A 64586-nucleotide genomic window follows, 5' to 3' on the forward strand; every position below is an offset into this window, starting at 1 on the left:
TCGGTGAATGAATAGTTTTCCGGCACCTCAATATGGATTTTACCATCTTGTTGAATGTCATGGTAAGCGACTTGAGTAAACTTTCTCTCAGTTTCAAGACAAAAACATAACTGTGAGGTAAAAAAATAGAGTCACGTAGACACTGAATCGTACTGGTTTGAGCACGCGCTACAAAAAAAAAATTAAGTTAACTTCTGCATTGATCGCTTTAACCATGGATAATAGAAATACCCAGTCTTTCTATTATCTATGCTTTGACGATGTTATAAAACAATTAGTTCATACTTCAGCTGTACGTATGTCGAGATATTGAGTACTTGGGAAGTTTGGAGAGCACTCAAGAGGCTAGAGTTGCTTTCGGCTGCTCCTCGAGCAATTCTTATGCCTCTTTCGTGCTCTTCAAACTTTCCGCGGGCTCAATATCTTGACATACGCACGCTGACGCATGAACTAATTGTTAAATTAAGTACAGAAAGTTGAAATTAGATTGATTTTCAGGCTCAGGTGAGTTCAGTTAAAGCCGTCTGTCAGAATAATCGACAACTCCTTTATTTATTTATTTATTTATTTATTTTTATTTTATTTTTTTTTTTTGATGAGGATAAAGAATATACAAACAGACGTAAGTTTAAATCACAAACAGTCATGATGTAAACATAAAGCAAGTCTGATTTCAGGTTCATTCACGCGGCATACTCACACTCCAAGAAACCACAAGAAACAAAAGCCCAATAGCAAAATCCAAAATTATTGACTGACAACCAAAACATGATCATGAAAATGTCTTGAAACAAAAGCAATTTTCTAATTTCATAAAACCTCTTTGAAGAAGTAATATCTTTAAAGTATTGCGGAAAATCTTTTTTAAAACCTTGTTTTCTGTTTGTTTGTAAGCTTATTTTTAATAGCCGGCTTTGTCTTTGGAAGGCAAATACTAGGTGAACTTACCCTGCTCAAAGCCTTTTTTTTACAACCAACACGACAAATAAGTTTCCTTTAGAACTTTCATTTTAATCAATTCAGTCGTAAACTGTTTTTAAAAAGCTTGTGTTTTTGAAACACTAGGCCATACATCGTCTCAAATTTATCTTACAAGACACCGCGTAAGAAACTTAAAATAATTAAGCGGGAAAAAATGCAATAACTGAAAGTCACCTCCTGGAATCTAGTAGGTGAGGTAATTAGAAACGCTTTAGTTTTCTCCGTTACTCTGCTGTAAAAGCATGCATGAACTACAAAAATAGCCATTGATGAAACCACAGTTGCGACGCTTTCCTCAACCAAAACCCAAATAAACAAAACACAACAGTGCAAAGGAATCTTGTTAGAAGTTGTATTTGTCAGTAGACCTGCCGTATTTCTTTCCGTGCGGCAGTAGAAAAACATGAAAAGTTAAAAACGTAAAGTGACAAATGGCTTGAGTTCTCGGTAAACAGCTTCCTAGCTTCTGCGTTTGTATCCATCAATATTTTTCACCTGTCAAAATTTAGACCAATCTTGGACGAGGTTGTCATTTGTAGGCGGGAACAGGGAGCTGTGACAAACGGAAGTCAAATTTTTGCATGTACATTATTAACAAGTAATCATATGTTTTTTCTCGTGCAATTTGGGATAAATCAGCACTCGAAAATTTTTCAAAGACCACAAATTGCACTCGCCCTTTTTAGTCTTTGAAAAATTCTCTTTTCTCCAATTTGTCCCAAATTGCTCTCGAAATCATGTGATTACCTTTACTAATTTAGCTATCTTCAAATTTAAAGCTTGCTGGAGTTAGGCGAATCGCTATCGGCATCGGGAAAGGGATTGGTTATGGTGAACTTAAAGAAATTGCTGGCAGTGATGAGAATGTCATTCAAGTACATTCGTACAGTGACCTTATCAGCAGACTGGAGAAAATCATGAAAATAGCATGTGACCACCAAGCCCTAGGTACATTTCGATAAAAGTCTTTATAATCAGTATACCTCAATAATTAAAAGGCTTTGGATCTGCAAGAATGAAAAGGGGGAAACACACGTGTAAGAGAATCCAAGACAGTCGGCTTCTAGACAGATTTTAGAGGTTCCACGCTGTAGATTTCGGATTACAGTATTGGTATCCTGATTCTTTGAGAGTGGAAATTGGATTCTGAATTCCAATTCTTAGTGGGATTCCTGATTCCTTGAGATTTATCCCAAATTCTAAAGCCCCGGATTCCACAAGCTAAAATTCCCCGCATTCCAGAATCCCCATTCCCTCGCATGGGACAAAACAACCAAGATTCAAATAGTAGTTGCTAATATATGTTTAAGCCCAGGGGAGGGGGTAGTACCTTATTTGACCTGGACAGGAGCCCATAAACTGAAGCAAACAACTTCCATACCCTCGTGTCACAGCGTTTTACAGACCACTCTATTTTTAGGAAGGTTTTGGCATGACTTTTGAATATCTTTTGAATTCCACAAATCAGTCAGCAAAACCTACAGACCTAACAATAATATTTTTCCCTTTTAATAACGTTTTTAGTTTTTTTTTTCCTTTTTAATATCTTATACTTCGAATGCGATCATAGACATGGTAGAGTTTCTATTTTCCGGGAAAAAGTGCCTTAAAATGTGTCTAAAAATAAACCTATCCGTAAAACCGCCCTGACATAGGCCTAGTACGGGAGTTTCTAACCCCGGATTATGGGCTCCTGGCCTGGGCGGGTATGTGACGCTGAACAGGATATCTTTTTCAGGGGTTTGAGTCTTCAACAGGGTATTGCTCAATTTCACCATATAGCGTCTTGAACAAAGTGTCTTTTTGGACCAGAAGCCTTAAAAAGAGCGTGAAGGTTGACGATGAACTGTCTAAGAAAGAAAGAAAGAAAGAACCTAATTCCTTGAAGTTACTTTTAAAAAAATACTTAATTCTGTGTGGGAAACGAAATAAATCAGAGAAATGATATTGGTTCTCTTGTCTTAAACAGGGTAGCAAAATGAATGACTTTTGTCAGGGTTTGAAGGGTTCCAATCGAAGGAACACCTCTACCCATTCACTTTCTTGAAGCATTCCCTCCCCGGTTTTTAGGTAGCTGCATTTGGCTATTGTTCTTCATATAACATGACTATGAAATTTCCTACCATTTCCTCCAACCCCGCCAAAACAGCTGAAGTACCACGTTCTTTTTCTTCTGTTGTTATCTTTACTATTGATGCTATTTGTATTGATACCAGCAAACGTCCCTCTTTTCATCTGTCATGTTGCGTAGGCTCCTGCGGTGCCTGGGGTTCCTGGGGAAGTTGCAGCAAGACTTGTGGATCCGGATTCAAGCTTCGCGAAAGAAAATGTCCAGAAAACAGTTTACATTTGAAAAAACAAAAAAACAGCTGTAATACTAATCTATGTCCAGGACAGCGTAAGGAAGCGTAACCTAAACCATATTATTTCTTTGTCGATTTAATTAGACAGTGACTAGTCGTAAGTTGAACTGAGCGATCCCTAGGATGAGGCAATATATTATGAAAATAACAGGATATGTCAAATAGTCAGATTTCTTTTGACCTAAAATATTTCGCAATTGTTTGGCTATAAGAGTTAATATTTGTGTAATTAGATGGGTATATGCTGTTACACGACATCGTCATGTGTACGCTTTAACATTGACAATCAAGGGTGATGAAGTTACTCCTCAATTTTGGCGGGAAAGTTAAACGTTAATTTATAATCTCACATGTGAAATTACAATATCTCCTTGGTAATGTTTCGTACGTCTCAGTACCAAGATGAGTCGAAGTTTTAAAACGTTATGAATAAGATGTCAGGGCTTTAAAAGACGCTTTAGAAACCTGCACACTCGAAAGCGCGCTTCCAAAAGGATTCTATTTTGTCCAAAAAATTCAGAAACTTGTAACTTAAGCTCTCGATACGATAAACAAGTAAAACAAACAAAAAAAAACAGTGTGCGTAATTTGTCACCGATGATATTAATACTAACACAATGGTAAACTGGGGATTTAAGGAAACAATTTCACTTGCATTTTGCACATGTTCTGATTATTTCCCTCGCCTAAAGGCTCTTCGTTAATAATCTTAACACCAAGAATTTAAAATTGTTTTCATTATTAACTTTACTCAACATTAATAAGTGTTAATGTTCAGTCTTAACACTGGAATTTTCGTTTACTTTTTTCTTGAGAAGAACCTTGTGAAGACAGTCCCAGTATGCAGTCAAAATGTCCGTCAGTGGCAGCCGCCGGAGGTTGTTGGAAGAACGTCATAGGACGGTTGAGGTATCGCCAAAAATTCACTCTTTGGGATTCATGCAGGAAAAGTTGCAACAGATGTTATGGTAAATATTAAAAATCCGTTAAACCATAAAAAACGGCATAGGATAAGTGGAGTATTTAAATGATGCTGTAAAATAAATCTTTTGTAAGAAGAGTTAGGCCCTTATTGCCGGTGACCTCTCAACAGATTTTTATAGCCAGTCTTATCGAAGCGCTCGTTTATGTGTTTGTAATATAGCAAGTAACTCAAATCCAATAACCATGACAAACAGATTCGTAAATATATACTTAACTTAAGGAGCTTCTACCTAATATGTGAATTCGCTTTTCGATTTCTTGACATGGCATATTTTAGAAGTTAGACATCTAGCCTCTGATGTGATCTTCTGGCATTTGTAGATACACCCTCGTTGTAGTGTGTTGGTATAGTGGGAGCTATGCTCGAGTTATCGAGGGTTAGAGTTACCGATGCGAGGGTAACAATTATCATGATTATAGCAAATGTATTAAGTAAATACAGGGAAAATCGATTTTGGTTCGAGTAAGTGCGAGGCTCGAGTTATCGGCAGTCCACCAGTACATCTTTTTTTTTTTTTTACCACGGTTTGCTGGCTGACTATTGACTGACTGTTTCGGGCCTTAAAAAGACGCTTCTTCTTTACATTTTTTTTTTATAAAAAAGCACTTTTCTTCTTTCTTCATAAGTGGATCCCCAGTGCAAAGACAACGATCCATACTTTTGTCCATGGCAGACTGCTAAATTTCCACACCTTTGTCGGAGGACGTTTTATAAAGGTACGTAAAAGTGGCAACTTATACAATTGTGCCATACTCTGGAAAAATTCGAAACTAGTGAAAGAACTAATCAAATATAATGCCGCAAATATTGGAAGTTTTGAAACTATGCGAATTCCCAATCGGCTCAGATCATCAGAAAACTGAATCAATTTCTGAAGTTGCTTCCAGCTGCCAAAAATCACCAAGAAGAAGGATTTTAATGGAGTCAACAGGATGACTAACAGTGCAACTACTAACTTGTATCTGGCTCTCAAACTGCAGGAAAGTGGGCTATTGTGTGCAAAGTAGGTCCAAACTAAAACGTTTTCTTTCTGATTATATCGGGGCCAAATCCAGGCGTTATATATTTCTCAAATGTAACACTATTTTTGCCTTTGAAAAGAGGTTTCAATTTCAATTTATTTCCTGTGAATTTTACATTTGCAGCTAACAAATGGCCAAATTGCTTTAAAATTTATAGTACTGTGGCTTAGTGTCATTATATAATTCCTTGGGTTATACTGGTGATATAAATTAATTAACTAGGACGTCACTGCCGTGGGCAATCAGTGGATGGACTTGAATAAAGTAAGCGATACTTTTCTCTCGTGTAAAGTGTGTCTGCTAGAACTTATTATCACTTATGTTTTCAGCCGTTTGCAAGAAAAGTTGTCGGACTTGTACTGTATCGACCGGTAAGTTTTAATGGCCACTGAACCGTGTTGTTGATGTTTGTTTCATTCTTGCCTCTTCTAGCTTAACCGTCAGGAAGTGCAAAGAAAGAGTGAGGGGTATATGACTGTGGGGGAGACGACGGCAGACATTTCAGACTAGTACTGTATATCAATTACCAACTTACCATAATATAACATGACTTAACATGACTGAATCCAGAAAGATTAAACAATAAGCCCTCGAGTAAAAATCAAACACCCACTCCCCAAACATCTTCATGCCGAGGTGGAAATATCATTTCCTTGAATTTTCTTCATATACGATCCTACAATTTTTTTTGTTGTTGTTTTTTTTTTTTGACGAAGATGAGGCAGTGGTTAACAATTATACAAGTATTTATTTTATTTTATTTCTTTTTTGTAAGCGTCATTTATTACATAACACAGAGAAAAGTGAAACAAAGTAATGATAATAAATATTTATTGAAACAATTAAATGCCTAATTAGATATCATAACAACAGTGAGCCAATTACAGTGATCCCCGTGCTTAAACTATGTGTCAGTAGCTTTTAAAACACTTAAGCTACGTATGACGAATAAAGCAACAACAGAGACGGACAAACACATTTATACGGGAAACGTTACATGACGGACAGATGGTTTTCCAGGATCCTGGATCCGGCTGGGTCCTCTGTGTCGTAGTTATGTTCTAAGGCGTCCTCATAGTACTTATACGTGATGGACTTGAATTGACTGATGTGAAGGTTGCATGAAAGGTGAAGGTTATTTGCTAAGGTGGTCCAGATTCTGGTGGTTGTATTAAAAAAAAGTCTCTGAAAAGTGACAGTGTGTCTAATATATGTTATATATAAAAATGTATATCTAGGCCAGATTTTTGAAAACGTTACCGCCAAAAAGACCTTTTGCTTCCAACGTGTTTTCTTTTCTTTTGTTTTTTTTTTTTTTTTGAGCCACAAAGTAGTCCAAAGTAGCCATTATAAAAGCTAAGAGTGCAACCATTGCTTTTCCTCTGTTCTCCTCCTTTCCTTTTTCTTCGTTACTGTGATTTTGGAGGTCACCTGGCTCAAGAAACAAGCCTTTGACACCTTTTCGATCGAGTGACTGCAAATTAACTTTTGTTATATTGAGGCATCTTCCCTGCCTTTTGAGACTGACTGATTAGAGACGGATGAGCATCAGAGAATTGAAGGGGGTGGGAAAAAATCTATAATGTAATATTTGCTTTTCAATTTCTTGTCCCAGTCAAGTTAAGCAAAAAACACTGAAAAATGCACACATGGCGAAGCAAACAGCTAATATGCAAAGCAGAAACTCCCCACTCCGTTCGTCACTTTGTAATGGTTCGTCCCTTGTTAATAAAATTAATCACAGGTGATTTTAGAGATTCCCGCGCTCTTAAGGTGATGTTACATGGGACGATTCGCAACGACGACTTTTAGCGAAACACAGCGTTGTAATGTTGGGACAATGTTGTAACCTTTGGAAACAATGTCGCAACAATGTTGCAACACTCTATAGCGCTAAAAATCGTCTTTGCGCATCGTCTCATGAAACATCACCTATAAAGTTGGCAAAAGGAAACTTTTAAACCACGTTCATTAGGCTGGGTACAGAAACAGAGCCAATTTACGGAAATTAACTGTTCACGTGTAAGCAATGAAGTAAAAAGCTTGATGATGGTTCTTCAACAAGAAATCATCGAATTCTTTATCCTTTTATATGAATGAAAATCAGGCAGCGCTGTCTACCAAAATGGTTAACAATTTAAATTAACAAAACTTACAGCCGTTCACTACTACCGTCATTGTTTAGGCCGTTTTAACTAATTGAAAACAAAGAAAAAGAGGGACCATACCGCATGGTCCACAAAAGAATAGTGGCACATAAAAGATTTCCGCAAGTCGATCGTTTTTTTCTCTGTGCCATGATGAAGGCTTCATTGTATTTTTCTCACTAGAAGATTTAGCCTGTTATTTTTAACGACGGAGTTTAAGCCCTTTCCCTATCGCAAACTGATCATAAAACTGTTAAAATTGGATAACTTCTTTACGCCACTACGACATTCTAGCTAAAACCCGTAATAGACTGACGACCGCTACCTCGTAAGCATTCTTTGCTCCTGTATTTTGCCAGGCATGCTGTTACCCCTCGAAGGATCTTGTGACGCCGTAGACGCGTTTAAATATTTTCGAGAGAAAAACAACAACAAAAAACAACAACATGCATTTCATTATATTGTGTCACAACTGTTCAATTGCAGGTGGTGCAAGTTGGGGTCGTTGAATCTACAAGCCACTATAAGTGAGTATTGACCTGTATAAACGTATAAAAGTTCCTTGTACTAGTCAATTAATAATGACTCACCCAGTTCATAATGAATTTTTCACTTCATGCCGTTCATCTTTGATTTATTAGCACAAGTAAGCTTAAATACATATATGTGACTTTATATCATGGACCCTGGATTTGGAAGAAGGACTAGAATCTATGAAGAATACATGATGATTTCAAACAAACAAAACCAGCTCCTGACAAAACTTAAAAGCTAATCTTGATAAGAAAGCTTTCTTGGTCTAAAGCTGAGTAAGCGAGGTGCTAGCAGTAAATATTAATCTAAATACTGTGAAGCAATAAATAAATTAATAATAAGCAAAAGATACACCTAAAAAATGTCACTTTGTTTTCTCTTCTTTTTTTTTTTTGTTTGTTTTTCCCTCCTTATATCACTGACATCAATGATCAAAATTTGGTGACCGCTTGCTTGACGCGCAATTAACCAGTCTTGTTGTGTAAAAAATATTTTGAAAGAGTTAATAAATTTTTGCTGGTTCCTTGACAGGTTCGGAACCTGGCGATCAACACTTCTCAGAGGTTAATACCGGAACAGAACAGGACTTTACAATAAAGGGGTCAATTAACTGTGATTTTTTGCATGGTGTTGGGGACTAACAGAAAAGTAGATTTAGTTGTAATCAAGTTGGTGAACAATAAACAGATTGACCGAAAAGCTAATGATGCAACAGATAGTGCTTTCTTCAGATCGAAGAAATTTGCGATAGGAATTGGTTTAACTTGAACTTAGAGAAAGCGCCCAAAGCTTGATTTACGAGGGACATCAGTCTGTTTAAATAAACGTTCGCCAGCTGGATTGAGCAACTATTATCACATTTTAGAATAAATGAAAATACGAACTAAAATAAAAGACTTATAGAAGTGACCACCAGCCTGCTGTTGTCTTTACTGGAACGAAACAATCTAAAGAATAAACAATGACTTATCACAGGTAACTGGAAACCCAAGGGGAAACGATTATCACCGTGACATAAAACTTTAAAAATTGAAAACATTGAAAAGGTTTCAATTTCAACGCTTTCAGCTATGTGAATAAGAAAAAAAACCTGCAAAATAGTCATGAGGTAAGTCTGTAAGAGAGTTAAGGGAAGAGACTATAAACAACTCGAAGTGTAGCCTGTTTTCGGAACAGGGTCATAATGTAACATTCCCGGTGGCTGTGTCACCATACAAACCCACTAACCCCGCAAAGAGGGGTAATCGAAAGAGTTTTATACGGGGAGCCTTCGCAAGGTCCAGTACATACTTCTGATATAAAAATTTAGCCAGGGATGAAAGCAAAGCTCTCGTTATAATACACTTTTAGTTTCTTCAATTAAAAAGCTAAAATTCTGTAATGCTACATGGCGAACGCAATGAGAAGGGCAAAAACAACAACAACAACAACAACAACAAAACAAAGCAAAACAAAACAATAGCTCTAAAGCAAAAAAAAAACATTTCCGCTTGCAGCACACGTTTTTTTTTACATTTTTTGCAGTTGTTTTCGACTACTACAACGTGAAAGTTCCTATACTAGTTAGTTACTTGTTTTATAGAGGAAATGTCACATGCGTAGTCTACAATGTTGAAAATTAAGCCCCGTTGGTGCCTACAGCTGTAGTCAGTGCCTAACAAGTGCCTAGTCATTGCCTAATCCTGCATACTAATTAAGTGCCTATTCATTGCCTTCCTGCATACTAATTATGTGCTTAGTCAGTGTCTAGCTAGCTAGGTACAAATGCGTTCCTCCATACTAATAACTGTCTTTTTTTATTGTTTGAGGATTTCGGATTTGGCAACTTTTTACTGTTTACTAGTTACCAGTCTACCTCAAACAAGGTTAAGCCTGACCGATTTTTCCTCTTCCCGGAGGAAGCGAAATGGCCGCGTAAGATTTTCAGCAAGAGGACTGGGGAAAGTCGGAAATTCGATTTGGCCCAATTTCGAGCAATTATTTCCAAGCGCGCTTTTTTCTAATCTGGATGGAGTTGTTGTTACTGAAGACAGTTTTCTCATTGTTCTTTGCATTCCTCTTATTCGTTCGTTTTTGCTACTTGATCATAACAATAATAGTAAACTTTTGCAACAAATAACAAATCTTAAATTTGAAATATTAATTACTAAAGGAGGATCTAAACTTTTTAATTAGCACTATAATCTGCGATTACACTTTAAAAAGATGATGATTATTCCAATATTAAGAGCTATTGCGTGACTAGCGCCTCGAGACACCCACGCATGTGTATGAGAAAAAAAACAACAACAACAACAACAAAAAACAAGACAAAGACACATGACTAAAAATGGCCCCTTTGTCTACTTTTATCCCTTTTGGCCTGGTTTTGGCTAACCACAAAAAGGAAACAAGGAAAGCCACGAGAAATCTTGAACAAATATTCCTTTTTTCAAATTGACACTAGTCACGGAGTACTGGTAACACTCCGCGAGGAGAACGTTTGACTTGTAAACAAGTCGAAAAACCCAACATACACGTATTGCAGTGAGAAAAAGTTAGAATTCGCATTTCTCGACAGCAAAACAAACCGCCACAGAATCAGTGCACAATCTTTATTCGAAAAATTTGTTCCCAAAAAGTCCCAATGGGGGAAGTTGCTTAAAAACGGGATTAATGGAGCGGATCCGAGACCTTTCCGGGACCCTTATGCTTAAGCTAAAGGTGTCTTATTACCGAAATACAGTACTGAAGTGCAAAAGAAATGCAAACGAAATTCGGTGTTTTTCGTTCTTTGTTCTGGCGAAAATTCGACGAAATTTCGCCACGAAATTTCGTCAAAGTGCTCGCGAATTTTCGTCAAGTCAAACGAAATTTCGCTGTCATCTTGGCGAAATTTCGCATCCACTAAAGCGAAATTTCGTCGGAGCGAAAATTCGCACCTGCGAAATTTCCACAAAGCAAAATTTTGCTGGCAGTGGAGGAGGGTTGTAATAAAAACCTTTTGTTCGGACCGCTTTAAATCATTAGCCCGAGTAGTTTATTTAGTTTAGACTTGAGTCGCACGCGCGGCTTTGGAGGTGAGAGTTTTCATGTAAGTCAAAAGCAAAGTTGTTTTTTTATTCGGCAGGATATTTCATTTGGGTCTGAAAGATAAAATATTAACCCGTACATGTTTTCAGTTATTACCGTCTCAATACCCTAAACCATCAGTTCGAATAACCAATAAACTAATCCTTAAAGAAATGCTTATTGATTCCACTGTATATCTTGTTTACCGTCTTTGCACTTTTGACTTCAGTCACACGCGCGGCTTTTTAAGGAGAGACTTTGCATGTAAGTCATTTCATTTGGCTCTCAAAGATAAAGTGTTAACCCTTTTCAGTTGTTATCTTCTCAATACCCTAAACTATTAGTGCGGATAACGAATAACCTAATTCGCACAGCAAGTCAATTAATTCAACTATCGGGTTTACGATCATCGCACGCGCGGCTTTAGAGGTGACACTTTGCATTTATTGCGAGGTTGTATTGTTCACTGATACTGGGCGGGTTAGGTTCATTTGGCTCCCTTGTAATTAAAATAATATCCCGTTTCCAGTTATTCTGGTCTGAATACACTAAGCCATATAGCCCGAACAACAAATAAACTTAACTGAGTTCTCAAAGCAGTTTATTGTACTTTAGACTTTAGTCGCACGCGCGGCTTTAGAGGTGAGGCTTTTCATGTACGTCAAAAGCAAATTGTTTATTAATAACCTGGAAATTTCATTCGGCTCAAAGATAAAATAAGTCCGAATAACCAATAAACTAATCCTCACAGAAAGGCTAATAATTATTGATTGCACTATCTGGTTCACGGTGATCGCACAGTAGTGTACTATGTTGAAATTTAACTTAGTCAGAGTACGTGCGCGCGTGAAAGCATTTGTTGCAAATGTCTCGATCTTTTGGGTCTCAAAACTGATCGCTTAGCTTAGTACATTTCCCTCGCGTAGTCATCGATAAAGGAAGATAAATAGTTTACATGTACACTAATTACACAACGCCACACAAAATACACTGTAGTTTGACGATTTTCTTTTATCACCGTACAGAAGCGGTGCGGGCGAACCGAATTAAAATAAGACAAATCTGTAACAAGAATGTTTTGTTCTTTATTTATTGTACATTAGGCTTTATTATAAAGTGTATCAGCATGCAATAGATAACTTCAAGCTAACTGCAGAAATACATGTATTAGTTAGCGAGACGTTTAAAACAAAATTATATTGAGAAAGAAGCAAAAAAGTCAAAAAGTCAAAAAGCACCGTTCTGCCTCAAAACCTCTCCACAATTGTAGCAATCGTTGCGATGTTTCTTTTTGCAATAATTATCACGCTTACATGTACCTGTACTTTTGCATGAGGTGATGATTACAGTTATTCTGTCGTCAGCTACAAATTCTTGAAAGACGAAATTTCGTGTCGTGAAAGCGAAATTTCGTCTCGTCCAAACGATATTTCGTTTCGCCGAAACGAAATTTCGCTTCGTCGAAGCGAAACTTCGTTCTAATGACACGAAATTTCGTCCAACGGGCACGAAATTTCGCAACGAAATTTCGCCTCATTCCGCGAAATTTCGTTTCGATTAATCACCTTGCTTGCGAAATTTCGCCGACATTAGAACAACAGAAGCACCGAAATTTCGCCGCTTTTTTGTCTGAAGCGAAAGTTCGCAATTTGATGGCCGAAATTCGCGTAATTTCGCTTATTTCGGCAAATTTCGTTTGCATTTCTTTTTCACAGTACTGTAATCATTAAAATTCTCGAAATAATGTGAAGCAAAGCTTTAAATGATAATATGACACTTTCTTCTTTTTCTTTCCTACTTGGATTATCAACGCAAATCTTTCAAATTCGTTTAAGCTCGTTTTTGAAAAGTAGCCAGTCGTGTTAGGTCCATTTTCACGTTACGTCACGACGGCCTTATTGCTGGTCAAAAACAAGATCATTCTACCCTCTGGGAACTAAACTCCATTTTCAACTAAATTCTTTGAGAAAAATTGTATTGTCTTGACCGCCGGCATGACCGCCTTGTTACGTGGTTGCAAATCAAGAATACATATTTTGAAATAAATGATTAATTGTCTGATTTGCTTTTACCTTTACAGGTTCGGAAGCTGGCTGCCAACGTTTAGTTTGTCAAAAGTATATAGTGGAAAAGGACCTGAAAATAAGGGAACAATTTACTGTGACAATAGTCCGATTGAATGGCTCCTTCAACAACTTCGACGTCAATATCAACATTCTTTATGTCACATGGCACTCTTTACTCTTCACTCTTAATAATAATAATAATAATAATAATAATAATAACATAAAAAAATTTATATTTATTAAGAAGAAGAAAGGTGGCGGCTAGAATTTTAATAGCCTCGCGACAAGAATTCCCATTTCAGTATCCCCTTAAATCACCTGACACTCGTAGTAAATTCTTTACAATCAAGTGCGTATTTTATTTTAGATTGGGGTGTGGATTTCAGGTGACTCAGACTACCTGGAGTTTCCTTTTAATGACTGGTCAGCCAGTGGACTACGTAGTAAGATTTCCAAGTAAGTTAATTCAAGGGTCAGAATTCTATCGCCGGGAACCTAAAACACGTAGCAAATATCGACTGCATTTAGCTTCAATTAATTTTGCAAACCTTTCCTAGACTAGGTAACAATAGCTGTGGTCACACTACAGACTTTTACCTAGGTAAAACCGATTTACCTAGGGCAAACTCATCAAAAATCTCCCGAGGTAAATTCATCTCGGGTTTTGTTTTCAAGTACCTAGGTAAAAATTCTTGGAAGGTCATACTACTGATATCGGCTCCCAAAGTTTTCACGCCAGTTGAATTTTTTGGAGCGTAAATTCAAGAAGGCAAAATGCGCAGGGATCTAGCTGATCAAAGAGACGTTTTTTTCTCTTATCTCGCTGTTATTTCTTTCGCTAATTCAACGTGTAAGGTGAAGAAAGGCGAAGACGTAGACGACTCGTGCCCCCAAAAATTCCTTCACAGCGTGATCTATGTCCGGTTCTGTCATCAAGAACTTCGCCGAGGAGCGTCTATTGGCTAACAACCTCGGTATTTCATTTTTCCCTAGCTATTGCTTTGGGGTAGCTGTCAAAGTAAACTCTATTGTTTTCGAGACATATCCAAGACCCAGACGATAAAATTTCCCCGAGGTAAGTTACCTAGGGAAAAATCGGTCACACTTAAAAAATCAAGTTTCCCTAGGTAAACTGTCAACAAGTCGTGTTTACCTAGGTAAAAAGTTTGTAGTGTGATCACAGCTAATACCTCACAGACCCCAATTCCCCCCGGGAGGGAGGTACTTCCTATAATGGCCTTTATGAGGAGGCTGCACCCAAAGGGATATCTTTTTCAGGCATCAGGTATATGAAAAGGCAGCGGTTCCCTAGTTGAAGTACTAAAGGTAAGGGAAACCTGTTATTTTGATAAGAGAAAGTGTCCGTGGGTTGAATTTAATTAGAGAAAGTGTAAGGGCTTTCTTTCCCCAGACACAATGTAAACTGTCCGTAATAATAGGCGGGTGGCCGGGTGTCTGTAAAGCGGGATTCGACTGTCTATCAGATCCTGGATGGTATCTTTCAACATTCAGACACAGTATTTTTAAAGCACATATCCGTCTTATTATAATCACTTTCATCTTTTTGGTTCCAATTTTTACAGTTCGGGGGATGGCATCAATTAAAATTTTTGTAAATGTAGCTACATATTACAGCTCTATTTGAAATGTTTTTAATCCCGAATGTAGTTCAAGGGCGATATTTCGAAGGGGAAATATCCAACCGATTCGGTCTCCCTAAGTATATAAGAGAATTTGTTTGTGGTACCGAAATCCAGGCATTGTTTGTGGAATCTGGATTCCTGCGTTTTGGAATCCAGAACTCGACTCAAGGAATCCGGAATTCCGTTAACGATTGGAATCCAGAATCCAAGTTCCACTGACAAGGAATCCGAAATCCAGAAACCACAGCCTGGAGTCCAGTGTCCACAACTTCACTAGATTATCTTACATGGGGCAAATTCGGACAGATACTGAAACTGGTTAGTACTGGCCATGGTAAAAATAGCACCAACCTGGGCCAACATGAACAAACGCTGTGACAAATCAATTTAGAAGTGCACATAATCTGTATTGAGTACATCTTGTGACTCAGCAAAATAATTTATTATTCATTCAAAATATTTCCCCGATTCTGATTGGCTAAAAGCTCACGCATGATTCACTATAACCAGTTACTGATGAACAAATTTGGAAGAATTTTGTGTTTAACGAGGAAATGACGTCAAAAATGCAGCGTTCTTGCAGATTAATGCATCGTTAACCGAGAAAACCTGGGGACGAGGTTGAGTTGTTTTGGTTGGGAAAACAAAAAATGGCGGACATTTCACTCGTTTCAAGGGTAAGAACTAAGCGAAATTATAGTAAAAACATGGCAAGAACAGCAAGAACACAACTCGAAGGGCGACATCTGCTATTTGGAGAATATTTGCGGAGCTGAACAACCCTAAACGTGCACTATCGAAGGTCAACTTCGATGGAAGTAAGCATGTTTTAGCTTTGTTTTTAAACTAGGAATTACAAAACAATTATTGAACTCGGCTTTCGTATCATTTGAAGAATTATGGAGATCTCGGAGGGTGTTACCCGCCTCGGCCTACGGCCACGACGGATAACACCCTCCTCGATCTCAATAATTCTTCATAAGATACTCAGCCTCATTCATTGATTGTTAATTATTTCACCCATTCAGGACCAATGTGTTGGGACGCAGGAACTACCTGTTATTACATAAACGATCCCTGTCCACCAGGCATGGAGAAATGTGTTGAGTACCAATGCACCCTTGAAACTAATAAGTGTTGCTGCGCGGGTAAGTTTTTCGACATTCTTTTTAAGTCTTATAGAACAGGCCTGGTTCCTTGAAATGTGATTAACTTTATCCTAGAGTTAAAACTTATAAATTGTTCAGCCTTTAATCCGAGACAAAAAATAACAAGTTGTGATAACACAAAACGATTCTCTAAACAATTTATAGGAGAGTGTGTAACACAGTCATGAAATATAATTTCATCGAGAGTTAGGGCTAATTGGCTTTTCAGGACCGAGCACGGAATGTTAGAGTGAAAGTATTACAAAGTTAAACTAGAGATACAAGAATAGCAGGTACAAATAATAATCTTCCAGAAAATTGTCCTTGGCATCATTTATGAGCACACAAATGGTCATGGGACCTGCAATTTTACAGCTGACGCTTTTCAATGGGCACCACTCTATAATGTTCATGATATCATAGGCTCTTATAGCCTCGCCTAACTCAACAATTTGCATCGTCTTGTAGAGTTTATTAGCTTTTATTATATACATACTGAGAAATACTCACCAAAAATCTATGTCATAAATTTTCGTACGCAAATTAGTTCTAGCCAATCAGAGGAGCGAACGATGGTTTTCACACGTGAAAAAAATGATACGTCCAATCAGAATCGCGAACGATGTTTTTTCACGTGTGAGAAAAATGATACGTCCAATCAGAAGCCTCAGAGGTGCGTAAGTTTCGCGCCAAAATTACCGCCTTTTATTGCAGCTCGCAGCGCCGCGTCGCACACATTCAACGAGAAAAGTTTTACTCAAAGAGTTTTTCTCGCTAAAAAAGTGAAAAACATTTCGGAAATGGAGTGGAATAGTTTCGTTTGTTTCACTGTCGATAAAGAAAACGGTAGAGAGCCGGCTAAACAATAGCGGAAAGGGATAAACAGAACGAGACGTAAGCTTTTGTTGTGCTTTTTGTCGGAGCTACTTTGCCTTTCATTTAAGCTTAAGCTTATATTGAAACCAGCCATTTTACTTAAATTCACTCATTTTCAATTGTGCATTGAGGACAAACAGTTAAGACTACTTAGAGTTCTTGGATTACCTCATATCCTCACAGTCATTTCTGTTTTTAACAAACGTTTTTACTAAAAAGCTGATACTTCGTTTTCGTTGTCATTTTGCGGGTTGTATGTAGCGGCAAATTTTAGCATTTTTGAAAGATTTAAACTAAAAAGGCCGCCAAAATGATGAATGTCTCAGTATGTATATAACAAACACAATACCACATGGAAAGTGCTTTGTACGGTATTTACGCACTCGTTGTTTTTGTATCACAAATCTTACTTGTTCGCTGCGCTCACTCGTTCGATTTCTGATACGTCAACAACTCGTGCGTAAATACCGTACGCCAGCACTTTCCATGAAGTATTCTCTATTTATGGAATATATAAGGGTCATTGTAAACCGAGGTAACAAATGTTTTGAGTTGGACAGAAAGTATTAAAACTGCAGTCAACTTGATCGAAACTGTTGTTGTTGTTCTAGCTCTTTGATAACTGATACTCATACCTTATGTAAGCTTGATATACCGCAAAATTCCGAAAATAAGCCCCTCCAAATATAAGCCCCCTGGGGGCTTGTACTTGGAAATTGCCCTCAAATACAAAGCAAAACAAAGCAAAAACGGTAAATCTCCTCCCAACTCTAATGCTAGCCCAATCGATTTTGAAACGCAAATTTCCCGCCGTACATAAGCCCCTCCGAATATACGCCCCTCAAAAAGGGCCTTTGAAAACTAAAAGCCCCAGGGCTTATTTTCGGAATTTTACGGTATTTCTATCGGAACTAAACGTGTAAGCTTGATTTAAATCATGGGATATTATAATATCCCATGATTTAAATTGTAAGAGCATGCCGGCGGATTATCAAGGCGTCTCGAGTTAAGTTTGCTTGTCGAGTTTGATTTTGTGTATCCATTACCATCTGTCGGGAATCTCTACAATGATGGCCAAAATCAAAATTCAACCCATTTTTCAAATTTCCTTTTCTAAATGCTGAAAAACGCAAAGTTTAAATTGAAGGTACTGCCAAAGAGGTTTCATCTGAATGAGAGCAGTGATTGTGTGGCTAACACTCGCGCAACAATCTCGAAAGGTATTGTTGGTGGTTTTGAGTTCACTGTTCTTCAAACAAATTTGAAAGAATGACGCGAAAGGCCATAGACGTATGTTTGTGAGTGCGAAAAGAAAAAACAAGAAAAGTAGGTTTGACAGTTTCAGCGTCAGGAACAGTGTATTGATCATATCCCATACTAACTTTCAGGATTGTCGAGTGCGCTTTTTTTCGCGACAACCTTTCTCGAAATAGCTGTATCGAACGTAGGCTGTTATGTTATTCTTGTGTCAACTCGGCTACACCCGTGAAATAGGGAAGGGGAAAAACCTTGCAGAACCCGGGATAGGGATACTTTCTTCACATGTCGTACAACAAAAACAAGACGGCTACTTTAACAGGTTGAAATACAGTCAGGCAACAACTGCTTTTATTATAAAACATATATCGTAAAAATAGTATATTACTTGTTAACGTCTGTATCTGAATGCAAACATGTTACTTTAATACCGACCTTTCCGCAAGGGTTCTAGACGGCTTGTCAAAAGCACTTAACTACTGCTTGCTTCAAACAAATTTTGAGGATGATGTTCCGTAACATCAACAAATATTGAAATTCACTTTGACCTTGTGCCATTATTTTTTTTTCTTTAACTATACTCTTGTCTTCTAACTTTCACCGTAAACTTTTCTGTAAAAATCTTGAACGTAATTTACATAATGCATTGATTATTAAAAACTCTAATGACCCCCCAATTGGCCAAATAATTGATTTCCCAATAAATTTTTTGAACAACAACTTGGAAAAAAAAACCATGTAATAAGAGGATTTGGGAGTGATATGCTTCTGGTTAGACGGACGCAGATCTATGGATCGGGCGCTTGAAAGTTTAAGGTTGTCTGTCCTCGTTCGGGATCTTGTAATTTGAATATCTTTACTCTTTTACTCTGTCCTATGGAACTGAAAATAAAAAAGTAGTTGGTTAACAGGTAATAATCGTCCCTAAAGCAACAGCCATATGAAACAATCAAAACAGTATTGGCAATTAAGCAGTACCGCTAATTGTCACAAGCACATTCGCATGCGCATAGACTACGAGCAGTCTCCCTTTTTCCTTAGTCGGTCAGGTGAAACGCGCGAGACAAAATGACCACACGCGTGACTGCTGCCCTCTTTTCTCGCGTCAAAAGAGAGACTGCTCGCATTCTACATGTGTATGGTAACACTGCCTCTTTACGTCTGTTTTTTCACGAAGCTGATTTAGTATTTGTCTCTTACATTCCCTGCGAAACAAAGGCAAATGATATCTTCTGAAGCTGTGAGGAGAACGCAAGCAACACAAGACGGCTTTTCCATTTCACCGCTAAGACATTACACCTAAGAGCTATCTTCGACTATAACACGAAATGCATTTCATTTGAATTCTGCTTTCTCCTGCCTGTTACTTAAAAAACATCTCTGTCTGACTATTTCTATATACGGTCTGTCTGCACCTTAGTTATCAATTGTCTACAGACGAACCCCGTTAATACGGACACTGGCGACACTGGGTGACAAGAGTTGTTTTCCTCATCCTAATCCTTCTAATTTTAGGCGGCCGTTGCAAACGCTACTTTTGAAATATAAAGCTGAAAATTAACAGGTTACGTAATTTTAATACGCTCTTTTAGCTCGTGCTAACAAAATTTTTTCAAAAGCGAACTGTTTTCATGTTTACCGAAAGTTGATCATGTGATCAACTAATGCGAAAGGCCTATTGACTGTTGTCAAAAAAAAGTGTTATCCGCTGACCAGTGTCACAGACTGTATCGCGGGCTTACGTGTAAATTCATTGAAGTGACATGTCCTTTATGTTATCCACTGACCAGTTATTGGTTTTTTAACGATCGCGGGCTCAGGTCAGAACTTCTCATTGACAAAGAAACTCGATTGCATCGCTAGGTTCGTTTCGTTTCAGTAAGCACGACCTCGAATGACCTCTTACGAGCGGATGTTGAAAATTACCTCCGGTGTTTTTTATTGTACAGTCGAACCCCTACTAGTGGCCACCTCTCCAGAACGGCAAGTAATTTTTTTGTCCCGGTGGATAATCCACACATTGGCTCTTGTTTAAACCTCTCAACAACAGCCACCTCCCTAAAACGGCAACGACCACAAAAGAGTGTCCCCCACTGTCAAAATAACCTCTCGACAACGGCCAGAAAAATAAGCGACTGATGAAAAAGTCAAGACTGGCCATGAAATGTGATTCGTATGGCGCGTTGATGATTAATCGCGGCAATCCTTCTTCGATTTTTTTATTTATGCTGCTGCGGTAAGCATAAATTGTTTACGCTACTTAGAGCCAATGTTGCGAACTTGCTCGTTTTGTCACGTTAACATTTTGAATCAAAACATTATTCCAATTTATTTGTATATTTTATCTGTATATATTATTTATAATTGGATTACCACCATGGGATACAGTAAGCATGAGCTTAGCATGATCAACATGTTGTACTCCCTAAAATAATTTGGTCATATTTACACCTCTACCTTCCCATAGCGGCCAACTGTCCAGAACGGATACTTTCTTCAGTCCCCAAGGTGGCCGTTGTGGAGAGGTTCGACTGCATTCATTTTCAGAATAGCGCTAAACAGGCCATATCATATATAACTTATTAAGCTCTTCTGTTCCGTCCTTACAGGCAAATCTAACACCTCAGCCTCGGTTAATAAGTAGTATTTAACGATGACATTTCACGCCGGTCACCTACCTCATGTCCTGAGGAGTAAGAAGGATAAATTGCCTTTCTTGTTGTTCTTTGGCCACCTTTAACATCATTTCCATGCTAATTCGCCTGTTTACCATGTCCTACCAAAGACAAAAAAGACATTAAGACATCCTCACACGCTCGGAGGTTTCAGAGTAGTTTTACCTTTTTCATAAAAGAGAGCTCTTTTCTACCACGTCACGTCAAAAATTAGTGCATTTTCCCCTCTTCCTTCCAATTTCCCAAACCCACCAAAAGTTGAAAAAGAAAGTACAGTGGAACCTCGATATAACGACCCTCTATATAACGAAGTCCTCAGTATTACGAACGACTTTGTTTACCCCAGTAATTGTAAAATACATGAAAAAGGACCTCGATATAAGGAAACCTCGTTATAGCGAACAAATTTTGCCAGTCCCTTGGCACTTTGTTATATCGAGGTTCCACTGTAGACAGATTGAGAATCAGGATACGGTGAAAGCCAAATTCAAGTTGAAAATTTGTAACATTAGGAAATGAAAAGTGTTTAAAATTAATTCTTACGGATAAAACTGGCTTAAAACGTTTTACTTTCCTGCAGATATGATAAACAGTTGGCGACAAGTGGGGTCAAAGGGTACAAACTGACAATTTAGTTTACCGTAAAAGTGACTCTTAATCTTTTTAACAATCGCGACAGGGTGTGTTTTACTAACTGACGGAACACTAACAGACATTTATGATTAAAACTGTACAGGTTACGCCGAATGTGACAAATTCGGAAGATGGCTTGATATTAAAAGGCCTGTGTCACGGCTGTCGAGTTCATTTTGCTCATAATGCCACTGACGCGTCTTTATTTGCTATTGAACTTAGTTATGACTCAAGTGACAAAATCAGAGCCTCGTGGCGAACAAACATGTTTGAAAAACTGTTCGGCTAACAAGTTCTCAATTGCAATCCGTTTCAATCTTCTTCAGGTTTTTTTGTTGTTTTTTTGCCTCCTTTTGAATTTGCTGTCTTATTTATACCCTTTTTCATGTTTGAACCAGTTTTTTAAGTTCCACCAAGTTTGGAGTCAGTTCCCACTAAAGGAATTTTGATAAATTTAGTAACACAGTTCCTTTAATGTCCTAATAACCGAATCCAACTCCCTATCGCACTAACCATGAAAACGTCAAATTCGTCAAGACATCTAAAAGGTGATTCCATTGCCTCCCACAAAGCCATAATGAACGATACGGTAGAAAAGGATCGCTCGCCACCAGAAAGCGAGCGCGTATCCTTGGCAACACGTTTGGTGCCACTCTCGACGTTCACCTGGAAAAGTTAACACTTACTAGTTATCACAACATCGGCCAGACGTTTCAAGAAAAGTAACGCGCCCAGACTTGCCAATTTGAAAGATAAATATTACCACGACCAAAAAGTAATCAAGGAGACGAAAAACAAAATCAAGCAAAATGAATATACGCATACTACCCTCGTGCACCTCGCTTGTGTTTGAGAATTTTAATACCGAGTCTAAGAAACGTTCCCTATATCCTTGAGCGATCAGTGGATGGATGAAGTATCTGATCTTTCGCTCTGTTTACGACTTAAACACTTCGCCAATACTCAGTTCTCTAGTAGAGCAAAGGCCAAAGGAGATACAACTTAACTGATACGATCTCTTGTCGCCCTCGATGAACCCAACTATATTGCCTTTCCTTTCATTTTCCCTAGTGTATAAAATTAATCAAATTTTGTGGAAAGACTTCCATTTTCCCGAAAGAGACAAAGGTTACATACTGGACAACACAGAGTTTGCATCTAGCTAGAAACGGGCAACTGCACGATGAATACAAAGATCTACAACAAGGTGGTTTCCCAATTCGAAACCCGAAAAGGGTTTGGTAAAGCTTCAGAGGCCATATGGCAGACAATGCCAACTGCCCCAACAAGCATCTCCATACGATGTGCAAGTAGGTGCTACAACGATGCTGTACCGAAGCAAGGTTTCTATGTACGCGTGTGAAGGTGAAGGGGTTTCGACCACAGCAGCTGAGGTGCGACCAAGCTGAAAGTGGTCTCTAGAAAGGCAAAGGTCTGTCTGTAGTTTAACTGCTTACGAGGGAATGCATAGCTCTTGCGAACAGCTTGGACTCTTGTTTCCTTCTTGCAGGCTGGCAAAAAGTCAAAATCGACATGGCTTGGGGTGCCCGTATGATAACAGGAAAAGAAAACTGTGGCGCGACAGAAAAAGGCCTACAATGAGCCAGAGAATGGATGGCTGAGAATTTGGCCTTTGTCGTTCAGCCGATCTTTGTTGCCGGAGACTTTGAAAGTGGACCTAGAGGAAGTAGTTTTGTCAAAGTTTCGTTGCCACACCAAGAAAGCACCGACGATCCTCACATCTAGCAGGACACCAAGCCAGATTCACCAAAACGCACTACACCCTAGCGATTTTCTGACGCCAACCGAAATTTCGAGTGGGTCTGGCAAACAAAGAAAACCCATAGGTGTCGAGAAACCTTTTACAGCTGGAGGAGGGTCCTGAAAACACCGAAAAACGTGACCCTATCCATTTTGTTGGGGTGCAAATGAAACCTTTCGGATGAGATTTTTTAAGCGAGCAAAGGCTAGCGTGGACACAAGAATTCGGGAAATTCTAGAGGAAAGCAGATACATGCCAAATGCTGCGCATTTGTCTTTCTTGCCAACCCCTTAAAACAGAACTACAAATGGGAATGGAACCACAAAAAACCTTCTATACAACTGATGGTTCTTGGATCGATTGGAATCCCATTGCCCTAGAAAAGACACCCAACACACCTTTTGGAAAGGCTGAAAAAAAATGCTCCAAAAGGTGGATGACCAAAGACTACTCCTCAACGAATATCTCGGAGGCAAAAGAAGGTTCCAAAAGGAGGAATTCGAGAAATGCAAACCCAAGGAATAGAAGAAATCGCAAGATTTGCAAATACGTGGTCTCGCAACTCTTGAGTTTCTTCCATTTCTAGGGTTGTGATGGGCGCATTTCTCGAGTTCTTGGAGCCTTCCATTGCCTTCGAGGTATTCGTCGAGAAGTTGACTTTGGTCTTCCACCTTTTCAACATTCTTTGCACGCTTTCCAAAAGGTTAGGGGTGGGTTTTTATTCCACAGCGATGGGGTTCAATTTGATCCGAAAACCATCGGTTGTATAGAGGGTTTTTTGTGGTCATATTCCGATTTGTAGTTCTATTTTGTCGGTTGACAAGAAAGACAGATCACTCCGCGTTTGAAATATACCTTTACTCTCCACTAGAAGTTTTTGTAAGGTGACTTGTTGCAAAAATACACCTTGTCTTCCCCCCCTTCCCCCCCCCCCCCCCCCCAACCCAACCCATCTAATTCCAAAACAACCATCGAATTTTATCTCGCGGGTTTGTACCCAAGGATTTTCCATTGGGTGTTTGGAAAGTGTCGAAGGTATTGGGCATTGGGCATGAATTGGGTGACCTTCCTGCATTTTTATTTTTGTTTGGCCAGAGCGGTTTCTCCCAGACGCGGCTTGTCCTGCATCTCTTCCCGCTCTCACTTTTAAAAGACTATTTGTTTCTTGTGGTTGCTTTCTATAGAATTCCTCTCTCCACGCGACCCTTTGCTCCCTTTCAAAAATCTCTTTAAGAAGGTTTCATTTGGACGGCAACAAGGCGGATAGGTCACGTTTTTCGGTGATTTCAGGCACCTCGTCCAGATGGAACAGAGGTTTCTCGACACCTTTGGGTTTTCTTTGATGGCCAGACCCACTCGACATTTCGGTTGGATGTAGAATATCGCTAGGGTTTAGTGCGCGTTGGTGAATCTGGTTTCTTGCTCGATGTGCGTATTTTTGGTGCTTTTTTGGTGTAGCAGCAAAGCTTTGACAAAACTTATTCCTCTTGGCTCACTTCTAAAATCTCCGCAATAAAGAAAGGGCAACAAAAAAAGGCCAAAATCCACAGCCACCCATTCTATGGCTCTTTGTGAGCCCTTTTCTATCCAGACACAATTTTCCTTGAGTAGCAATGAAACCTTGGATTTTTCATGTTTTCATAAGGTCACCTTAGCCATGTAAATTTTGTTTTGCGGCCAGTCTGCAAGAAAGAAGAAGCAGCACAAGCTGTTTGGTAGAGTTATCCATTGCCTCATAGGCTGTTTAACTACAGACAGACATTTGCCTTGTGTAGACCAATTCCAGAGGGGTCGCACCTCGCTAAATAAATAAATAAAGACCGTTTATTAACCTCATTGCAGTAAAAGTACACCATATTCTAAAATAGGTCATATAGTTGTTAAATACACCCTCAAAATCGAATCACTAGCTACTCCTACTCTCTTAATAATCCTCAGGGAGTAGAGATGCTTAGAAGCCTTCTTAGAAATGTACTCAAAGTGATGGACCCACCTAAGATCGTCACTTGTAAGTACCACAAGAAGTTTGTAAGTATTGACCCCCTCCACCTTGTTACAACAGATAACAATTGATCTTGAAGAGAAATTATGATTATGCATTTCGGTTGATAGTCTCTCGTCTTCACACGCATACACAGAACACTCGATTCTGGTACAGCTTCGTTCTTACACCTTGGGGTACTCGAATGTCGTATGAAGATGCTTGTTGGGGGAGTTGGCATTGTCTGCCATATGGCCTCTGAAGCTTCCCAAACCTCTCTGGGTTTCGAACTGCGAGACCAATTTGTTGTACCTTTTCGTTTGCATCGTCCAGATGCAAACGTGGTCTCCAATGCTGCATGTGTTGTCCACTACGTAACCTTTGCCTTCTTCGGTAACATGGAAGACTTCCTGTGATCCAAATCCTTTTCCCATCATATGTATTACAAGCGCTTGTCTATCCAGTGTACCCAAAAGTCCTTTGGTGGTCAATGTGTACGGCCTGTAGCCTCAGGATTCCAAACGTCTTTTGAACTGTGGCAAAAACTTCCTGTAGTATATGAATGTCATTTTCAGAAACATCAAGCTTTGCGACGAAGTAGCTGCGTTCGATGGCATCTTGGTAGAGTTCCAGACATTGGTCTTTGCTCTTTCATCTGGCTGCTTTTCTACTTCTTGTATTCTTTCTCTAATCCATCCTCTTCAGCGCAAGCACTTTGTGGACAGTTTTTGGGTCTGGTCTTTTGTTTGTTTGCCGGCTTCCTTTTGCACAATCCGAAATCCTTCCAAAGTCTTTGGGTATGCGGAAATCCAACTGTTTCCTTATTTCTAATATTTTGTCCCTATGCATGAGCCGTATACGTAGATATATCCTCTTTAAAGGGCAAGTAGAGCACCCAAGGGTTACAGGTTGGTTTTCCGTTGTGACCTTGCAGATAGCCCACTCACCAAATGTCCGTTATAAGCTTGCTTTCAAAGGCGTTCTCCAGCAAAATGTGCCTTGCCAATTTTTTTCTCGGTTGGAAGACTCACGCCTGCCTTGCTGTTTATTTATATGTAACTGCTGCCTTCGCACCATTATTTAATATTCTTACAGTTAACTAAAATATGTAAGTTATGAATCAGAATTGAACCAACCTGAAGTGCAAGAGATTCATCGTTATGATTGAATACCATTTTGCCATTGTAACCTCTCTGAGAAAGCATCATTTGGAAAAAGTACTTGGCACGTATAGCAATGTAGTGACGGTAATTGATAAACGCTTTCGCCCTATCTTCCATTACTGCCTTTAAACGCTGCAATTCACAACAAGGGTACGTTATTTACCATCTGACCTGGTGAACGTTAGTTTGGTCTTTAAAATGAGGAAACGTAGGAAGAAATAATTCTTGCCAAAGAAGGGTTATTCAACATTAAGGCAAGAGAAATACTTACCTTGCTATATCGTTTTAAGTTCTTCAATGAATCCATAATGCTATCATACCGCGTCTTAGCTTCGAAGTATTCTCTTGTGATATCTTCATGTTTCCCTTTGCTAGACAGAGACACGCAGCTTTCTTTCAGTTATACACTGGATTAAATGCACACTAACGCCTTTCTCTCTTTGCCTAATTGAGGGTCAGGTTATTTGTGACTCTACTTCTTTACGCTTTGGATCAATTCCTAGCGTGTTACAATTGAAACTAAACTTCTTTGACAGAACTTTTGAATAGTGATATTCCTTCTAAGGTTTTAACAAAACAAAATTTGTTTTCATTGTGAATTTTTTGTTTGGTCACTATAACGAGTTAAAAGATCAAGTGCTTACTATTTCAAAACAGACTTAACGAGTGCAGAGCAGATCATGTAAAGTCAAGAAGACCTGTACGACCATCACACCAAAAAATCACAAGAGCTAATAAGGTTAAACTAACAATGAACTTACTTTTTTTCTTCTGTCTGTATTCGCCTTGTTTTTTGGATTATTTCAGATTCTAAGTTTTTGACAGTTCTCCTGGTATTTACTCGATCACAAAATTGACAGGCCTGCTCGGTCTTTTCCTGCAAAAGGAATAAGGAAATACTTCTTAACCTTATCTTGGAAGCTACTGTAACAGCAAAACTGATTTATGTTTGTAGTGAAGAAGTCACACAAGTCTCACTCGTTTTCCATGGAAAAAATATCAGCGTGTCCAATTTCCTTACATCTAAGTTAAATAAAGGCAGATAAAGATGTATGTTACATAGAGTAGATCCCGCAGAGACTACCATCACCAATCACGTTCTCGTATTTAGCACTGCCTGTTTTCAAATTAGCAGCCAGCCATAGAGATATCCCAATAACTGTTTCCTGAATTAATGCTTCTGAGTGGAGAATATACTGCAATCTCGATGGGATTTACTTTCATAAGTCGTGGACTACATAACAAAACTGAAAAAAAATTCTGGTCAATTTTGTTTCCATGAAACCTTTTTTTTTTTGGAAACAATAGTTTTCCTGAGGGACTAGTCATTAGATGACTTAATTAATTGTCATAGGCGACTCAGGAAACAATCCGAGTACTACCAGTTAAAAAGGAGTATAATTTCAGGCATCCCCTCAACTTTCTACAAAGGCTTTTACGCTACACAGTTGTTCCCTACAAAAAGTAAATCGAGCAGAGGTTGCAGGTTTGATTCGATCCCATGGTTAGGCATAGGCCAATACTCAGGATTAAGAAGAGGAGGTTAAGAAGGTGGGGAAAGAGACACTGCTCTTTCCCTGCCAATGACTAGAATTTTACAAGGCTTGGATGACCTCGCGCAAATGGTGCTCTCTTAGCTGGTAGGAAAGGTAAAATCAGTGTCTTCAATTATTATACCATGCTAAATAGAATGAAAAAATGGTTTTAACATAAGAAAACTCACCTGTACAAGTCTCTTCATATTCTCATGCTCTTTTTCAGCTTTCTTGATCAAATTCTGCAGCTCCCTCAGACGGTTCTCATAGTGCTTTCTGTGGCCCTTTTGTGTTTCAATCTGAACCTCAATTTCATGTTGCTGGCTCTGTGGTCAAAAACGTTATTCTGTAACTTGCCTTAAGAGTGGCATTACAACGCATTTAAGCGATATAAACAAGAGAACAGCAAATAGAAGGGAGAAAAAGTGTAATGTGGAAATATTAAGATGTCAGTAGTCTCGGTTAACCCGTTTCTTAATAGCGGAGCACCACGCGCGCGCGCGTGGGCGGAGCCCCATAGCTAAGGAAATCTACCCATCCCAGGAAATTTGGTAATCACGTGAACGACCGACCGACCGTCCGTCCGCACCACAGGCATACCAATGTTTACTCTCACACTTTCTAGCTACTTTGGGAGCCCAGGAGAAAGCTGATTGCTCATCAATGTTGTCATCAATTGACAGCTGTCAAAACAGGGTATCCGCTGACCACTATCACCTGACCGTATCGCGGGCTCAGGTGTCGACCCATCAAGGTCGAGTATTTTTTGAAGTTTTCCGCTGACAATTTACTCGTTTTCAAATGATCGCAGGCTCACGTTTACTTTTGTTTTAAATTCACAACAAATATGTTGTGTTTATGTCAGTATCGCCCCGCACTATTACGATTTTGATTTCAAACTGACCTCCGACGCAAAAATTCAGCCAGTTTTTTTTTAAATACAGGCGGGGAAGACTTTTTCTTACCATGGTCACGTGTTGATCACGCTCCACGTCCAATTTTTATGCTCTGATTGGTTAAAATTTGACAGGTGAGTTCATGTGTAAAATTTATGCAGCATCTTGAAAGTTGTTTACTTTGACAGCTGAAGCTGACAGAGTTTTGAGTCAACTTGTGACGTTTTTAACTGTCTTTTTCCACTGGATGTACAAAATGAAATACAGCTGCTATCAAGAGTGTTCTCTTATTCATGGCTGGTTTGTTTATTGGGTTTTTTGGGTGAAAAATGCGTCACTTGTCAAAGCGGATAATCCGATTTCGGATGGCATCGTTTTTGTCAGGGGGGGTTGGCAGCGAGGTCTGGAACCGAGTTTACATGATCGCCCCAGTTAAGAAATTTGGCCGAGTGAGACTGAGTACCAATTTTCCTTCAAAACAAATATGGCGGAGAATGCGAACATGGAAAGATGATGAGTTTTTGCTCGGTTTTACGTTTTACGGCGTCCAAACATCAAGAAAAGGTTTTCATGAACTTTTTTCATGAAATTTTTGGACATCAGGAGGCGTGATGTATGAACAGTTCATGAGTGACTTCGCTCATCGTGATTCGGCACCTTGGCAAGTTCAGTTATTTATAAGCTTCGTGAATTTTCGAGCGACCAGCCTCAGGGCAGCCTGCTCCATCTCTTATATATTTTTTCACCTACGGTGGTATTAAGAACTCTCTGCATTATCCTAAACATATGGTACGAGCTCATTATAGTATGAGTCTTGCAACAGCCATATGGGAATGTTCATTAAACCAATTTTGTACTTCGCTGTTCGTAAGTTTGTTTGTACACCGGGAGCCACAACAAATATTTGTGGGCGTAAATACAGAATACAGGGCTAATTTAGTACAAGCCAGGTTAGATGTTCCAATCACTTTGCTTCAAATATACTGGGTCTGTCAGTATAAGCTATTTTTAATATCAAAAGGCTGCAGGGAAGGGCTTACTGAATCTTCAAAACCTTCACTGGAATATCGTTTGAGTGATAATCAATAAATAGCTCCAACAGCAATACCGTATTTAGTAGTTTTATATTAGGTAGTGACTTCGGTTTTAAGTACTTCCTTGAAATTGTTTGTACAAAAATTACCCCATAGTTTTGAATTATACTTGAATCTGAGTGTGGGGACAAGAGGTTAATCCAGTTGCTAATAAGAGTGAGTACATCAGAGAGGGGTATGCTCAGTATACATTGAGAAAATCCCTCAAAGGACTGAAGTACAAGAAACAGAAAAAAGAAAATGTTTTGCAAAGTTTATAAAGAGAATCAGAAGGACCTTGAAAATTGTACAACTTCAATTGTTTGTGTAAGTTATGAATCTGATTTACAAGTAAAATAAACAAGGTAAAATTTTAATTTTTTATCAACCATCAAAAGAAGTTATTGTCAATTGAGCCCAATCCCCTCAGCAGTTCTTTCTACATACTACCCTTGGCTTATTTGGCCTAGATGGGTATGTGCTGCTGAGTTAGGGTGGTGACCATTTCACCCTTTAGAGTTTTGAACAGGGTTTCTGTTTGGGCTGTGAAGGTTGATGAAGAGCAGTCTGTAGTTACATTTTTGGTACCACCAATTTTTCCCCAAGTTTTTCCATCTTTCTAAGTTTAAAAGCTAACTTAATTCTGTATGCTAACTGAAGTGAATCAGGGTTATAAAATCAGGTCTCTTGGCATAAAAAGGGTGGGGGAAATGAACAATGTGTCCTACTACCCATACTCTCTTTCAGTGCAAGCCCAGGGAGGTGATCTCACATTTTAATACCCTTTTACCACTTGTTTTAACAGCAAAGTCAGTGAAGGTCTATGGTCTCTGAAAAATCTTTTTGCCTGCCTCAACACAAGTTTCTAACTGTTATTGTTGACTACAAAATTAATAATATTATCTTAATAATCATTTTACATTTTTTTTCAAGACATCCTTTGGTGTTTTGCATATCCACTAGTACAAGGTAATTTTTAAGTTGAGAGGGTTTTATTTCATTAACTACATTTTTATACAGACACAAACTAACCTGGCAGGTTGATGTCCAAAAGTGTAAAAAATTACACGCAACTGTATGGCAAAAACTGATCATAGTGGCCAAAGAAAAGGCAAAAATAGAAATGTCACCATCTTCCTGACTTTATACATTCCCTTGGAAGCATATTTAGCCAGATGTAGTCCTTGTCAAAACATGCAAACTTGAAGATTTATCTTCTGAACTTAGCTAATCTTTTTTAAACCATAATCTTGTTCCAAGGGGTAGTGTAGTTTTTAAAATTTATAATTTTTCCCTCTTTTTTTGCAACAAAACACACTTGAATTAGGACTCAAACTGAAGGCAGTGTAGTAACTGCTGTCATGAAAAGAGAATTCCAAACACACAAGATAATTACCCTTTCATCTGCCTAAGATTCATTTGTTAGAAACTACGGTAAAGTTTAAATTAAATCGCACGAAGAAAAGAACTTAAGCATATCAACATGTGCAAAATCAAGAGAGAATGATCTCTTGGCAAAATTTATTTAGCTTCCAGTACATAAAGAAATACATTAACTACGAGATTTGACCATGCCACTCAATCATCCAACGCAACTCTGCCAGGATAAGTTCACAATCAAGGATGTAGAACTGAGAATCTCAATCAACATTTCTTGTCGTCTTAAAGGCGTAGTGAAGCCGTAAACAACTCTCAGCTGAACTCTGACAACTCTTCTACTCAACCACATGCCACTCACCGCACTTTTTTTAATACCACGAAGAATTAATTTTGGGCCTTTCGATTGAAAATATAAACTCTTCTACATACGTATTGGAGGGTTGGCCCTTCTTTTACTCTTGCAATTCGTGGGTCGTCTAAACGGAAACAAATCATCAAAAGGTTGGGTATCGAGAAACATGTTCACTGGTCTCGTTCTTACCGTGGTAAACCGGGCCGCATTTAATGACAAACGCAAGCCCGGAAGAAAGGAAAACGTAAGCTCCACATTACCGCGGAACAAAACGAAGAAACCAATGACCAACGGGACCAAAAGCAACTTCACTTCACACTGCCGAATTGCTGCGAAGAAGCTGCTAAGACGAACTTGTTTTCACAACCCGTTCCGCGCATGCTCGCTACAGTTTTCGGATGATTGACAGATTTCTTAACTGGGGCGATCATGGAAAGCCGAAAAGCGGAAAGATCAAAGGCCGTTGCCAGCCCCCGCTGGTTTTTGTTTTTCACCTTGCTGGATGCGTACAAGAACTATAAAGGCTAAATCGATCCTTGCCTTACTTGATAGCTTTCAGGAGCTGCATCTCCAAATATGGTAAACCTGAATAATTATTGTATTTAAATCTAATTTCATGAAGTCCAGCGGCGCAGTTTATGAAGCTAGTTTATGCACGTTTGTATTAAGATTTGACAGAGACACTGATCTGACCTCGTATGAGGTTTGATATTATATAAGCTTAAGCTTACAGAACTTTAAAAAGCCTTTAGTCGATATTAATTCTCCGTAAATAGAAAGAAACTAGGGTATCTAAAAGATAGTAATGCTGCGGGATGCTGCGGCACATTCTGTTGATACTGGCATTAGTTAGGCAGTGAGACTTAAAAACAATGAAAAATGACATTGAATGTCCTATTTACATGTTGGAAAGTACTAGAATAATTACTATCAGTCTATAGAAAGAACTCATGGGAACGTTGTTTAGAAAATGATCAAGTGGTCATCAACTCTGGTTTTCCCACAGTAAATTGTAGCAAATAATAGAAATTCAGATTGTTTATCCATATATTTAATATACGGTGCAAGATATTTTCTCTGGAAACACAATACTTTTCTTGCTGTTTGTTGCACTTTATTAAGTAACAGTTATTTAGCTATATATTTATAGAAAACAACAACACAAAAAACGGGGAAAAAAAAGAAAGTAGGAACAGATAATTCGGTAGGACTCGAACCCGGCACCTTCGACTCGACTCGACGCGACTACACCTAACCACTACACCACAGAGGCTGATTACGTAATGTTTGGGAAGAGTCTTTCATTTTATTCCTTTTTCATGAAACTTCCGCCGGCAAGATGATCGCCAGCCGCATTAATCGAGCTATTAACAGTGAAAAAACAATGTAAAAGCGTATTCCATGGCAATGAATGAATGAAAGAACATAATTATGCTTTTCAAAACGCCGATACACGTCCTGATCTGCAAAGTAGGACACAAAACATATGTTTTGTTATCTCGATTTCCGCTGTTATTTTGAAGCGAATGGTCAAAATCACATCCATTTTCGGCCCATACAGTTTCTTAAGAATAGCATTGCATGACATTTTCTCACTTTCCATCACCTTCTAGCAAGCTGGAATCCCCCCGTGTTGCGGAGTCGAAGAGCAAATGCTCACCTTCTCGTCAGGTTTAACACCTGGACGAGTCAAAAGCTCTTGAATTGAAATCCAATCCCCAAGTTAACCATCGTACTCATCTGAAAGACTCCTGTGTGTCTTAAAATTTTGTCGTGAGTTCATCTTTGAAAACAGCCAACACCGGGAAACCGGCGGCTTAAAACATAAACTTTAAGCTTACTAGTAAAGACTTGAGGATTCTTAGACACACTTAAATACTCATTTGTTTTCGTGAATGAAAATTGTTGTCTCTGTAAATGTTCTATCGAAATATTTTTCTTTATTGATTTTTGGTAGTCTCAAAAGTGTAATTTTCATCGCTTTGCCGTTTGTTTTCAGCCGTTCATAAACATCGCTTGCAGGAGTACTCAAAATGCCAAGCGTATCAAACGCTTTTGAAGATTACACATCGTTATAAAACCGTTAATAAAAAATAGACTCAATAAATTCTTTATCACGTTGAAGCGTAACTCTTTTAAAATTTCTTCGCAAATTTGGCGCTTGTCAAAAGGTAGAACCGGCTGGCCGTATTGGTGATTTTGGAAATTTTTTGAACGGTTTCGCTAATTGAAAGTCCACGCGTGCTTCGATCCTGAACATTGAATGAATGCAATTTGTCTTGAAAAATTGTGAAATACTGCATTTTGTACGAGGTCTGTATGATAAAAACAGCGCCTCATAGTACTCTTTCTCCTCAGATGTGGTGTATAAAAAAAAAAAGATTGGTTTGCACGCACCCAGATTTATTGGCAAGAATTTGTAAACTTGTCGAACGCACAAAATTCGGTCTGATTTGTTTTCCACGCCTTATCTACTGTGATCAAGAGCCATCATTGCTCTTACATGTGACCGAAGACTATTTTTTGGGTGTACATATAAGGCTATATCAACTCGATACAAAATTTGTTTCACTCCAAAATCACTTAGCTTTTCCCTCAAAAGTCGCATGAATGTGCCCTTAAGTTAACTGATTTGTGGAATACAAAATTATTGTTTGATTTAAGTTATAAATTTATCAATGGGAGCTTCGCTTTCAGCTGTGGCTAAATATATATATTACTTATAAAAACTTACATTTCCGTTCTCCACTATACGGATGAGGCAACGAAAAGATACTGATAATATAAGAGACCTTAAGATCGAGGTTTGGTCATTTTACTGCAAACGACAAACTGCGGTTTGCGGTTAACGGTTCCACGTCACCAGTCTGCCCACATTTGGGACTTAAGGTTCGCGGGTGGTAGCTCGCGGATGCCATGTTTGTTTTCATTCATCCACTAACTTATATTTTAGCTGAGAAATTGTCTTCAAAATTACGTTTTTTGTTAAACAAAAGTTGATAATAAATAAGAAAAAGAGTTCTAAAAATTCTTATTTCTTCTCAAATGTGGGATTGTGATGTTTTCGGGAGCCAAACACCTTGCGGCAAATCACGTACCTCTGGAGCGTGGTCTAGCCGTACAAACGTGAACCTCAAACCGCAAACCTGATGGCAAGGCCCTGATCACGTGACTTCTTGACGTTCGCGGTTCGCGGGAAATGCCAAAAACCTCAATCTTAAGGGTCTCTAATATCTTTTGGTTCTCTCAAAGGTTCCGTACTTTTATACAGTATATTTTAAGCAATACGTTAAATATTTCCATCAAATTCTGAAGACTGTATCCGATTAGCAATTGCATGACATGCAGTTGTTTGCACAAACAAATACCTATGCAAACCTTTCCACCACCGACTCCCACCTGAACCCCACACCTTTTCAAAACAAAAAGAAAACGAAAATGAACTGAAAGCAAATCCCAAAGAGGAATTTTTTAAATGAAAACACTCACAAGCGTGGGCGGAGAAAGGTTTTAACACATTAAGCAGAGCAATAGTGTCCGTTGTGAACAGTAATAAAACAGCAAACATGTTATACACAGAGGAGGCAGCTTTGCCAAGTGGTTAGAGCTGGGTTTGCAGAAATTCAGTAACTTTCTCTTAACGGAACACCTCTATAAGACAGACACCTCTCTAAGATGGACAAGGGACGCTTTTGCAACCGTCAAAGGACAATTAGGAAGTGCGTTATGTAGTGAAAAATTCCTCAAAACGGAAATGTAGGTGCTTTGCATGACAGTACATTGCGAAATGTTTCATATTCTGTAGTCTTACTCCATTGCACAATGAGAAAATAATTCCACTTTCAGTTACAATGTTCCAGTTTTAGCTGCCTTGTACAAGTTAAAAAGACGTGTATTCATTGCAAATATTTTCAGCTTTAAAATTACTAGTGTCACGCTGCCTCAAATCTCTGTAAGCCAGACACCTCTCTAAGACAGAGAGTCAGGTCCGGTCTCGAAGGTGACCATCTTAGAGAGATTTGATGGTTGTGTTAATTCTACATGTATTTCTTCATTCCTACCGTTAGCTTTTTACATACCCTAAAGGGATCTGCCTTTTCCAACAGACTCTGGATCTTTTCCTTAAGTTGCTGATCCTTGAGTTGCTGCTTGCTTAATTCATTCTGTGCTTTCTCTAACTCCTCCTCGAATACGACACTCTACGGACATTTATATATAAAACAACTCTCAGCAATTCTATCACAAGTCAAAATTTCAGAACTTTCAAGGTTTCCAAAATCTGTACCTGTTGTTCTAGATCTTCCAGCTGCTGGGTGTAGTGTTCAACTTCTTCCTCCTGAAAGAAACATGCTAAGTCCTTGGCAAACGTTTGAATCAGTGCAGAGAACGATGAGGTGACTATTCATATAAAACGCAGCTTAGGCGAGTAGGCAAAACTGCGTGCACAAAGGGTTGAACGCGACTTCGGGTGATCAATTTACCACATTAATTGAAGTAAATTGATGAATTATCGGTCAGTTAGGTTTTTAGATCAGTGCGCGCCTTCATCATTGATGTCGCGTTGTCTTTGCTAAAGCCTGGTTCTCGTATGCCGCCGATGTATCTGGGACGTAGCCGCCGGTACCGCCAGGGCTACTTCTCGGACGAATGAGAACATGCGGCGCCAGCAACTAGAGCCATCGCAAAGCTTTACCGCCGGCAAACCAACGAAGTTGAACTCGAGTCAACTTCGCAGGCATGCATGTAAATACTGGGGTGACCAATGTTGCCGGCCACTTCTGTTCTCATATCGGAACAGTACCCCAGGCAGTAATGGCGGTCATGTCGCAGGTGCATCGGCGGCATACGAGAACCAGGCTTAAATGTGCCTAAATTTTGCCAACAGTTGGTTTAGTATGTGTCATTTTTTCTACTTGAAAGTAAGTAAATAAATAAATAAAATAAACAATTTGAGTTTCTGTTGAGTTTTGTGTACGCACTCAAAGCAATTAAACGGTGTCAAGTTTAATAAAAGAAAGAAAGTAAGAAAACCAAGCACAATCAATTGGCTCATTAGCGTTTCCTTTTCTTTATTGAAAGACATTGAAGCAGCCATTTTTTTCCATTTTGAAACCTACGACTTGAAGTTTACCATTATGTTTGAACCTACCAATGTTGTGACGTCTGGAAGGTCTTCTTCTTCAAAATTCTCGAGCTCTGTTATTTCCTGCAAGAAATTCCTCAGAAATGTGATAGTATACATGAACGAGTCTCAATCATTGGCCTTACACATTACAACCTAAACTGCCTTTGTGGAACCCACGTCCCTAACACCACTTGTTATGTCAACAGGTTTCACAGTCAATTTGACAACTTTGATCTCTAACTTGCGCAAGGGAAGGAGAATTTTCAAACCATACCCAAATGAGCTTAATTAAGACAAACAGGCCAAATAGTGTGCAGAAAACGGAAAAATGTCCTAATGAGTTTAACTTAGCAAGGGACTTGGAATTTTTCTGTGACAAATTTGTGATATGATGAACAGTTTCATCTACTCAAAACACCTGACCATATTACTCGGTATGGATAACATATATATATGACACAAATACACAGTGACAGAAAACAGATTTTTATACTTACACCAAGACATTTATTCACAGCCTCCTGTTCTCGAAATGCTTTTAATTTTGACTTGTGAAGCTCTTTCTAAAGTGTGGAAATAATTAAAACAAAACAAACCATAAAAGCTCTGACAACAGCCAATTGTTGTGACTTGACAGTGACTTACTTGAGAGGGAAAGGTGAGGCAACCAACAACCTACCGAGTTATCTCTGACTGTTCTGTCAATGTCATTTAGTTCAACCTGACACTGCTGCTGTTGCTGTCTTTTCTGTTCAATCTCTTCCTCAAGGCGCCTGAAAAACCGACAAAGACAATGAATGAAATCACGGTGTTCCAAATGGATTCTACAAACTGCACATTCCTATCTACTCGGTCTCTTCTTCTTCTACGAGTACGAGAATGTCCATCAAAAGATTTGTTGAAATGGAGCATACACATTTCAAAAAACTATTCCCCTAAAAATTTTCCACTTCTTTAATATTTACTGTGACTGTGACCAGACAGTATTTTTCAGAAAATAGTTTAACGAATAGTCAGCTCCCATTGTACCTGATATCTTGCTCAATGTCTTTCTGTAAGTATCTGGCCTGCCTTGACAAAGAGGCATACGATCTGGCTGTCTTTCCTCCAAAGAGCTGGTCTCCATTCCCTGCATAAGCCTAAAGCAACAACAGAAACGTTTAACCTTAATACTTGTTGTTTTCCATGCAGAGCTATGACAGAGGATGCTGAGAGGAAAAAATGCCACTGATGGGTATCAAAAAAGCTGTTGTAGACTAATGTTTGTGTTGTTACAATGAGTTAGTAATCCTTTCATTTCTAGGCAAGTTATCACAGGACAATTTGTCAGTCTATCTTTTAAATCTGTGGATAAAATCCTATGGTGTTACCGTTCCAATAAAACCTCTTCAGCAGTACTTTCACAGGGTACTATTTACTAAGTCTGTAGTTCTAACAGTTGAGTATGTGGGCTAAATCCTGGTGTCCTTCTACAGCAGTTTTTGAATGTTAAACAGGAAGCCTTAGGCCACTAAGAATTCAAGGATAATGGCCTGACTGGCCACTATGTACTGGAGTTAATAGGGACTTTAAGATAGGTCACTACGGTAGGCTGGGACGGTTGGATACGTATACGGGCGGCCTGGGGTCATGACGGTAAGAAGGCGCGAAAATTTTCAATTTAAGATCGGACAACAAAACAGAGGACGGTGAAGTCATGTGAGAAACTCGCTTGTAATTTCTTTCGCAGAGGGCTCAATTACTGAAGAAGAGTTTCTTATTTTATACGAAGAATACCAGTCAAAAGAATAAGGGTACAAATTAAAGCTAGCTAGTTTTCAAAACCAGTCGATGTTTTTATTTGAACTTTCCTTTCGTAAGCCAACACCTTTTCAGTTAAAGAAATCTTTTCTTGATAAAAATGCAGTTTTAAGTTAACAAAAGACGGCTACAATCATCACCGTTAGAGCCAGTTCAAACGTTGAATTTCTCATGTGCCGAAACTAATGGACAAATTACTAAAATTTATTTTCACTTGTTTACATGTTAAGCCTTCCAGACCATTGAACATCGTGAAAATGAATCGAGTTCGACTGATCAGTTCGACGTCGGAATCAACCTTTTACTTATATCATTTGGGTCGACCTAAATAGGTATTAAGTTCGGTACATGAAAAGATCGACGTTTGAACTGGGCTTTACCTTTCTTTTCAGCAATTTTCCTCCGCCATGGCGGACGCCACTAGGAAAAAAAAACAAGCAGTCGCAACGTGGCCGCGAGCTAAGCCTGAACTCTGACATTTTCGCTTTTTTTTTTCATTTCACCGATAGCTAAATCAATGTAAACACAAGCCAACGCATATTTAAACCATTGGCTACTCAGTTTTAGAAGAAAAGTGACAATACGTATGCATGAACTCTTATCGGTTTCACCGTTGTCTTCACGACGAGAAACCCGGCGAAAACATACCGTCCCAGAAGGACGACGGTAAAAGGTCACGCGTGTTTTGCTTGACGTGACATCTATCCAACCGTCCCAAGCGACCGTAGTGACCTATCTTGCAGTCCCTAATAAAGAACTTAAGCAACGAAGACGACGGTGGCGAAAACGTCTCTTAAAAAGTGTCTTCATGCTGCAAAATTCATCGCTCTTATTCCATGACATTCATTTTGTCGAATGTTGGTGAAATTTTCTTCTGGAGTTGAATTCTAAATGACTGTACCCAAGTTTAAAAAAGAATTAGAAAATCGTTGTTTTGTTTTTATGTCCTCCAGAAAGAGTGAAATTAGGCGTCGTGGTCGCGTAAGGACGCTACAGAAATGTATAGAAAAGCGAGAAGTGCGTGCAAAGTTGTTGTTTTGCTAAACTAAACCTATCGATTTATTGCCGTTCTCTGACATCATCATCGTTGCTTAAGCTCCTCACTTTTAAGACATGAACAAAACGGGAAGTCCTGAAAACTTTAAAGGCTCTCTAATTGTACAAATGAAAGCCAAGACTCACCATCCTTGCTCTTGCTGGAGGTTTATGAAACATAACTTCACGGGCTACTTTAGGATCTTCTATAAGCAAAACTGACTCAATACCAGCCTGGGAAAACATATGTAACAATTAATTGATCCATTTGTTGGATCCAACCAGCAACTTAAATTATGAACCCTCTTGGTGAATCAAAATAAGCTGTCGGTCATCTTATCTTTCAATAACTTTTCGCCTTGCCGAGCCTATTTTCATTGTGTGCTGGCAAAATTCCAAAACTCAAAACTAGAAATACATGTCTGCCACTCTTAACTTTCAAAGCGGCTTCTTCTACTTCCAAACCTTACAAAAACACTGCCTGGAGACAATAACAGTTCACACAACAGAAAGAAATTGCAGAACTGTCACAGGAAACAAACATGAAAACTGTGTAAATTACGGAGCTGCAGTAACAGTTGATCATTGGATAATGACCAATTCAAATAGGCCCATGACGACCAAATTTTAACTGAGGTCAGACATGATGTCCAGAGAAAGTTGATACCAAAGACTGAAATTTACCAGAGAGACTTTGTTGAAGTGAACACAAGGCAGAAATCAGCCTAGCTGCAAATCCCAAGTCTACTTTGCAAAAATGTCATTTAACCGAATGACGCATCCTTGATTGAGTCCAAACACATTTTAGTTTTGTTCAACACGTGTCATTTAAAGAAAGAAAAAATTATCTGCAGCTCTATAACTAACTTCCCACTGAAAACACTTAGCAGCCCCTACTCCTCGACTCCAGCCTATACCACATTCATCCAGGGGTTTCCATAAGCACCTACGACTGATGAAATGTGTCAGCTACCTTGCTCACAAAAGTAGCTCCTTTAAGTTTTGAGAGAAGAAGCAAGTTTATTTTATAATTTTGTAAAGAAAAAATATATCATAAGATCTTAAGGAAACATTACGATGTGTTTTCATAGAGGCGCACTTGTTTTAGGTTCTGCTTCAGTTCTGCTTTAGTTCTGTGAACACGTTTCTTTATAGGATTCATGCCGAAGGTGTCCATGTGTAAATGTATGAAATTTAATTACCATCTGTTCACTGCTTGAGTTGATTGTATTGTTGATAAGGGACGGACCTTTAGAATAGTTATGGGGGGGGGGGGGGGGGGGAAGGAGCGGGGAATTTTCGAGCAGCGTTAATTTTTTGTCTTTAATGTTTCCCTTGAATGAATTTTTTTTTTGTCAAGATGATGTGCGCGAATATATTTTTTCACAATGGCCTTTTATACACAAGGTATCCTGTATGTACGTACATTGGTACTGCGCAATTTCATATTTCTTTGCTGAAATTTTACATGTAAACAGCATTACGAACAACAAGTCGCGGCAGGAATGTTTCAGGCTCAAACATGAAAGTTGCCAGTGTTCGTTCATCACTGGCCACAAAATAAGGTATTCTTATGATATAACAAAAAGAGTGTAATCACAATAATAATTATAAAGTCTATTGCGGCGTTCCTAAAGGATACCTAAAATAATTTATGTCCAACCACTATAAGCGATCTGATGCGATATAAACACAGTGAGATAGGAGAAAGCCAGTAGGAGCAGATAGGACATTTGCTGCACATTTTTTAAGTCCCTAGCCTTTATTGTGCCTCTCCCACAGTCCATCATAGTAATGCCAGGTGCCATTGATGGTTACAGCTCCTCTATATTGTATAAGCTTACAAGCCTCAGATATATTTTTTTGCATCAGGTATGATTATTTACAATACCAAAATTCAGCAGGAAGTTTATTCACAGAGCTTGTGTTTTGCACACAGTATTCTTTCCTGCCTGCCTTCCTGAGATTGGTGCAAAATGTGTGGAAGGCCAATGCAGGATTTTTTTTCCTGGTCTACTCTGCACGCATGAATTTTTTTCACTTAATTTTCCCTTGCATGAATTTTTTTTTGTACTTCGCCCGTCCCCCCCATAACTTTTCTAATGGCCTGTCCCTAAATCAAAACTTAAACGAAACCTTCATTTTCCTTAACAAGAAAACAGGCTCTTTTGTACTCTACTTCGTCTCCCAGAACGTTGGAAATCGCGTTTTACTCCTTTGAAACTTCAAACTTTTCTGGGGGAGCATACCCCGAAACCCACCTTGAAAAAGGGAACTAATGAATCATTGTTGATACTGACATTTGGTGACTCTAATAAAACCTGCTGGCTATTTCAATTTTTACTGAAAACCCTCCTCAACCAACACAAAGCTTTTCAGGAGTAGAAGGGAAATTTTCAAGGAGTATTGCAGGGTCGTGGAAATTGAAAAATTCCAATGTTTCTGAGTTTTCAAAGAACAGTATCAACCTTGGAAAAAAAGTTTTGAAAATAAATGAGAACCTTAAGAAAAACACCAGCATACCTGATCAATAAGGCAGTTAGTTACAACAGGACTGTCAATTAACAGCATGTCAAGCACAGTTGGAAACTCACACCTCGGCTTCTGCAAACAAAATATAGGAGAAAATACACTCTTTAATTCTTACCCGCAAATGAGTTGATTTTCTACAAAAGATTAACACAAAATTGTTATGATAAAGAGAGTGGCGCTTACATTGGCAGAGACATCATGAACGTCATTCTGCAGAAAAAATAAAAAGTTCATTATTCCAGGGGTCAAATTACAAAATCGGTATCATGTAAAACTACCACTGGTTTCAGTGTGAAATCGGTCCGCCGGTAGACTGGAACGGGTAGTGCATGAGTAATGTTTGTCATTTTGAATCAAATGTGTATTTTATCAACATGAAGTGTACCCTCAAATAACGAGATATGACAAGACCCAGTCACTATTTAAACACGATATGAAATCCGAGTCAATTCGGTATGAAACTCGCGCAGGTGCGAGTTTTCTCATGTAAACACCCCCTTAGTCAGAAAAACAAGAAAAGTTGCGGCACACACATTAAGTTGACTTAAACTTTGGCTTTTTCTGATTGTTGTTATGCAAACTTAAGCTACAAAATGACAGTCTGGTCATTAAGTCCAAATACATCTGTACAGGTGAGATTTCTTAAGATGAATTTTTCATGTTTGAACTTTGAATGTTGGTCACTCTCTGAGACAAAGGGGTTGCACTGCAGTTTTAACAATAAGTACTAGGGTTTAGGATGTGATGTAATCTCAGTAGACAAACCAGAAATCTGCTGACAACAATGGGAGGTACATTATCTTTCGGGCACACTTGGAAGAACAGCTGCTTCAGTACTTGCTGGTCATGATTGTCATGACAGCAGTAAGCCCAGGCAAGCTTCTTGAGACATGACTCCACAGGTATAGCCCATCTTTGATCTTTGAGAGATATATGAGCCCCTAAAATACCAAACAAAACAAAGACAAAAAAGCAATAGATATGTCTAATGTTAATGAGGACAGTGATGATGATACAAAAAAAATTATAACAAGTAGCAAACATCAAACATGCGTTACAAAGCTATAATGTCATGAGAACATTAGCCCTTTGTACATTATGCTAGAAATTTTAATTTTTTGCAGTTTGATGAGGCAAAATAATATTAATAATAATAATAATAATAATAATAAATAATAAAAGCATTAAATGGAGCAAATGGAGCATCAAGGCAGAGCCTTTCAGTGGCAAAAGAATAGCACAACATAAGGCACAAAAGCCCAGGGAACATGATTGTAACTGCAATTTCCACCAGAAAGAATGTGCCACTTACGTGAATAGGCATATCCAAGATTTGAAAGGTCACAAATTCAAATAAAATTGCAAAGAAAAAATGCACTATATGATATAGGCTACTTGCACTTAGAGGTCATGTGACCAAACAATGAGTTGGAATCCTGCTGATGCCAAAAATTGACAGAGCACATAAAAAATTATCTTATACCAGAAATTTGAGAGGAAAAGCATTTAAGGGAGATATTTTATGGCACTTTGATTTTTCAACAAAGTAGTATGATTTGCATTGGCCGCCATGTTGGAGGGCATACTATTGCCCTCAAACATGGCGGCAAAAACTACTTTTTGCTTACATCTTGTTAAACTTTTGATAGTTACGCTAAGATGTGCTACAAACGTTACCACATCATTTTTTTCAACATTTTCCTTGAAGTTTAGTGACAAATTAGTGTTCAGAAACAGGTAATTCATTATTTTCAAAATCACATTTTGGTCACGTGACCAGCTACGAACTTACTCATTTTAAGAAAATGGTGCAGGTTTGAAAAACCAAATCACTTTTATTTTGTTAAGGATACGACCCACTAATCGTTTTTCGAAAGCAAAATCATATAACTTTCATTTTCGTAAAAACGATGTCACATGACCTCTCAGTGCAAATGGCCTATTGTAATAAATAAAGTCCAATAATCACGGTCAACAAAAAGATACATTTGTCTATTTAATATACACAATTTGGACAAGCCAGCAGGTAGCTAGTGGAAATCTGGGCAGGTCATGCCTTAAATGAATATTCCAGCAAACAAAGTAGAGTAATGCTCATATTGATCCAAAATGCAGGCAGCGTTTTTGTGTTAGTGGCTTCTGGCACAGATTAGTATTTACCAGAAGTAGGTTATTCCCCTCTACAAAGCTGTAAGCAGAACATGAAAGTGATTCCATACCAATGGGTCCCACAGGAGCATGATGAAAGCGCCCTCTCCGTGCTGCTTGCTCAATTCTTTGATGAAGATCAGGCTGCCAGGAGCCAAACAGGGTAAGCCTGTTTTGACGACTTCCTTGCAGATCTCTTAGCTGTCGCTTGAGTGCATCCACTCTGTTTGTGGCATCAGTCAAGTCTGTCCTACAAGTACAGAGTAGAAATAAAAGGGAATGATCCAAGTAAGACAATTTTTGCTAAAGTAATGATTATGTTTTGGTCACAGATCATAACTTCCCAATGACACCAGGATAAGCTCAAGCACTGACAACAACAACATTCTAAAATACCACATGAAGTGAATTTGCCATCTTTCAAATTGCGCCACAATTATTTCTACTTGGTAAATTACCGTATTTATTCGATTAACCTCCCTGGGCACAAATCAAATTTTTGGACCTTGAGAGTGGGCACTTATTTGAGGTGGGCGCTTATTCGAGGCTGGGCGCTTATTAAATTTTCACCATTTGCAGCAAGTGAAGTATGTTTATTTTGCAACAAAACAATAAAATAACGCTAATAACAAAACACAAAGAAGTAACAAAGCAAGGTTTCTGTAAAATACTCTGAAGAAAACTCCATCCTCGAGGAAGTCTCTTATTAGAATTTATTCACTCAAGTGGGTGGGGTGGGGGTGAGCGCTTATTTGAGTTTGATTGGGAGGAGGAGGGGGTGGGCGCTTATGAACTTTTTCTGCCTTTAGGATGGGCGCTTATTCGAGGTGGGCGCTAATTCGAGGTTGGGCGCTTATTCGAAAAAATAAGGTAGTCAAATGAAGGCAAGTTCTTCTAAATTTGGAGGACTGTATACAAGTTCAGAATGAATGTAACTTCTTGCTCTTCCAAATGAGTTTCAGAATTACCTCATAACAGATTGTCAAATGAATGTTTACATGTATTACACCTTCATCAAGGAGACACACATGGGATCCTCAGTACTGTTTCTATTTTCTATTCTCCTAAACTAATATTTTCAGGTTTCTTTCAATTTAATTTTGTATGGTTACAATAAAAACTCAAAAGATTGTGACAAAGCTTCTTACATTAAGGGCTGGTGTCAAAGCCAGCTGATTTCGAGGGACAATAATTATTAGATTGAAGTTAGCATCAAGCAATTTCTATGTAAGAGGTCAGCAAATCAAGGTAGAATATTTGCTAACCTGTTGACAAGTGTCAGGTCTTCTGAAAGCCCTGCATAAACATATTATCACCTCGTCCTTCACAAACTGTTAATGTGGCAATAGGGAGGCCAACAAAGGAGGCATTGAGCAAAAGCGAGTTATTGGAAAAGGTCCAACATGTTGTGAATCTACTTTACCATGAATATATACCTGCCAACCTTTTTACATTTATAGGCGTGAACTTTTTTATCTTAAGAGTGCCAAGATTTTTGGTAGGGGTCTGATAATATCCGAAGATGTCCGAAGACGTTCCGCAGACTTCCGAAGATGTTACGAAGAGTTCCGTCTAACAAAAGAGAATTCTGAGAAACTCGATCATCCACATAGACTTTTCTTTTCTCTCTTTGGTTCTGGTTTGTTTAAATAATTAATATATTTTTCAAAATATGTCAGTTAATGCTGTTATGGCTCAAACTTTTCTACCAGGCGTGACAAATCGGAACACAGGCGTGAGTAGGTGTGAGATCCAAGTTTTCGATCTGCAGGCGTGACAATCATGCCTTAGGCATGACAATTGGCAAGTATATGAATAGCAAATAACTCACTTTTGGTAGAAAAACTTCAAAACTTCCCACAGCAAACATATCATGAGAGAGCTGTACCTTAGCTGGTATGTCTTTTCTTTTGCTCTTGTTATGGCCTGTTCAAGTTGGGCACGGTGGTGGTTTGTGGTTGAGAGTTGACTCTGACGTGCTTTCAGGTCATCGCGCTTTTGTTGAAGAACTTCTTCTCTTTGCCGCCTTTCTGACTCAATGTCACGCATAGCTCTGTATTAAACAAGAAGAAATGCTATCACTAGTTGACAAACAATCAAAATAGTTTTCCAGGAATTACTACAAGTCCCATGAACAATGGCAACCATAATGCAAGTTTAAATTTCTATTGGGACCACACGCAGGCCAAGCTCGAAAAAATATGAGCATCGGTGAGCATCGGCGTTGTTGCATAACATTCAAAATATAAGGATTTGGATGGGAAAAAAACATATCATTTCTGTAACCTACAAAAATGAAAGGATTTCAATAAAAAACAGCTTACCTCCCTTAAAATGGGTGTTACGTCTCTCCTCTGTGGTCCATGGGACGTTTTATGGGTTTTTATGTAAACGGTTTTCTCAGCCTTGGTAAACCTTTATAATTTATAGTGAGAAAACCGTTTACATAAAAACCCATAAAACGGCCATAAACCGGTCCGTGGACCATACAGGAGAGACGTAACACATTTTTAAGTAAGGTAAGCTGTTTTTTATTGAAATCCTTTCAATGTCGTAGGTTACAGAAACGATAGGTTTTTTCCCCCATACAAATCCTTATATTGTGAATGTTATGCAACAATGCGGATGCTTGTTCAAGCTTGGGCTACCTGTAAATGGGACCACTTACGTTTGTTTTATCTCCATGATTCTCTCCTTCAATTGACTTTGGTCATTCTGTGCTGTCTTCTTTTCTTGCATTAATTTTCTTAGTCTTGACTGAAATAAAAATGCACAGCACAAAGATTAAGACAAATATTATTTGTCCCATACTAAATTAGCATAATTATGATCTGTGGATTGACAGCTAAATGTAGGCAGAACACTCATCAGCCCAAATAGAACCACAGCTATTTAAGAATTTGCCTGACCTTTAAGAAAACAATGCTATAAGCTACCCTCTGATTGAAAATTATCCCTGATTTGCTACATATATAACATCTTTATCACTTTCAATTTCTGTTCTCAAAATTTCATCTTATTCCTCGCCACAAGCAACATGTTCAGAGTGACCTGCAAACTCAAATAGATTTAAAGCGCAACAACTGCAAATGAGCTTATAACTGCATTAACAAGCAGGGCCTGGCTTTGCATGCCTATTCTTGATCACACACCTATTGCACTTTTGAAGGCAACCAAATAAGGAGATACATTAATTTTGAAGTTTGTGAAACTCAAACTTTAGGGAACTTAAGCACCAGACGTTCTTGGTACCACGACACCAACCGGAAGTATTTTTGCAGCATGACAGCCACTGTGCATGTCAAGACGTTCTTGAGTCATGGTCACAGACTTCAAAACGTGAGTTCTCAGGTTAAAACCAGAGGTTCATATTCTGGGTTCTTCGAGGAGTATTCGTCATACAAAAGTAGAAATTCTTCGTCTGAAATCACGTTTTCTTCATAAGAAAGAAACAAAACTTTCACGCAAAATTAATCTTTGAAAGACATTTTTTTTTGTTGGAGTTTGTGATAGTTTCACGTTTTTTCTGGTGCTTAAGTTTCCTTTTGTTTCCCTCGAACCTCAATGTCTCCCTGAGTGTTTACCTCTGAGCCACCAAGTGTTTGACCTTGAAACAATGAGAGACAATTAATGCAGAACGTACTGTCTGCCAAAACCCTCCCTAAAATTATTCATGGTACTCCAATATAGAACAAAAAATTTGCAGCATGTTGCCCTTCACTCCTTATGCACTAGCAAACAGATGATCCCATAAAGATAAAACCTACCTGTTTGTCTCTATGGGTGGTTTTCTTTTGTCTTAGTTCTTGGCATATGGCTTGTTGTTCTCCTTGAAGTATTCTACCTTCTTCAGTAATGGCATTCAGCTGCTCATTTACTGATGTCCATTCTTCTTCTAACTTTTTCACCTCCTCCTAAAAATGCAACATGAAATCATTACCATACATGTATTTAACTGCGTATAAAAGTTGACCTTTGACAACAAAAATGTCTACTCAACCATTTCTAGACATTTGGGGGCCAAAAAGTGCACCTCCCCCAACTTGGGAATTTTTTGCAGACATAGGAGCCTGAAATTAACTATTTGATATAGGCATCATCTGGTGACTAAATAAAAGTCCTTGGTCACCAGATAGCAAATAAAGGTGACAAAAATTTTCCCTTTTTCTTTACTTATGTTATTCTTGAGGAAATTTTCAAGCAACAGAGTATAATTATACAATGTAAATAAGTTAAAACATGCGTACATGTAAGTGTAATTTGTTCCCTCAGACCACTGAACCAACAATGCAACTACAGTGGGTCCCCTAGTTGTGAGCACACTGACATTCAAGTTCAGTACCAGTCCTTTGTGTGCAATGCTGACCCTCATCATTAGACACATCAGCATGCAAAGAATGTAGTGTCTGATAGCCCGGGGCTAGTGTATTTTGCAATCAGGCTAGTGATTTTTGTTCTTAACTTGCCCGACGGGCAATTCAAATTACAGAAGGATTGTAATCAATCCTGCTAATCAAAAAGGGTTTTAGGGCTAGTTCAAATGACTTGTGGGTCAGTACATGCTAGTTACAGCTGCGTGAATGGCCGGCTGTAAAACTGACTTTCTTTGCACCCTGAGACACATCAAGAAATTAGGTTTGCTGGTGAAAGAGCGATGCAAACAAGATACTGCAAAAACGAATGCAAAAATACCTCATCCCTCACCTCACAAGTTTGGACTTTCTCATCATATCTGGGCAGTTTAGTTTTATGATTTTCCTCTTCTCTTGCCAGAGGGCCTAGTTTCTAAAGTGTACCAAGAAAGTAGTCAATAAGAGAGAAAATAAACTGTGGCATGAGATGATCAACAATACTCACATTTAATGTAAGGAAAATGCATGTGATAATTGTTCCCTCAGCCCACCAAACAAACACTGCAGTTTGGTGGGTCCCTTAGTTGTCGGCACACTAACAATGCAATGCAATGCCAGTCCTGTGTGCGCAAGGATGATCTCATCACTGGGAACTTTATGGTTTACTGACAACTTGTAGTTAACAGGGTGTCCCAAAAGTTTGTTCCTCTACTTCATAAGTCGGTATTTCAGTATGATTGGACTAGGTAAGCAAATCATTTAAACAAAAGTTGTGCCTTTCAATCTAATTCACTTTTTTCATACTTGTTGTGCTATCTTTTAACTAGAATATTCAATTTGTGGACCTCCGCGCCAAAGGTGTGCATGCACGAGTATATTTTTAAGCCACTTTTTTTTTGCATTTTATAGCCTGAATTGCTCGAACTCCTTCCTTGTTTTTGGTGAATATCGCAAAAGATAAACCCCCTTAACATAAAAACGTCCAGCTACAGTGAGACGATAAGCATGTATACTTTGATTTTCTGGCTTATCTGTTATAGAAACTGCTAAAAGACTGTAAAAATCTGAATGTTGGGACCAAAAGTCCTAAATAAAGCAGCTAAAATAGTTTTAAAGAAGGCTAGATACGAAATAGGAGACTTGACGATGAAGCTCTCACACAGTTAGCAAGCCAAGTCCAGAAAGGGTCATAAAAAACAAATGTTTAAAATTAGAGGCCCCTGAGATGGCAAAAAAAAATCTGCTTAGACTGCCAAGTAACGCCCAGCTCGTCTCAAATTTGTAAAGATGTACAAAAGCCTTGCTGTGGAAGGGGGCCAGGATGATTATCTTTTTTGGATGAATGCCCAAATTTTTTTTTTTTTCAGCTGCCTAAAGTAGACAAATATTGTTTGGGGGTTGAACTGGCTCCTGTGCACCAAGTGATAAAAAAGCTCAAAACAGATCATCTGTGGGTCTACACGCTGTATCCTGCTCTATGCCACAACGGCTACAGAATGTGATAAAAAAAAGGGCATGCCAGTTACTGGAATTCTGAATACATGTACTCAATAGAGAAATAAAAACATCTTCTAGAAATTTGATGTAAAAATAAAGTTTTGATCAAAAGTTATAGTGCATGAAATTAGAGGAATGAACTTTTGGGACACCCTGCACTTTTCAGATTATGCTGTCAAGATGAAACAAGAATAGAAAACTCAGCTTACAGAAGTTTATTTCATTTTTTAGACCCTGAAGCTCTTTAAGAAAGCCAAAAATGGAGTTAGTTTCTTCTTAAAAAGAAAACACACTTTTATTGCCCATCAAGCAAATTGACATGACAAAACTGTTTCTATGCTCTGACACAGGTCATACATGTAATTCACAAAGAATAACTGATTTTTTTTCTCTGATCTACCTTCTCAGCATCTATGACTTCTGCCCATACTCGTTCTTTTTTCAGTTCTTCTACTTGCTCTTTCATAGTTTTCAACTGTGCTATGTCTTTGTACTTCTCCTCCAACTGTTGTACCTGACGCAGCATAGGAGGAAGTGTCTGTTGAAACAAAATAAACAGCCGCATAACATCAACACTGTTATGTTAGAAGTTACGGAGTTAGAAGTTATGGATACATTTGTACATATTGTATATAGTTCTCTCGAATTTCTCACTTGCTTATACTGTACATAGTTTTTCTTAATTTTTAATTAATTTATTAATTGATTTATTTTTTAAAATTTATTTTAGTGTCCCCACTTAGTGGTTATATACCGCTATTACAGTTTGACACTTTAATAAAGGTATCATCATCATCATCATCATCATCATCATCATCATCATCATCATCATCATCATCATTACCTGCATTCATTGTAAGCCTAAACTAAATATCTGTCTGAAGTATAGTATAGCCCTTCATGACATGACAATGATCTGCCAATCATCATAACTACATTACAGAATATCTTTATCAGAAACTTCTTGTGGCTGATGATCACTTGATTACATTATTATTAACCAAGGATGTTGCAGAGGCACAGCTGAAAACAGGACATTATAATTGAAATTATCAGACATACATGTAATATGAGGCTTAGCATCTTACTTTTGCAAGATGCTGAGCCATTTTTATCATGCCCCATCTGGAAATGAGCTCTTATTGTGTGCAGGTACATGTAGCTTAGTTAGAAAAAAAATTATTGTTTTGTATTGAATACTCCCTGTCAATAGTTATTTAAGGAAGGCCAGGGAGACCACCTAACAGAAGAAAACTGGTGTCGCATCTACATATTAAGGTGACTAGACCCAGTTTTTTTGGGGGGTACCATCCTACTTTGAAGCTCTCTGGTATCCCCACCTTTACTTTTATCGTAAGTATAACACATAGAATGGATAACATATAGATCAATCTACAATATAACATAAAATTTTGGGCGATCGGAGTAAATGTCACGTGGTTATAATGCCATGCACCTTTGAGGTCTGAGTCGAAAATCTGCTGTTGCCGGCATTTTTTCGTGAAAATCTCTCGGCTACACATAGTGCGCATTAGTGCCTTGCCCTGAACAGAGTTTCACCAAAATCGCAAAGACCCAATTCGAGAAATTCAGCGGTTTCCAAATTTAGGTCATAATTTATGCGAAAATGATAAGCAAACTTTACAGGGATTATATCTAATAAACTATGAGATTCATCTCTGTATTTTGGGCATCCTTATAACAGATGGGTCCTTGCAAGTCAGCAAAACGCTTTAGGGCCTTGTAAATGCGCACGATTTCGAGCAAAGCAAACATATAGAAATTATAGTTTTCGCTATTTGTTGACGTTTGTCATTGTTTAAGAGTCAATCTCACGAAAAAAGCATTTTCTTAAAAATTCGTAGTTTTTTTCCTTCAAATTTTTTCAGGGCCACAATTGATTAACTAACAACCCGGACTCTGAATTTCATAGTCATTGAAAAACTGTGACATTACCTTCTGTAAGCCCAAACTTGAGTAAACATTGAAGATTTTTAGCGTTTTGGCTGAGTTTGTGCTTTGGGAGTTGTCTATTGTTTCTAGTCTGTCATTATACAGCATTCTTGCTCAGCACGCGTGCAATGGCCACGCTTGGCTGACTGCCGAATGCTCACTGAGATATGATAATTTAGTATAAGAAAATAGAAGGGATTCCCGTCACGAGTTGGTTAAATTATTGGTTTGCATTTAACCTATGAAAAAATGATATTTTTTTAATAGTAAGTAGATTTAGTGTGTAGCACTTCTTGATTTTTTTGCAAAGGCACAAGAAGCACGAGAATTGATTAAAAATTGTGAGTTAAACCTCTGTGTATCACGCGATGGCCTGTGTCACTGTACCAAAGTTATCATATTCGGAAGTCAGCCAAGCGCGGTTATTGCACGCGTGCTGAACAAGAATGCTGTAAAATGACAGACTAGAAACAATAGACAACTCCCAAAGCACAAACTCAGCTGAAACGCTAAAAATCTTCAATGTTTACTCAAGTTTGGGCTTATAGAAGATATTCTATAAAAGTAAAGGTGGGGATACCAGAGAGCTTCAAAGAAGGATGGTACCCCCTAAAAAAAACTGGGTCGAGTCACCTTAATTAGTCACATTTATATAAGAAAGACCTCTGCTGCACGAGTTTCACGGGGCAAACCTTTGAACGGCCAATAAATATGCTGTAGATTTTTACATGCATGTTTTCTTTGCTCATGACAAAATGATAAGCAGATATCCTATACAGCACATACAGCACAGTACATACCTCTTGTTTTCTGTCCAAAGTACTTTTGATAATATCCTGCTGTTCAATGATCAGCTGATAATCTGTACTCATCTGCTCTAGCTGGGTGGCTTTTAAGAAAAACTAGAAGAAAAGAACACAAAAATTAGTATTGAAAATAGGTAACAAGTACATGTCACAGATTGTACAAAAATGCACATTCCCTGTCCATTCTAACAGGACTTTAACGCTTGATCTGTTTGCTCCACTAACGTCTCTACATCTTTCAGTTTACTCTTCTTACATTGATGGTTAATTCTTACACAAAACAAAAAAACACTTTATGTAAATCACCTTCAACTTCCTTGAGCTACAATTTACATTTTGTCTTGAACAAATAAAGCATCAAAACAAAAAAGTGGAAAAAAATTCAACGACTCCCCCTAAAATTCAAGGACTTTTCACGACTGTGGAAACCCTGTGCACAGTAATACATCTAAGAAAAGGTGGTGGGGTATGGGAACACAAACTTTCTGATGACTAATTTCCACCAAAGCACTGAATGGTACACTACATACCTTATACTTATCCTTTGGATCTGATGAATTAAGGAAATTCCTGCTAGTATCTTGATTTAACACCGACACAGGATTGTCAACCTAAAAAATCAAGTGGGGGTTCATTGGGCTGCCGCCTTGGGAAGTTTAGATTATAATTATTACACTTATACCAGCTACTCCTAACCTAACAAAGGAGTCTAACCGGTTTCATAAGTTGATAACCATGCCACGTTAACAACTCTTGTTTTGGATAGTAAACATTGACAAATTTGTTGGAGGAAATCTTGAGCATTACTCTTGTCTGGCATGCTAAATGGTAGAATGTGATAAAAAATACATGTGTCTATTTCTTACAAGTTTGTGCCAATAGATATGAACATTTCATCTTTTTTAGATACATTGTACATGTACATGTATTAGCATCTACTTTATAGCAGTGTCTAGTTAATAAGCGTTACATTTACAGTAAGGGATGTAAATTTAGGGACTTTGGCTAATGTCTGCTTAATAGAAGGTATACAGGTGTCACTGTAGCATTTACAGCATAGGATATACAGTTGACTCCCGATAACTCGAACCTTCAAGGGAAATCGAAAAAAGGTTCGAGTTATCGGGAGTTCGAAGAAAATAGCCGAGAGTATGGTAAAAAACAGTTTTTACTGCACAGTGAACATTTTAATCACATTTAATTGTAGAAATGTCAAGTGAAAATTAAAAGATACTTCTAGATTATAAAACAGAATGTAACGTAACAAAACATAGCCTAAATAGAACATGCATTTACTGTTTTGAGAAGAAAAGGTGCTTCACGTTAGCCTGTGACAATCAAATCCAGCCTCCACTGGTAAACCATACTCCTACAACACGTCAATAGGAAATCCAAAATTCAATGTTTGGGACGCCCTAGACGGCTTTTTTCCCGACTTTTTAAGGGCTCAAAACATGGTTCAAGTTATCGAGGGTAAAATTATATAGAAAATGACCTGAGGGGAAACGAAAATTGGTTCGAGTTAGCGGGAGTTCTAGTTATCAAGGGTTCGAGTTACCAAGGGTAAAATTACAATGAATGTATGATGGAAATCCAGGGGAAATCGATTTTGGTTCGAGTTAGTGCAAGATTCGAGTTATCGGGAGTCAACTGTACAGGACTTTTGTCTGACAACAGTTGCATTAATAATTGTGATCTTGTTACTCCAGCTCAGCTCACCTGAATGTTAAACTGGTCTAAAATGTGATTAAGCTCATCTTTTTTTTGAGACACCACTTTTCCTGCAGCAAGATAATTCAATAGATTAGCTAAAATTAATTATTCATGATTATCAATAATGTAACATTTGACAAGGAGACAAAGTACATTGAGAATCAAACTGGGATAAAACCATTTCAACCTGATCTTTATGTTGTGTTGTACAGCATCATGGAACTGTATGACACATTTTCTTAATGTTTACACTGTGCACTGAAAACATTTTTCTTGAATGATAGAAAACTCACTTAAAGATTTACTTACACTTACTTTGAAACACAAAAGCAAACCTATTTACATGTAAGTACAAGATACACTGTATATGAAAATTAAGAAAATTTAAGGAAGGAAAAACAAAAGTGTTCCAAATCAATTTCCAAATCATCATCAATATTAAGGTAATTTGTCACCAATGGTCATAACTCCATTAAAATTAAGTAACAGTATTAGTATTCATTCAAACTATTTCACCATTTCTGATTAGCTAAAATCCCACGCATAATTCATCATAACCAACTATAGTCAACCAAATGTGGAAGAATTTTGCGATATGTGGAAAAAAAAAACCTGAAAAGTGCAGCAAATTTCCAGACTATTGAACCATTAACTGAGAAGACCTGGGGAAGAGGTTGAGTTGTTTTGGTAGGGAGTACAAATGGCAGAACATTTGACTTATTTCAAGAATAAGAAATAGGTGAACTATTTTGCTAAAAACATTGCAATAACAGCAGGAAGACGACTAAACAGATGACATCTGCTATTTAGAGAATAATGCAGAGCTGAACAACCCTTTAACTCATAAACTTGCCGATTAACTTGCACCATCAAAAATGAACTTAACGTCCATTGAGGTAAGCATGTTTTAGCTTGTTTTTAAACTAGGAATTAATTTGAATGAACAATAAAACAATTATTTAATTCAGCTTTCATATTATCTGAAAAATTATCTCAGCCTCATTCATTGTAAATATTTTTTTTAGAAGCCATCGTTATGGAAGGCATAGGGAAGTTTCATTCATTGGAAATGACATTTTCAACAAAATAATAATAATAATGATTTATTAACAGATCCACTGGGTGGCTCTTCCCTGTTAAATTACATTAATTACAATTACAAAATAAATCAAATTAAGTTATTAACAAATTATGCAGTAGAAACAGGATTAACAGAATCCAATTTATTACAATAATATTGATATTCAAGAGGTAATAATTACATATAGGGCATTTATTACAGAGTGGAGTGAGTTAAGGTCATTTACAGTAACCACATCTTTGATTAACTAAAAGAAAGGAAGAGAAGAAAATGAACAATATCCAAGTTACCATCTTTTGCCTTCAGCTTGTAAGATCCACTGCCGTCACTACTTATCCTTCTTTCCACAGTTATACAATCTCCATACTCTTTAGGCTTGTAAGCATCTTGGCCTCGGTTTCGTAATTTGATTGAAACCTGGGCATAACTAGCAAGCAAAAAACGACCAAATTAAATAACTTTCTATTGTAAATTCCCTTTGACTCACAGGCAGCTAATATGTAGCAGTGATACCTGTTAATACTGTACTAATAAAAATTATTAATACTGACAAGTTATTGTCCAACTACATGTACAAGATGTCACCATGGCCAATTCAATCAGAGACTGAAAAGCATTCTTAGTCTAGAGACACTGTTACTGACTGCTAAGTACTTTTCAGAAGGAAAGCAATAATACATTGTATCATTGGGATGTGTAAAGAGCAACCTTGACAATGCTCTGGAAGACCTGTCTATTGAAGCAGAGTGCTGCAGCTACACCTTGCAAAAGACAGCCGTTCTCGCCTCCACATATATCTTGCAAAAACTTTTAATCTGCTACATTTTATAAGCTTAGTGAACTGGCAGTACTCCCTTTAGTGGATTTCCATATCCAGTACAGCAAACATGCACACAAACTGTGAAATTTGAACATAGTAATAATAACAATGCTAATAATAATAATAATAATAGTAATAGATCTTGGGAAGTGTGACAAAGAACTAAGATAAGTGGCTGGAAAAGTTGGACATACATTACTCCAAAAAACTACACTACTAGAAACAGCAAGGATTTTAAGGAAAGTTTTAGAGTTATATAGTGAGGAGATGACCTCTAAGGGGCCTTTGGTCATGGGTTATGACTCACTCCCTCAATAAATAACTCGTTGTGAGATCAGCCAGTGCACAAAATATGCAAATGACTGGATGCTGAAGTTTTCACTGATACGCAGTGTGTTTTGCTGCAGTGCTGGCTGAAAATACCCAGAAAATACCAGAGAACAGGAGAGGATCACACAATAAAAATAATAATAATAATAATAATAATAACAGGAATGATAGATTTGGATCTACATGTATTGCTGATGTCTGTAAACCTGCACTTGTCCTTGACAAATCCCTTGAGAGAACTTCCTCTGTTTGTTGTGGCAGCCTTTCCTCCTAAACCCACCACCAATGCAGTCATTATTGCACTTTTTCCACCTAGAGAGAATAAAATCATTGAGCTTGAGATGGACAAGGCTATAATTGATAATCAAGTAAAACCGGCCTAACAAACTAAAAACTAGGAAAACTCAGACTTACACGCTTGTGTAAAACTCAAGATCGTAGATTTTAGTGATTGGTGTCATCGGTTAAACTGCAACAACACAAGTTTTTTATTCCTCCCCTGCTAATTCGCTTGTTTATCTCGTGATAGGTCTGCTTAGGTAGAAATTCCCCAAATTTCAGTTATAGTTGTAGGCTTAGCAATTAAATCTATCTTGCTCTTGACATCACTGTGTGAACAGTGAAAACGAACCAGACAAAATATTGATAGACAAGGACTCCTCCCTCAGAATTAATTTTGTTCTGGAGCAACGTGACCAGACCCAACCAGGGTCTCTCTCCCGCGTGCTCTATAGGGACAGGAAGAAGAGAACCCTAAAAATGAGGTTGCAATAGTCTTAGCCACATTAAAACACTGCATTTCTACCCCCCTTAGGAAGACACCTCTCTCCAGCAACCACTTGTTCTGTCACCAAAGGTGTGTGTTACAGAAGGTCAGTCTATACAGTTATGTAACACAATCTTCTATTTGAGCATTCTAAATTTGTGAGTATCAAAATTTAGAAATTATTATTTGAAATAGTGAAAATGTTGAGATCTAGTACTCACAAACATTGGGAAGAATAAGGTATTACATGTATCTCAGCCAAGATGAGATAACAGAGGAGACAGATACTATTTGGCTATTGCAAATTTAATTTTATATCTAAGCTAATCCAAGATAAAAATATATTTCTTTATTTAGGTACTGTCTATGGAGCAATGCTTTTGTAGCCCCCTTAAAAGATTGCCTAAGAAAATCCATCTATGAAATAGAGACTTACATGCACAATACCATACACACTACAACACCACATTGTATACTCTCTAAATAAAAGGCCCAGTTATCTACATGACTCACTTCCATTTCTTCCAATAATAAAGTTAACATTTGCACCCAGATTAACTTCCAGCATGGTGTGGCACATAAAATTCACCAGGGTTATCTTCTCAATGATCCCAACTTCTGCTTCAGACTGCAAGAAAAGTAGAACACTGAAATTAGTTTTCATAGAATGAAGACTTACTAAGCCCTGAAAGCCACAGGTTCCTAGGGAAAGCCACCTTGGCCTTCAGCCTCCTTCATCGACATAATTCTTAATTCATATCATACTCAGCCTCATCCAATGCTACATGTAATTGCGCTCAGTGTCTGCTTAACCTTTTTTGAGCATTGCTAGCAAAAACCACGGGTGCTCTCCAGCCACAGAAGCCCATTTGTGACCACCATGCTGTTGGAGACTATGTTAAACTCACAAGCAATAATTTTTTGGAAAATTCATTTTTTTGGTTGATCTGCCATTACGAAATTCTTCCTTTTTGTTTTTGCCAGCAAGAAACAAAAAATATAAATGATCAAAAGTGCATTACAATTAAAATTTAAAAAATAATAATAATAAATTAACAAAACTATTAACTAGTCTTACATAAAAATCCTCCCAGCATTCACGCCTTGGATGTGCAGATGCCATTTTGAATGATAAGAAATGAAATAAAAACAAAACTATGACTGCCCATAAGTAACGCTCACCGGCAAACATTGAAAATGGCAGGAAAAGATCCCTTACCATGCAAATGGAACAGGACTTTCTGTTCTAACCGGTTGGAACAGAAAATGTGAAATACCTTGGAAGGTCTTCCATTTGTTCTGGAAAATTTCCGGTCGAACTGAGGGTTCACTTTGCAATTAACCGGTCAAACAGAAAATTTTGCCTAAATGGAGAGGCCAGGTTTTAAGAACTACAGTAAAATTCCAAAAATAAGCCCCTTCAAATATAAGCCCCCCAATCCGGTAACACAAAAAACAAAGCAAAAACAGTAAATCTACTTCCAACTATAAGGCTAGTCCAATCGATTTTGAAACGCAAATTTCCCTCTGTAGATATGCCCCCCCCCCGAATATAAGCCTCTCCGAATATAAGCCCCTCCGAATATAAGCCCCTCCAAAAATAATCCCCTCAAAAACGGCCTTTGAAAAATAAAAGCCCCGGGGCTTATTTCGGAATTTTACGGTATTTTACTGTCAGTAATAAAGAACATACATGCTTTCTACTGTTGATCCAAGCAGTATCGAAGTTAGTACAAACATATCAAATAATAATTATTGAACTTGACAGAAGTCTTCTCTCAACTAAGAAACTATTCTACAAAATGTGAACCGTTCTAGTTCTTATTTCAATCGTGTTATCTGCAAAGCGCATATTCCATCACGGCCGATACGAAAGACAAGTGCCCAAAATTTCCCATCTGGACTGCGATCATGTATTTTTTTTTCTTTTCCAAAACGCAACATTGAGTTTTACATGAGCTTTATCATACTGTAACGACAAGCACAGATCTTGAATGGATAACGATCGTTAGTCGATACGAAGAAATTACGTTCCCACTGAATACTCCTCTTAGCTTTTAAGTCCTTTAAGGAACTGCAAACCTGATCTACATTCTGACAGAGCTCTAGTACTGAAGTGAACGAAGGTGAGCCAGGTTCAGGGGAGGAGCACAATCGCTCAAGTGACTTACCGCTGTCGACACGACAAAATCTGGAGCTTGCGAACAATCGAGTTCTTTGTTTTCGTCCATATCCTCCGTCTCATCATGATCTTCAACCGATGAAACTCTTTTTTTCTTGGACCGTGAGGATTCACGATCGTCCTGCATTTCGATATCTTCTTGCTCATCCTCGCTATCTGATTGCAACCTTCGCTTTCGCGCCATTACGCTTCACTCTTCGTCTTTAAATACACAAATAAAACCGAAACTTGTTAAATTGAAACGTTGTAAAAATTTGTACACGTTAAATACAGATCTTTCAAGTAAAATTATAACGATTTCTGGCTCAAAATAAGAGTAAAATGCAAGTTAAAATCCACACAACCACTCGCGCGAAAAGACACATTCAAAATGGCGCCAAAGCAACGCCCACGTGACTATGTTGTCATATGGCCCCATTGCTTCACGGGAAAACTCGACCGAGGGCCCAAGCGAGTGAAAGAACTCGCACAACGCCTGGTCACTTTTTTGGGGGACGGTGGGTTTTTTTTTTTTAGGAAGACATAATGAAGAGGAAGGAAGTGCTTGATCACGGGCTAGGTGTTCTCCTGGCCATGGACCGCTTTTGTTTCAACTGACTCCGCTGGTAAATAGACGAGCAGAGAAGAAAAGAAAAAAATGATCTTCTTTAGTCGAGCAGTAGTCCGTGAAAGAGGCGATTTAAGCGTAGTGTAGTGAGGACAAAACAGGGGGGGAGGGGGGGCACGACTCCAATAGCGCCTGGTACTTGTCTCGTATACCTATGATCCACCGATTTATGACATCACATCCGGTTGCAGAGTTGCTGCTCTGTTTTGGCGCGAAGCACCAAGATGGACGCCTGATGCTATTTGGTTTCTTCGTTATTTTAACCAACAGGCTAACGGAATTATTTATCTTGAATGCCGAGAATGTTGAGAAGGTATCTTGCCGGCCTTTCAAGCAAATGTCATGACCAAACAAAGAAGATTTAGTATTATTTTAATGATAAATATCATGCAGCTGCGGGGAATGTCATGGCGAGTCTTGCGATGTTTCAAAAGGGCGTCTGGAAAAGCCGGAATCCGGAATCCGGAATAGGAACGGGAATAGGAACAGGAACAGGAAGTGGAACCGGAATAGGAACCGGAATGGGAAGAGAAACCTATACAAAAGCAGGGACAACATTTACCTTAATTTAAGTTAATCTGGATTTAATTCCTATTCAGATTATATACGAAAAATAAGGGAAAAAAACGAATAGGAACCGGAATAGGAAGGGGAATATAAACAGTGTAAAGAAATATGAAAAGAAAAAAAGATATAATCGTGATTTAAATAAAAAGCCAGAGAAATAATCAAAGAAACAAGAAAACACACCTGAAATGTTAATCTAATTAACCTTTCTTTATCTTTAGCCAGTGACACATGTGTTTCGTGTCAAACATAATAGCGAACTTAAGCAACGAGAACGCTGCCCGTCGCGGGCTTCAGCAACGAGAAGGTAAAAAAAGCAGCAAGTAAAATAAGTAAAGCAACAGCTTTGCGAGTGCATCGCGCTTTCTGTCAATTTCTTCACCGTCTATGAACAACTACGACGTGAGATGATCAAATCTTAAGTTCTCTTGCGAACGTGAACGGCGGCAGGCGATAAATTTCATTGTGTCTGTCTGAGCTCCCATTTGGTCTCCAGCTTCATTTCCCAACCTTTAAAAGACTGGACAATTTGGAATTAATGAGAAATAGTTTGAATTAAGACCCGAATTCAATTTCTCAGTGGCGTTTTCGCTGGCGTTGTTGTCAGATCTTAAGGTTCCTTTTGTCTCTCACAGGAAGGAGGTTATAACATGTTAATATTATTTGTCAGACCATGTGTAAACGAGACACCCATAAGAGACGTTTATTGGGCTGCCATACACTTCAGGTTTGCTACATAGATATATTGTACTGTGCTAAATTGGGAAGTTAACCAGAAATAGATAGTCCACAGCTTAAAAAGGGTATTAACACGTACCTCCTGGCCCCCCCCCCCCCCCAATCCCCATCCCAGCCAGCACTTCATCTACCTCAACCGAGTGCAATAGGGGCCTTAATAAGCAACGAGAAAGTTGACATCCAGGGCATCAAAATTCGAGTGGAAACTGGATGTTTTCTGTCTTTCAGTGCTCTGACTCAACAAATTCGCACGGTGGAAGGTAAGAGGAAGAATACAGATTCGTTGTGTGAGACAGAAGCGTTCCATCAAGCGAAACATTGAACTTTCGGTTCATGACTGTAGAGATTCAGGGGGAAGCATGATACCAGACTAGTTTTCTTATTTTTTTGTATAAATTGAAGTAGAATTAAAATAATGATGTCCCTGTTCTTGTATCGGTTCCCCTTCACATTACTGTTCCTGTTCCGTTTCCGGTTCCGGTTCCGGTTCCGGTTCCTGTTCCCATTCCCGTTCCTATTCCGGATTCCGGATTCCGGCTTTTCCAGACGCCCATATTCGATTAAGATACAAATTTGTTATGATCAGGGTTGCAATGACATCAGAGTTGTCATAGAGCTTCACAGCAAGGAAATGACGTCATTACTTATTTTACTTTCGGCAATATTTCTCGGCACTGGGAACTGTTCTTCCAAAATCGTTCACGGAGGCTTTTTCCTCCAATAGCGGCCTCGATGTTCGTGAAGTTTACGCGAATTCTAATAAAGCGTTATCTAGATATTTTGGGATGAGGTTTGTGTGGTTAGAAATACGGTAAAAAATGAACAATCTTGTTGTTGGGCCGTTATCTGTAGAAAACGAAGTGCTTTTGACATGCAATTTTACCTCATAATAGTTTCAATCTCTTTAAAAACGTGTGTGCAAGACCATGGGGATAGTTCCAGCCCATTGCTAGAAAGATGGATTTGATAAGTATGTTTTAAGGCGCCATTGTTAGCGGTTTGGGAAACATTTACCTTCCTTTTATATGACCTTTTAGTTTCAAGATTATTGATCTATCGTGAGGTAGTAAAGACATGAAATAGATTTATTTGCTCTCATTTATTGTTGGCTTTAGTTTACAGCCTCACGACTTTCGGCAGCAAGTCCCAAAAACTGGCATCCCCCAACAATATTTCCAACCATGCGGACAAGAGGGCCAATAGTAAACACCACCAACGGGGCGGCCGTTAACAGAGCAGCCGCGAGAAGCTCCGCGCTGAACCATCTGCTTCTCGTTTTTTTCAGGCCCAGGATTCTTTGCTGCTTCATCTGCAAAATTGAAAGAACAGTGTTCAAAACATTTATATCTGTAGTTGCTAACAGCCTCACAAAAAAATCCGTTTAGGGCTGCCTGAGCTAGTTACAACTTCACGGCAGAATTACCAGGTATGTACCGGCAGTCGTTATTATTAGTTATTCCCGACACTCTCAGCGGATGTGGACAGATAATGTGCGGAAAGGAAACTTCCTCATCCATTATACATTTTGGGTGATTTTAATCTTTACATTGATACCAATAAGGGAATCCGGATTCCAGAACTTGTGGAATCTGGGTTCCTGGGCTTTGGAATCCGGAATTCAGCTCACCGAATCCGGAATCCCACTAACGATTGGAATACGGGCTTTGGTAGAAACCTCCTAAACGCAGTTTAAATCTTCATAATGAGCCTACGTACCTTGCTGGTCGAATGAGTTTTGAATTCTGGCAGCTTCAATGCACATAAAGGCCATTACCATCAGGCACATCACAAAATACATATTCATATTCTCTAAAGGATCTGAAAGCACAGTTAACAGTAGGTCGTCATTAATTGTAATACTGTAAATGCTAGACAAACATTGTACTTTAAACTAGTGGGCTTACAGTACTTATTATTCAAGACATTCAAAATGTTTTTCCGTTTCCGATTGGCTCAAACCCCCAGGCGGCTTATTCTTTATAACCAGCTGGCGTTGACATAGTTTGAGAGACGTTTGCGATATCCTGAAAAATGACAACAATACAGGTTATCGCTGGAAAAAGGGACGGCAACCGAGGTGCCCTGGTGACAAGGTTGCGTTCGCTCAGTTGTTTTGGTAAACAAATGGAGGAAAGTTTCACACGTTTCGCGAAGAAGGAATAGCTCAATTTTAGCTTTAAAACAAAGCAAAAATAGACAAATTTCGACTCGACGGATGACAACTGTTATTTGCAGAATAATTGCTGGACTAAGCATTTCTGACTTAACATCCCTTTATATCTTGGAGGGTGTTATTCGCCTCGATCTGCATTAATAATTATTTAGATTATACGCAGTCTCATCCGATAATTATTTCTTACTTTCACTTTTTATTGTTCGGTGGATTTACCTCTATTCCTCAGGCACATCTCATTTTAATAATCTACTGAGCATCGGCTACCATGACTACAAAATTTAACGTCATAAATGTAAATAGGGTGAGATCAGGCCAAATTTTTACAAATGAACTTTACTCACCTTAAAGTGGTCTAAAGTCGTTTTAGGTAATGTTTAAAACATGAAGCAGGACTTAAGTCACGTAATGTGAGTCATTTGAGCAGCTTCAAAAACGTCCCCGGAGGGTTTCATCTCAATAGGATTGCTAAATAATGCATTCTTTTGGAAACGTGGTAATTAAAAAAAGTGAAACAAAAGGAGCAAAAAGTAACAAATGTTGGGCAGAAATATTTATGCGAATGCATTGTGCAACTAAAGTAAATAGTTTTAGCGTCTAAGGTTTAGCATTGCCTTCGCAATGCGGCTCTAATCCAAATGAAAGAAATATACACAGTTGATATAACCGGCTGCAATGACAAGAGGAAAAAATTGTCGAGTAACTGTCACTTCGAAGCTGTATCCCTGAAATGAAAGAGCTGGATACGTGGTATTCATTTCTACAGTTAAACCCAACTTTTTAAGAATTTTGAGGAAACTTTTAAGAAAATTTGGAGCAACTTGTAGCTGAGGCTAGC

The 64586-nt window shown here is 38.4% G+C and overlaps 3 protein-coding genes across 4 annotated transcripts in view; 2 read left to right on the forward strand and 1 right to left on the reverse strand.

Annotated features, from left to right (window-relative positions):
* Window positions 1-5764, forward strand: part of LOC140930005 (uncharacterized) — a 38111-nt gene extending 32347 nt beyond the window's left edge. The window contains exons 13-17 of the mRNA XM_073379670.1: window positions 1761-1929; window positions 3233-3379; window positions 4163-4312; window positions 4956-5045; window positions 5681-5764. Of these exons, the coding sequence (XP_073235771.1) occupies window positions 1761-1929; window positions 3233-3379; window positions 4163-4312; window positions 4956-5045; window positions 5681-5733 (609 nt within the window). The 3' untranslated portion in view covers window positions 5734-5764. The remainder of the gene's footprint in view (window positions 1-1760; window positions 1930-3232; window positions 3380-4162; window positions 4313-4955; window positions 5046-5680) is intronic.
* The window catches only part of LOC140951534 (uncharacterized), a 262305-nt gene extending 253364 nt beyond the window's left edge, over window positions 1-8941 (forward strand). For both annotated transcript variants that reach the window (XM_073400817.1, XM_073400825.1), the window contains one exon: window positions 8564-8941. The gene's annotated coding sequence lies outside the window, so the exon portion shown is untranslated. The remainder of the gene's footprint in view (window positions 1-8563) is intronic.
* A 9446-nt stretch (window positions 8942-18387) lies between these two features.
* On the reverse strand, window positions 18388-60018 carry LOC140951574 (structural maintenance of chromosomes protein 6-like). Its single transcript, XM_073400857.1, has 30 exons — window positions 59653-60018; window positions 57995-58109; window positions 56922-57027; window positions 55856-55992; window positions 54491-54552; window positions 53302-53382; window positions 52766-52867; window positions 50413-50550; window positions 48868-48948; window positions 47931-48077; window positions 46832-46920; window positions 46052-46216; window positions 44235-44413; window positions 42781-42956; window positions 42199-42225; window positions 42007-42087; window positions 39631-39717; window positions 37678-37787; window positions 37328-37421; window positions 37146-37211; window positions 36673-36729; window positions 35809-35859; window positions 35603-35722; window positions 28011-28148; window positions 27049-27164; window positions 26559-26658; window positions 26261-26419; window positions 21895-22047; window positions 20752-20849; window positions 18388-18955 (listed from the first exon to the last, which is right to left on the reverse strand). Exons 1-30 carry the CDS (start codon window positions 59845-59847, stop codon window positions 18862-18864), a joined length of 3324 nt encoding a protein of 1107 aa, XP_073256958.1. The 5' UTR covers window positions 59848-60018; the 3' UTR covers window positions 18388-18861.
* Between the last annotated feature and the right edge of the window lie 4568 nt (window positions 60019-64586).

Source organism: Porites lutea, chromosome 1 (genome assembly GCF_958299795.1).
Source record: "Porites lutea chromosome 1, jaPorLute2.1, whole genome shotgun sequence".
In the NCBI taxonomy this organism is placed as follows: domain Eukaryota; kingdom Metazoa; phylum Cnidaria; class Anthozoa; order Scleractinia; family Poritidae; genus Porites; species Porites lutea.

Excerpts from the sequence above, each read along its gene's own strand:
- LOC140951574 (XM_073400857.1), bottom strand. The coding sequence starts at position 59,847 with ATGGCGCGAAAGCGAAGGTTGCAATCAGATAGCGAGGATGAGCAAGAA. Across the intron at positions 42,226-42,780 it reads TTGTTGTCAGCAGATTTCTG|AATGACGTTCATGATGTCTC; the intron begins GTTTGTCTACTG and ends TTTTTTCTGCAG. Across the intron at positions 26,420-26,558 it reads ACTTAAAACGATATAGCAAG|CGTTTAAAGGCAGTAATGGA; the intron begins GTAAGTATTTCT and ends TGTGAATTGCAG.